Here is a 72,089-nt window from a genome sequence, read left to right on the forward strand (position 1 = left end):
ATGCAGTGAAGTCAAAATCTATAAAATAAGGCCTGGCCAGTGTTTCTTGGTGGTTAGAATGTCATCCATCACACCAAAGGGTGCAGGTTCAATTACTGGGTTGCAAGTTTGATCCCCCGCCCTGGTTGGGGTGTGTGCGGGAGGCAACCAATCATGTCTCTTTCACATCGATGTTTGTCTCTCTCTCTCTCCCTGCCCCATCCCTCCCTCCCACTTAATTTCTTTAATTAAATTTTATTAATTTTTTTAAAAAAGAAAAAGAGAAAAAATCTATAAAATAAACTCAGGTATCATGAACAATGAAGTCCAAAGCATTAGCTGAGATAAAATCCTTATATGAGGTAAAGGCAAGTAAGAGCTCCCAGGAGTTTAAGATGTTCATTATCACTAAAATGATAAACTATTGTCCTAAGGTGCAAATTTATCACTCAGTGATCTACATAATGTTTGGCCATTTATCTCCTTTTTAAATAAAATACCATGCAGGTTATTATGTACATATCAAAAATGCAAGCACATATATTTGAATGAGACAAATTAATTTACTAATGATGTAGGAATCCTAGAATGCTATCTGGTCAATTCAATTAGATGCTGATATATTTGGTCAAGAATATCCACATTCATATCAGCCTAAGGCAGGCGTGAACTACCGTATATTTAATCTACACTAATAAAAGACAAACATGCAAATTGACCGTACCCTCGCTATGCCTTAAGTCATGCCCACCAGCCAATCAGAGCGACTATATGCAAATTAACCCAACCAAGATGGCAGTCGGCAGCCAAGGAGCTGGAGCAAGCAGGAGGCTTGGTTGCCCCAATGATGGAGTAAGCCAAGCTTCCTGCCTCCCACTGCAGCTCTGAGCTCCACTCAAACCAACAAAGTTTTAATTATAGAAGGTAAATAAACCCCAGATACCTGCTTTCAGCCGGCCTTGGCCATAGAGCTGGAGTGAACAGGAGGCTTGGGTTGCCCCTGGTGAAGGAGGAAGCCAAGTTTCCCTCCCACCCGCTCTGGCCGGCTCTGAGCTCCTCTCAAGGCTACAGTTTCAATTATAGAAGGTAAATAAATCCCAGAATTTAAAAAACAAGGGGGAGGCTGGGAGCTTCCGTCGCCGGGGGTCTTGGCCAGCCTGAAAACGACCCTCAGCCCCTCACCCAGACTGGCCAGGTACCCCAGTGGGGTCACCCCACCCTAAAAGGGGTGTGACCAGCCTGCAAACACCCATCAGCCCCTCACCCAGGCTGGCCACACACCCCTTTGGGGACCCCCACCCTGAAGGGGGTGTGACCAGCCTGAAAACACCCATCAGCCCCTCACCCAGGCTGGCCAGGCACCCCAGCAGGACCCCCACCCTGATCCGGGACACCCTTCAGGGCAAACCAGCCAGCCCCCACCCATGCACCAGGCCTCTATCCCACATAATAAAAGGGTAATATGCAAACTGACCCTAACAGCAGAATGACTGGGAATGACTGGTCACTATGACATACACTGACCACCAGGGGGCAGACGCTCAATGCAGGAGCTTCCCCCTGGTGGTCAGTGCGCTCCCACAGTTGGAGCTCTGCTCAGCCACAAGCCAGGCTGACAGCTGCCAGTACAGCGGTGGTAGTGGGAGCCTCTCCCACCTCCTCAGCAGCACTAAAGATGTCCGACTACAGCTTAGGCCTGCTACCCGCTGGCAAGTGGACATCCCCTGAGGTCTCCCAGGCTGCCAGAGGGATGTCTGATTGCCAGCTTAGGCCCAGTCCTCCGGGGAGCGGGCCTAAGCCAGCAGGTGGTCATCCCCTGAGGGGTCCCAGACTGCGAGAGGGCACAGGCCGGGCTGAGGGACCCCTTCCCCCACAAGTGCACACATTTTTGTGCACCAGGCCTCTAGTTTGATTATAAGCAGAAATATAAACAGTGTTTGTTATTGTTTTATACTACCGGAATGCTCTCAATTAAAACTTACATGATAACAAATGTGTCTTTCTAACCTGGGTGATAACCGTAATAAAATATAAATCTACAAGTAACAGTCTATAACTCAGAGTAGTAGATAACGTGGTGACAGATTGTCATACATGTCTACCTCCAGAACATTTCATGGATCTCACCAGCGGAGGTAACGGACAAGAGTCTGTTGCTTGAATTCACTGTGCCATCCTGGTCCCTCTGATTCTGCCCAATAAGCAAGCCTCAACCTATGAGAATGCACAGTCATCTTTGCTTTTGTCCTTCTCACTCCTTCCCCTCGTCTCTTCTTTCCCCGAATGGGAGTCCCCTGACTCTCTTACTGGTGCCAAGTCATCGTTTTCTAGACTAGCGCTACCTAAAACCTTTCTGACTCCCTGGCTTGGACACTCAGACATCACACAGCCCCCTGTACCTTCTGTTTGTGAGGCAGTGCTAATGTTTTCGGAGGGACGTTCATGTCCGAGCCGAGCGCTGCTAGGCACCTCTTCATTCTCCAGGTGATGGCTGGGAGCAGCACCGGCTCCCTAGGCAGCAGCTTTCACAGCTCCTTCCTCTGATCCCTCAGCACGGGCTCTGCAGCCTGAAGCCTGCATGGTATCACGTTCAAACAGTTCTCCACCAGCTCTTCCTTTCCCCACCTCTGCGTTTGCATCACCATCTTCGTGGTTCAGTTTTCCAGCCAACTCCATCTGAGGGTCTTCTGGAAAGCCCCGGTTGTCACTGCTTCCGGCCACTGTGCTCTGTTTTGGATATCCAGTGACCTCAGTTTGTTTCCACGCCTGATTTTTCATCAGGAGATTTTACCTGCTTTTCTTCCTTAACTTCACTTAGATCTGGGATCTGAAATGTTAACACTTTCTTAGCATCCTTAGGGGTTTCTACAGGTGCGGGTGACGTTTTCTTCTTGTTTTTCTTTTTTCTTGTTTTTCGTCTTCTTTTGGGATGAATCCAATCCCTCTCCCTGAGGGCCTTTCTTTTCTTCACTGGGTTCTCTCTTGGCCTTTACTGTATGTCCACCTGCTGCCTCCTGAGCACTGGCTGCTGGAGAAGAGGGACTGGCCAGGGTTTCTGTCTGGATGGTTTCTCTTCCAGGAACCCTATTCCCTCGTCCTCTTCCTCATTGTACTCCCCACCACCCCGCCGCCCCCCCCCCGCCCCCCCGCCTCCCGTCCCCGCTCCTGTGCTCAGAACTGGGACCTTCCTGGGTTCAATCTCTTCCTGGTTGGTGAGCTTTCTCTAAACTTGGGCCCAACTCTGTGGGGACTTCTACCGCACATGTGTCATGACTTGCTGTGTCATCACTATACCTTGGAAGACATGAGGCCACTGTGCCTGCTTGCTCCTCCAATCCAGCTCGCCCTGCCTCCACCGCACCCTAGGAGCTGCTCACCTTTCCAACTTCAGGTATTTGCACAGGAGCACATTCCTGATGTGGTTTTGTGCTAACCTCTCCCAAACTGATTTGAAAATCTTGCTCTTCTTGTTCCTGTTCTTCTGCAGCTTCTTCACTTTGGTTTTTGATATCCAAGGCATTCCAGCTGCCCTGCCCAGTCGCAGGACCCGGGGTTTCACCATCTGGTTCACTCAAACTCTTAGACTGCTTAAGGGGAGCCCCAGTCCTAGCATCCGGGGTGCTTGTGAGCTCCCTGGACTCAACCTGCTCTGCATGTTCAAGGAAGGACGTGCTCTCTAGAACTGGGCATTGAACCTGTCCCTCATCTGTAGCTAATGTTCTTAGGGAGGGGGCACTCTCACCAGGAGGCAAGACCTCCGTGTCTATACAATCCTCTATGGGGTCCTCTTTGTGCCGTTCCTGCTCAGTATTTTGCAAGATTTCTCTTTTCCCCACATTCTCTACAATTTCACTTTCCACCTCCACTGCAGGGGCTTTTCCTAGGGCCCCGTCCCCTGTTGCCTTGAGAGCATTCAACTCTTCTTTAGTCATCTTGGTGGGACCTGGGTATCCAACACTATATGGGTTGTCTGAAGTCTCTCCATTGGTAGCTGGTTCTGAATTTAGTATTATTCCATGTTTCTCAAGCCTCTCCTCTCTCTGCTGCAGGGCGTTTCACCTGGGCGGGCTGGAACTGCAGCGGGCTGTGGGCATGCTTCTCCCACTCAAATTCTTTGCTTTTCTCCTCATACTGCCGCCTAGACTCCGCCAGCTGTTCTTCCAACTCCAGCAGCGTATCCGTCGGGTATGGACCTGGTACGGGTAGCTTATCTTCTCATTGTCCAGCTGGGCACTGGCAACCATCGCCTTCTTATACTTCTCTTCCGCTTCTGCTGACGAGTCCTTTATCTCCCTAATGGACACCTTGGTGTAGATGGAGATGGAGGTGCCCCCACTCCCTCTCCAGCGAGGCCAGTGTGGTGGCAGACAGGCCGGGCAGGTTACAAGACCCCTTCTCACTGAAATCTTTTTCTGGTCTCTCTTCAACCCCGCCAGATCTTCTGCTCAGGGGCTGTGATGCCTATAACTCTCCATCCTAACCATTTGTCTCCTTCTGCTGCCTCTCCAGTGCCTTCATCTTGATCTCTCATAAACATGGTATATCTCTCCACTTATTTTGGTCTTCTTTATATTTCTAAGAGCACTATGATAAAGGTTAATATATAAATTAGACACAGTAAGAGATTAACAACAATAACTAATAATAAAGTAGAACAATTTTAACAATATACTGTACTAAAACTTATGTCTCTTTCAAAATATCTCGTTGTACTGTACTCACCTTTCTTCTTATGATAATGTGAGATAATACAATGCCTTTACAATGAAGTTAGGTAAATGACATGGGTATTGTGACATACTAGTAGTGTTAGGCTACTATAACTATTACTTGAACACGAACACTGTGATACCAAGGACAGTCAATCTGATAACCAAGAAGCCTGCTAAGTGACCAGTGGGCAGGTAGGCTACACGGAGTGGTGTTAGACAAAGTGATGATTCACATCCTGGGCAGAATGGAGCAGGATGGCACAGGATTTCAACATGCTACTCAGAATGGCACCCATTTTAAATCTTATTAATTGTCTATTTCTGGAATTATCCATATAATATTTTCAGATCACAGTTGACCATGTTAACTAAAACCTTGAAAATTGAACTACAGCTAAGAGGGAAAGGGTGGTTATTGTATTAAATAACACATTTTCTCCTATTGCATATTCATTGTCTAACTATATCTGTAAAATAGATTTTTCTAAAGTTGTTTGCTTAATTCAGAGCATCCATTTGATGAAAATTGACAGAAATATTAAATTTAGCAAACAAGGACATTTAAAAATTTATTAGAACTAAATTCCATATATTCAAAAGTAAGGTAAAGATATAAATAGAAGAGTCCAGTCAAATTTCTACAGTTTAAAATTATAGTGTATAGAATAAAAATGAATTGAGTGGAGTTTATTACAACTAGAAATGATGAATGAAAGATTAGTAAATTATAAAACAACAATACAAACTAGGAAAAAATAAACACTGAGAGAGTTAAAAGTGAAATATGCTTTTGTGAGTTGTGCAACAGGAGTTGTGAAGGGGAAGCAAAAGTATTCAAAGAAATAAAGGATGAAAAATGTTCAAATTTGAGAAAAATATAAACCAAAATATCACAGGATATATGAAGAGAGATATATCAGAGTCAAATTGTTCAAAACCAGCAACAAAGAGAAAATCTGTAAAGCAGTAGGAGATGACACATTTACAAAGGAATAAAGATGTAGATGAGAACATATTTCTCATTGGAAACATTGTGAGTGAGAAGACAACAGCATTACAGAAAATATTAAAGTAACACAACCTAAAGAACAGGTAAAGCAATCTTTTTTATAAACTTCAAAATCGCAGGATATTTTCATAACATATTATTGTACTTTTCCCTCTTATTAAAACCTAGATTAATTTTAACATTAAAATGTCTAACATTCCCAATAAAACCATAAAAAAAGATTAAGAGTACCTAATACTCAAAACAAACAAAATAGGGCACAATAAGTATACATGCAAAAGTTTTCCAATTGTGAATTAAAAAACAACAGAGTAGTAGTTATAGAAACTATCAAAGACAGAGTGAAAATGAACAGAAATTATTCATGAATAAAACTCTCCCATGAATCATTAAGAAATGTTAATTTCTTAATAAACATGAGAAAAGGACATAAAGAAACATTACACAAAAAATGAAATAAAAAACTGGTTCAAAAAGAAAATTTCTCAATCTTAATTTTAAGCATATAATATAAAAATGGCATGTAGATATTAAAGATTTTTACATTATAATGGAAGAATATAAATTGTGTTTAAATGTGTGTTATATACAGATTATGGTAGTGAAAATTGAACAATTTGAGGGTAAAGCATTTGGCAATATGAATGAAGAAACTTAAAACCATTTATTTATTTTACCCAGTAAATCTAATTCTGAAAAGACTAGCCTAAGAAAATAAATATAGCCACCAAACCTGAGAAACAATTGTGAAGTTCACAGTTCAGAAGTACTGATCATAGGACTCCCACACCTCACCACCATAAAACTAAAGACCTATTTACAGTGGTTCTTTTTACTCAGTACACCATGTCCAGCTATGAAGAAAAAATTACAAGGAATATTAAAATGCAAAAAACAATCTGAAGACAAGCAAGAATCAGAACCAGACATGAGAAGGATGTTGGAATAGTCAGACAAAGAATTTGGCATAACTATCTAATCTAATAAAAGACAAACATGCAAATTGACCATACCTTCGCTACACCTTAAGCCACGCCTGCCAGCAAATCAGAGCGACTATACACAAATTAACCCAACCAAGATGGCGGCCAGCAGCCACGGAGCTGGAGTGAGCAGGAGGCTTGGTTGCCCCAGTGATGGAGGAAGCCAAGCTTGCCGTAGCTGGCTCTGAGCTCCACTGAAGGCAACAAAGTTTCAATTCTAGAAGGTAAATAAATCCCAGAATAAAAAAAGAAAAAGAAAAAAAGGAGAGGCTGGGAGCTTCCATCGCCGGGGGGCTTGGCCAGCCTGAAAACGGCCCTCAGCCCCTCACCCAGACTGGCCAGGCACCCCAGTGGGGACCACCCACCGTAAAGGGTGTGTGGCCAGCCTGAAAACAGCTATCAGCCCCTCACCCAGGCTGGCCAAACATCCATGGGGTGAGGGTCCCCCCTGGGGGGGCTTGACCAGCCTGCAAACAGCCATCAGCCCCTCACCCAGGCTGGCCAGGCACCCAAGCAGGGAACCTCACCCTGATCCGAGACACCCTTCAGGGCAAACCAGCCAGCCCCCACCCATGCACCAGGCCTCTATTCTATATAATAAAAGGGTAATATTCAAACTGACCCTAACAGCAGAATGACTGGGAATGACTGGTCACTATGACATACACTGACCACCAGGGGCAGACGCTCAATGCAGGAGCTTCCCCCTGGTGGTCAGTGTGCTCCCACAGTTGGAGCTCTGCTCAGCCACAAGCCAGGCTGATGGCTGCCAGTACAGCGGTGGTGGTGGGAGCCTCTCCTGCCTCCTCAGCAGTGCTAAGGATGTCCAACTGCAACTTAAGCCTTCTCCCTGCTGGCAAGTGGACATCTCCTGAGGGCTCCCAGGCTGCCTGAGGGATGTCTGATTGCCAGCTTAGGCCCAATCCCGTGGGGAGCGGGCCTAAGCCAGAAGCTGGTCATCCCCCAAAGGGTCCCAGACTGTGAGAGGGCACAAGCCAGGCTGAGGCACCGGCCCTGCAAGTGCACAAATTTTTGTGCACCGGGCCTCTAGTCCTATATAATAAAAGGCTAATATGCAAATAGACTGAATGGAAAACAACTGAATCAACCGAACAACCAAACAACCAGTTGCTATGACATGTGTTGACCACCAGGAGGTATACACAGAACATGGCGGGCATTGGCTGCAGTAGGATGGTGGAGCAGGTGAGCGGGGGTGCCAGACCAAGGCAGGGTACCTGTCACTATCATCAGGGCGAGCCTCTGGTAGTTACTGAAAATTCTTTGCTCTTGCACACCATGGTCCCACCCGGCACTTGCACCTGCAGCCAGTGCTGGAGCCACTGCTCGCACCTGCTGCCAGTGCCCGGTGCCAGTCCCAATCACTCGTTGCCATCAGCGGGTGTGAGCAGCAACTGCTGGCCCTGATCACTCCTGAGGGCTTCTCCACCTCCCCCTTCTCCTGAGGGGCAATCTGGGCAGCAGCTGCCGTTCTCACCCACTGACAGCACCAGTCCCACTTGCACCCGGTGCTGGCACCAGCACCAATAGCTTTGCGCATTCAGCGGGTGTGAGTGGTGGTGGCAGGAGCGGGACTGCCAGCAGACAAGTGACTGGCGGCTGAGGCGGGAGGGGCTGGATAGGGGCACAGAGGATGGGCCAACACCCACACCTGTGCCTATCGCAGCCTCACAGCCCACAGTTCCTTTCAAGGTGCATGAATTCGTGCACAGGGTCCCTAGTCCTATATAATAAAAGCCTAATAAGCTAAGTGTCTGGTCGTCCGGTAGTTTGTTCAACCAATGAAAACATATTATGCTAATGATATGCTAAGGCCGTTCAACCACTTGGTATGATATGCACTGACCACCAGGGGGAAGATGCTCCAACCAGTAGGTGAGCTTTCTGCTAGGGTCCAGCTGATTAGGACTGAGCTAGATGGGATGGATACGCCCTGGAGCCCTTCCACGGTCCCTCCCTAGCTGTCAACTTCCCGCATCCCTCCCCAGCCCTAATCATGCACTGGTGGGGTCCCTCAGCTTGGCCTGCACCCTCTCGCAATCTGGGACCCCTCGGGGGATGTCAGAGAGCCAGTTTCAGCCTGATCACACAAGCCAGGCCAAGAGACCCCACTGGTGCACAAATTCGTGCACTGGGCCTCTAGTAATTAATATGCTAAGGTTTCTATTGGATAAAGTATACAGCATGCAACAATGTATGTACAATGTAAGCAGAGGGAAAGAAATTTAAGAAAAAAATGTGGAAGATTAAAAAAATACTGCAATAGAAAAGAAGAATGCCTTTAATGGACCTTCTAGTAGACTGGACATAGCTGAGGATAGAATTTCTGAGCTTGAAATCTTCAAAACTTAAAAGCAAAGAGATAGTTCTCCCCCACCACCACCACCAAAAAAATATATATATATAGAACAGAATATTCAAGGACTGTGGAAAAGCTACAAAGATCTAACATAAGTATAAAGATAATACCAGAAGATGCAAAAGAGAAAGGAGCAGAAAACATATTTGAAACAATAATGACTGAGACTTTCTAAAGTTAATGTCAGACATTAAACCATAGATCTAGAAAGCTCAAATAATACCAAGTCAGATAAATGTGAAGAACATTATACCTAGTCATATCAGTTTTAAATTACATAAACTCAAAGACAGAAAAAAAATTTCTGAAAGAAGCCAGAGTGAAGTTATAGCTTACTGATAAAGGAGCAAAGATAAAAGTTACAGCTGACTTATTCTCAGAAACCACACAAGCAAAAGAGAGTAGAGTAATATATTTAAAATGTTGAGAAAAGCAACAACAACAAAAACACCGTCAGCCTAGAATTTTGTACCCTTGGAAATTATCCTTCAAAACTAAAGGAAAAATAAAGATTTTCTCAGACAAAGAAAAATTCAGGAAATTTGTGGCCAGTGAACCTGCCTTGCAAGAAATGTTAATTCTTTAGGAAGAAGGAAAACAATATGAGTCAAAAACTCAGGTCTACACAAAGAAAGGAAGAGCATAAAAAAGGAGTAAGAGAAAGTAAAAATTAAAACTTATTTTTTTTAAACAGATAAACAGTTTGTTCTGCTTATGATGTATGTATGTATATATATCTTCCTCTCCATTTTGACTTGACTCCTCCAACATCCTCAAGGCTTTTTAAGGCGCCTAAAAAATAGACCAATAGATTTACTTCTTAGTTGTAATTAAAAATTCTCATCCACCGCTGGGGCTGACCAGCAGACCCTGAGCCACAGTTGAATGATTACTCTGACACAGGATTTCTGTGAAAGAGAGGCCTGAGGGACTGCCTGGCTAGAGAAACCAAACAGCCTTGTTCACCTGCCTCTTCAGGCTTTTATTACAATAGCACTTTTAGATACAATCAGTAGGGTAAGCATTCTTGGGAGGACACATGCGTCTGCAGTGTCCTTTAAGCAAGGGTGTCTAAAGATTAAACATAAAGATTCCAGTAAATGCCCAATGGTCTTCACATACACAGACCAGTTTGGAAAGGTCAAGGAACAATTAGGGGCAGTTGCCTTCAGCCAACTCCCCTAGGGGATTCTGATAAACAGGGGTTTCTGCCTTCAGTCAACTCCCCTAGGTCGGAATTTCCTCCTTACAAAGTTTCCAACCAAGTCTCCTGTGCTCCCCCACAATCCACTTTCATGTATGTATGTTGTCCCAAATTGTAGAGGACTTCCCAGGTCCCTCAAGTCTTTAATTTCCTCCCAGCTTTCTGCTGCCCTCTCCTGGTCTACTATGGCATATAAACATTTATAAATCCTGAGTTTTACAGAGGGAAGTAAAACAATGATTTTAAAATTTTAATGTGCACCCAAATCTCCTGAGAAGCTTGTGAATAAAATATATGCTCCAAAAGCTCTCACTCAGAGAAAATTGTTCTGTATATGTGAGGCAGGAATCATGAATGTTCACTTCTAATAGACAATTAATGTTATTCTGATTCATGTGAACTATAAACACAATTCAAGAAATGCTGAAATTGCCAAGCCGACATGGTTCAGTGGATGTGTCAATCTATGAACCAGGAGGTCGTGGTTTGATTCCCAGTCAGGGTACACGCCTGGGTTGCTCAATCTCCAGTACGTAACATGCAGGAGGCAGCTGATCAATGATTCTTTCTCATCATTGATGTTTCTATCTCTTTCTCCCTCCCTCTTCCTCTCTGAAATCAGTAAAAAATATATATATATATATATATATATATATATATATATATATATATATATATATATATATTAAATTAAAAAAAGAAATGCTGAAATAAGCAAATCTGGCTCAAACTCTTGATTATAACCTTTTAATTAAAAGAAAAAGTCTTGAAGAGATTATGCTAATTTAGAAAAACTGGTATTTGCATCATTTTCAATTAAATTATTTATTTTATATTTAAATAACTATGCAAAAACATTAATTTTTAGAATTATGTACTTTATATTCAAAGTGAGAGAAAAATTTAAAGGAAAATAAATACCTAGATACAAGGAGGTGCAGTGGCCTCTAACTTTTATATATTGACTAATTCTGCTTATTCCTAAAGTATCTCCTCCTGCCCAATTTTTAATTTGGCTAGTCATTATGACATGTCAGCTTTTTCTCGCTATAATAAAATAATTCTAATAAATCTCACTGATCTTACCTGTAAACATTGGGTCATTATCCTTCAAGAACTGAGTCAATCTAATAAATAAAAGACAAAAGCTGTTCAAGTAAGCAAATAATAGGCATGGTATCAAATGTGCCTCTCACTGATGCCTATTACAACATTTCTTTACCTCATTACCTAAATCCATGATTCATAACCTGAACCCCATATTAGAATTATCTGGGAAATTTAAGAATATATCCCACTTTCCCTAGCTGGTTTGGCTCAGTGGATAGAGCGCCAGCCTGCCAACTGAAGGGTCGTAAGTTTGATTCTGGTCAAGGGCACGTGCCTTAATTGTGGTTGCAGGCTTGATCCCCAGCCCAGGTCAAGGAGCATATGGGAGGCAAACAATCCATATGTCTCTCTCACATTGATGTTTCTCTCTCTCTCTCTCCCCCTCCCTTCTACTCTCGCTAAAAATCAATGGAAAAATATCTTCAGGTGAATATATATATGTATTCACTCATATGTGGAATTTAATGAACAAAATAAACTAACAAACAAAATGGAAACAGATTTAGATAGAGAACAGACCCATAGTGTCAGAGAGGAGTGGAATTGCAGGGCTGGATGAAAAAGATGAAGGGATTAAGCAACAACAAGAAGAAAACAAAAAAAGAAACCTTATAGACACAGACAATAGCATGGTGGTTACCAGAGAGGAATGGAGCCGAGTGGGGGGTTAGAAGAGGATATGGGGGATAAATAGTAATGGTAATGGAAGGAGACTTGACTTGGGGTGATGAACACAATATAATATACAGATGATGTGCTATAGAATTGTACACCTAAAACCTATATGATTTTATTAATGAATGTTACCCCCCCTCCCACCGCCCCACACACACACAGATATATAGTCACACTTGGTTCTCATTCCCAGAAATTCTGATTTAATTGATCTAGGTGCAATATGGATATCAAGACTTTTTAAAGCTCCATAGGTTAGTTTAATATGCTCTAAAACTGTAATTTTATGTAAAATTCTGGTCAGAAGACTGGTTGCTGTAAATCTGTTTTCCCAGGCTCTTGGGCATCCCCTATGTCTCACCTCCATTTACTGTCATTCTTATACTAAAACTACTGATAGAATATATAACCTCTCAGTACACTGTAAAACTGACTGGAGGATTTCATGGTTTTGACATAGCTGGTTGGCTCAGTATTAAAGGGGGGGAAAAGCTCATTAAAAAAGTCTTCTATTCTTTTATCTTTACTCATTAGAAGCCTAATGTTTTGTTTTGTTTTTAAATATTGCCATTCAAAGGATCTTTGAGTCCCTTCTTTTTCCAAAAGCAGTTGAAAAATAAAACAGATAATATAATTTGCTTTTCTGTATTGATGGCTTCACTAATAACAATTTACTTTCTTAATTCTGATTCTGGCAATGAAATCTATTTCTATTTAGTCCTAACTTACATAACATAACCTATTTGTAACCATACTATACAAAGGATTAGAGATAAATACAGTATCTTCTGAAATAAATTGAAATCTAAACTAATATAATACAACTCAAGTCTTGAATGCATTATGAATGGGATTTAAAATTACTTTAGGTCACATGTGAAGAAATATGCTATTTGAGTTTGGACTCATCAGTATGAATTTGTCTAAAATATTGGGATTTACCTTTTAAAAATAAAATAGTACTCTAATAGCCATCCGTCTCTAAAGCTAGAATCAAGTTATAGTCTACAAACCAAACAACTGGGTACATTTTTGTTTCCCAGTGTCATTAGGTAATATTAAACTGCAATGCAAGCCATATGAAGGACAATACATACCGCAATCTACAACTTGGAACTGTTGAAGGAACTTGAAATTACTTCATTAATTCTTTAAATAATTTAAGTTGTAAAAGAAAGAAGAAAATTTAGGCAGGCTTGTGAGTTTGAACCTAAGTATTTAATGTGCATATTTAATTGAAAGAGACAAATTTAAGCATAAATCTGGACTGCAGTTTAAATAAGGTCAACATCTGGCTGCAAGAAAGGCACTTGTCATAAATTCTATGCCCAATCTTTTCTAGAGAAGAAGGCACACAAATGTAACAAGATAGAGAAGTTGTTATACTCTTAGTAGTTTGCACAACCTCCTCTCTTAGAAAGATGAAATGCACAGTTGTGGGAGATATTTCAAAAAATTCTAGTCTTGTCTCAAGTCAATTGAAAAAGTAGGCTTTTACCACCAGAGAGTCAGGGAGTCTATGAAGAGAAAAGGAGAGTAGATTGAATAAAAAGTGGTAGAAAAAGGTCATTATTTTTAGAAAAGTAATACAATCATAAAATTCTTGGTGCAAGACATCTTCTATGGAAAACAGTGAAGCAGCTTATTTCCCACAGGCTGGAAGAAAGCAGGGTAGTGACGGAAGACAACAGAGGACATGTTAACTCTAGGCAATTTTCCAGAAACTATGGCTAGGCCTCACAAAGTAACAAAACAAAACAAAAAACATTTAGATTTCATAAAATTCATTTACTATAGATTGAATGCAATCCCCATTAAAATACCAACGGCATACTTCAAAGACCTAGAGCAAACTTTCCAAAACGTCATCTGGAATACAAAGAGACCCCAAATAGCTGCAGCAATCTTGAGAAAGAAGAACAAAGTTGGAGGGATTACAATACAAGATATCAAGCTATACTACAATGATACTGTTCTCAAAACTGCTTGGTACTGACACAAGAACAGACATATAGACCAATGATACAGTACAGAGAACCCAGAAATCGACCCAAGCCATTATGATCAATTAATATTTGACAAAGGAGGCAAGAGCATACACTGGAGTCAAGACAGTCTCTTAAATAAGTGGTTTTGGGGAAATTGGACAGATACATGCAAAAGAAAAAAAAAAAAAGAAAAGAAACTAGGCCACCAATTTACACCATACACAAAAATAAACTCAAAATGAATAAAGGACTTAAACATAAGACAGGAAACCATAAAAATCCTAAAAGAAGCTATAGGGAGCAAAATAGCAGACATTTGCCCTAACAATATATTTACCGATACAGCTCCTAGGGCAGTGATGGCGAACCTTTTGAACTCGGCGTGTCAGCATTTTGAAAAATCCTAACTTAACTCTGGTGCCGGGTCACATATAGAAATTTTTTGATATTTTCAACCATAGTAAAACAAACACTTATATTTTTGATATTTATTTTATATATTTAAATGCCATTTAACAAAGAAAAATCAACTAAAAAATGAGTTCGGGTGTCACCTCTGACACACGTGTCATAGGTTCGCCATCACTGTCCTAGGGCAATGGAAACTAAGGAGAAAATAAACAAATGGGACTACATCAAAATAAAACGCTTCTGCACAGTGAACGAAACCATCAACAAAACAAGAAAGTTCACTGCATGGGAGAGCATATTTGCCAATATTATTTCCAATAAGGGTTTAATCTCCAAAATTTATGGGGAACTCATAAAAATTAACAAAAGGAAGATAAACAGAAAAATGGGCAAAGGACCTAAATGGACACTTTTTGAAAGAAAAAATACAGAAGGCCAAGAGACATATGAAAGCATGCTCAGTCAGTAATAATCTGATAGATGCAAATCAAAACAACAATGAGGTACCATCTCACACCTGTCAGAATGGCTATCATCAACAAATCAACAAACAAGTGCTGGCCAGGACGCGGAGAAAATGGAATCCTCTTGCACTGCTGGTGGGAATGCAGACTGGCACAGCCACTGTGGAAAACAGTATTGTGTTTCCTCAAAAAATTAAAAATAGAACTTCCATTTGATCCAGTAATCCCACTTCTGGGAATATATCCCAAAGAAACAGAAACACCAAACAGAAAGGACATATGCATCTTTATGTTCATAGCAGCACAATTCACCATAGCTAAGATTTGGAAACAGCCTAAGTGCCCATCAGCAGATGAGTGGATTAGAAAATGTGGCACATCCACACAATGGATTACTACCCTGCTGTAAAATAGAAGGAATTCTTACCATTTCCAACATCATGGATGGAACTGGAGAGCATTATGCTAAGCGAAATAAGCCAGTCAGAGAAAGATAAATATCACATGATCTCACTCATTTGTGGAATATAGAGAACAACATAAGCTGATGAACAAAAATAGAACCAGAGTCATAGAAGCATCGAACAGACTGTCCAACCTATGAGGGAAGGTGGGGGGTGAGGGTTAAGCGATCAACAAAAGGACTTGTATTCATGTATATGAGCATAACGAATGGACACAGATGAGGAGGGGGGTTGAGGGCATGTGCTGGGGGGTGGGGGTAGCTGGGGAGAGGTCAATGGGGGAAAAAGGAAACTTCTGTAATACTTTAAACAATAAAGAATTTAAATTAAAAAGTAATAATAATAAAATAAAATGTTTCACCTTTAATAACAAAATAATAATAATAATTAATATATAAATGAAAAATAATTCTTTATTGTTTAAAGTATTGCATATGTCGCCCTTTCCCCCCATTGACCCCCTTGAGCTCCCCCACCCCTAACCTCCTGACCTGGGCCTTCAGCACCCTATTGTCTGTGTCCACCCACCCTCCCCTACCTTCCCTCTGAGATTCAGCACTCTGTTCCATGTTTCCATGATGAAAGGGATCCTCTCCTTTCATCAGTTTATTTTGTTACTCAGATTGACCATATGAGTGCATCACGTGATACTTGTCTTTCTCTGACTTATTTCACTTAGCATGATTCTCTCCAGGTCCCTCCATGCTGTCTTCATAGTATTCTATGGTATAAGTGTACCACAGCTTCTTTTTTCTACTCATCTACCTATGGGCACTTGGGCTGTTTCCAAATCTTAACTATTGTACATTGTGCTGCTATGAACATAGGGATGCATACAGTTTTTCTGATTGATGATTCAGGTTTCTTGGGATATATTCCTAGAAGTGGGATCACTGGGCCAAATGGCAGCTCCATACTTAATTTTTTGAGGAAACTCCGTACTGTTTTCCATAATGGTTGCACCAGTCTGCATTCCCACCAGCAGTGTACTAGGGTTCCCTTTTCTCCTCATTTTCGCCATCACTGGCCCTTTGTTGATTTGTTGATGATAGCCATTCTGACAGGTGTGAGATGGTACCTCATTGTTGTTTTTATTTGCATCTGTCAGATGATTAGTGACTTTGAGCATTTATTCATATGTCTCTTGGCCATTTCTATGTCCACTTTGGAGAAGTGTCTATTTAGGTCATTTGCCCATTTTTAAATTGGATTGTTAGTCTTCCTTTTGTTAAGTTGTATGACTTCTTTATATATTTTGAATATTAACCCTTTATCAGATGTATCATTAGAAAATATGTTCTCCCATAGAGTGGACTCTCATCATTTTGTTGATGGTTTCTTTTGCTGTGCAGAAGCTTTTCATTTTGAGGTAGTGCCATTTGTTTACTTTCTCCTTAGTTTCCATTACCTTAGGAGATGCATCTGTAATCATATTGCTACAAGATTTTGCTGTGTATGATTTCTTCTAGGATTTTTATGGTTTCACAACTTACATTTAATTATTTTAGCCATTTGAGTTTATACTTGTGTATGGTGTAAGTTGGTGGTCTAGTTTCATTTTTTGGAATGTATCTGTCCAATTTTCCCAAGACCATTTATTAAAGAAACTGTCTTGGTTCCAATGTATGCTCTTGCCTCCTTTGTCAAATATTAGTTGAGTGTAATGGCTTGGGTCGATTTCTAGGTTCTTGGTTCTGTTTGATTGATCTATATACATGTTTTTGTGCCAGAACCAAGCTATTTTGATTATGGTGGCTTTGTAGTGTAACTTGTGATCTGGTATTGTGATTCCTCCTTCCTCTGGGATTTTCTGAAATAGTTTGAGTAGGATAGGTGTTATTTCTTTTTGTAAAAAAAAATATTTTATTGATTTTTTTACAGAGAAGAAGGGAGAGGGATAGAGAGTTAGAAACATCGATCAGCTGCCTCCTGCACACCCCCTACTGGGGATGTGCCCGCAACCAAGGTACATGCCCTTGACCAGAATCGAACCTGGGACCTTTCAGTCTGCAGGCCGACGCTCTATCCACTGAGTCAAACCAGTTAGGGCTTATTTCTTCTCTGAATGTTTGTTAGAACTCTCCTGTGAAACTGTCTGAACCTGGGCTTTTGTTTGCTGGGATTTTTTTTTTAAATTATTATTACTACTTCTATTTCATCAGTTGTTCTTGGCCTATTCAATTTCTCTGATTCTTCCTGATTGAGTTTTGGGAGATTGTATTTTTCTAGAATTTTGTTCATTTCTTCCACATTGTCCAGTTTACTGGCATATAGTTGTTTATACTATTTTCTTACAATACTTTGCATTTCTGTGGTGTCAGTGGTGACTTTTCCACTTTCATTTCTGATTTTATTTATTTTGGTCCTCTCTCTTTGTTTCTTGATGAGACTGGCTAATGGTTTATCAATTTTGTTTATCCTGTCAGAGAACCAACTCTTGGTTTAATTGAGCTTTTTGTATTTTTTCTTTTTTTTAGTATCTATGTTATTTATTTCTGCTCTAATCTTTATTATTTTTTTTCATTCTATTTACTCTGGGCTTTTCTTGTTGTTCTCTTTCTAGGTCTTAGGGTTAAAGAGTTTATTGCTGATTTTTCTTGTTGTTTGTTTTTTTTTTGCGTTATGCCTCTAGTGCTATGAATTTCCCTCTCAGGACTGCTTTTCGGTGTCTCAGAGATTTGGGGTCCTTGTGTGTTCATTTTCATTTGTTCCCAGGAAGTTTTTAATTTCTTTCTTGATCTCTTAGTAACCAATTCATTGTTTAATAACATGCTATTTAGCCTCCCTGTGTTTGAATGTTGTTGTTTTTTTTCGTGTGTGTGTGTGTGTGTGTGTGTGTTTTGGGGGGGGGGGCATTACTGTAATTGATTTCTAATTTCACTCCACTGTGATCTGAGAAGATGCTTGATATAATTTCAATCTTCTTGAACTTGTAGACTTCTTTAGTGTCCTAACATGTGGTCTATCTTTGTGAATGATCCATGTGCACTTGAGAAGAATGTATATTCTGCTGCTTTGGCATGAAATATTCTATAAATGTCAATGAAATTCATCTGATCCAGTGTGTCCTTTAGAGTCACTGTTTCCTTGTTAAGTTTTTGTGTGGAAGATCTATCCAGTGAAGTCAGAAGTAGTTAAAGTCACCTACAATGACTGTATTGTTGTCGATCTTTCCACTAAAGTCCTCTAGAAGTTTTTTTAATGTATTTAGGTGCTCCTATATTGGGTGCATATTAGTTTACCAGGATTATATCCACTTTTTTGATCAATTCCTTTAGTATTATGTAGTGACCTTTGTTTTCTCTTATAATGGCCTTCATTTTAAACTCTATTTTGTTGAATATGAGTATTGCTATTCCAGCTTTTTTTTCTTTTTCCTTTGCATAAAAAATTTTTTTCCATCCCTTCACTCTCATTCTGTGTGTGTGTGTTTTGTTCTGAGGTGGGTCTCATAGACAGCATATGGTTGCGTCATGTTTTTGTATCCATTCAGCTACCTTATGCCTTTTGATTAGAGCATCTAATCCATTTACATTTAGGGTTATTGTTGATAGGTACTTATTTATTGCCATTTTAATTCTGTATGCTTAGGTTTCTCTCTCTGTTTCTTCTCATTACAGCAGCCCCTTTAGCATTTCTTGTAATGTTGGCTTGATGTTGATGAACTCTGTTATCCTTTTTTTTTTTTTTTTTGGTCTGGGAAGCTCTTTATTGACCGTCTATTTTGAATGATAGCCTTGCTGGATATAGTAATCTTGGTCTCAGATCCTTGCTTTTCATTACCTTGAGTACTTCATGCCATTCTCTTCTGACCTGTAGAGTTTCTGATGAGAAATCACATGTCAGCCTTATTGAAGCTCCTTGGTAGATAACAGTTTCTTTTCTCTTGCTGCCTTTAATATTATCTTTGTCTTTAATTTTTGGGATTTTAATTATGATGTGTCTGGGCATGGGCCTGTTTAGTTTCTTCTTGTTGGAATTCTCTGTGCCTCCTGAACTTGTATTAATTTTTTCTTTACCAGGTTAAGGAGATTTCTGCCATTATTTCTTCAAAGGTGTTCTCTATCCCTTTCTCCTTTTATGCCTCTTCTGGCACACCTGCTATTCCAATATTGTTAAGTTTCAGTTCCCTTAAGCTATCCTCCTGCTTGTTAATTATTATTATTATTATTATTATTATTATTATTATTATTTGGTTCTCTGATTGACTGATTTTTTCAACCCCGTCTTCTATTTCAGTGATTCAATCCTCAGTTTCCCCTAATCTACTGTGTGTTCCTTCCAATGTGTCCTTTATTTGTGTTATGTCATTCTTTATTTCCGACTTTTCTTTTTTCATAGTTATTATATCTTTTTTTATGATGTTAAGCATCTTTACCATCATTACTCTCAACTCTGTTTCAGATAAATGTCTTATCTCTGTTTCATTTATTTCTTCTGGAGAATTCTTTTATTTGTCTCCTCATTTTGGCTGTCTGTTTGGGTTTGTGTGTATGTATTAGGTAGATCCTCTACATATATATATTCTATAGCATTGTCACTAGTAGAGTATATGATCACTGAAAGAAAGATTTCCCAACTCACGCATTCTCTAAAGAACTGTATTTCTAAAATGGCCTCCACTTCCTGATGATGAGTAAGGTTTGAAAAAGAGCTGTGTCCAACCTTGACATTGTAATCTGCAGGCAGCACAACCAACTGCAGAAGCCTCTGCCTTAAACTAGTCAGCACAAAATGAAGAAGTGAGCTTGAACTAGAGAGTACAAATATGTGACTGTTATACAATCTTGATATAAAATGAGATGTCTGAATGTCTATTTTGCATTCACTTTTAGAAAACTCTTAAAATAGTTACCTATTTGTAGTGCCTATTTCTCTCCTTTTCCACTCTTTCTTCAATGCATTGCAATTTTTTGCTCAACTATACCTTTAAAATAAATTTTAACAAGGTGATCAATGACTAACATGTGGTTGAATGCAATGGAATTTTTTTAAAAGTCATAATTTTGTTTTAGAATTCTATCTTCTGTCTGTTTTTTTTTGACACAATCCTCAATTGATTATTTCCCTCCCTCCCTCCATTTATTTTTTCTGATTTATCAATTTAATTTACTTGATATTTAGATTCAGGATCCTAGTATTGTGTCAGCAAATGATGGCTGTGAGTCAAATATCAGCTTGCTTCCAGATTTTATAAAGAAAGTCTTATCAGAGTATGGCATGTTTATTCACTTATATATTGCCTATGGCCAATTATACATAATGATGGCAAAGTGTGTAGTTGTGAGAGAGACCACATAACCTACAAATGTATACACACTAATTTCTATGACTTCTTTTAAATTTTGAAAAAAAACCTTTATGTTAATCAACACTGACTTTATCGTCATTCAAAGTGTATACATTTTTAGGGTTCACCCTGTGTATATATACCTTCACAGGAAAAAAAAAATTGTTGACCCCAATCCTAACTACCTATGGATCTTAAGTAATTTTTCTTATATTTTTCTAATTATTATTTTTTGTGAGAGATCACACTGTCTCCCCTGCTTTCCGTTTTTACCTCTGAACAGAATGACTTTCAAATGTATGTATTCAGGCTTTCAGAACTTTATATCGCTGCATATAGTTCTAATAGAATGTCTCCCACCCCATATAATAAAAGCACAATATGCAAATCAACCGAACGGCCAAACAGTGGAATGACCATCCAGATGACCGTCTGTGAACACGCTATAATACCCACTGGTGCCAAGCCAGCAAAGGGGCGATGTGATTGGTCAAGGGCCCAGCATTGCCCCATGATTGCACTGCAGAGGGAGGCCCAGGCCACCAACCGGCAGGCTGCAGCAGGTGGGCGGGGCCACCATCTGGGAGGGAAGCCGGGGTCCCGGATGCCAGAGGGAAGCCGGTGCTGGCAGCTGGGGGAAGGAAGGCCTACTCTTGCATGAATTTCATGCATCGGGCCTCTAGTATATCATAAACTGAGGTTCCAAACTGAATTTAAAATCTTACACTCACAAACCTGCAGTTCGTTCCCTTAGTGAACAGCACCACCATTGATTAAATACTTAAATCAGAAACCTGCATCCATAACACCTCCCTCTCTTTATACCAGCCTAAGGCAAACTGTATGAATTCTAATCAGTTCTAGTTTTTAGTATCTTTAAAAGCTATCTAGTTATATCCATATCTATCTATTCAGCCTTATTTAATCACCCCTCATCTTTCATGTCAACAATTGCAATAAGCTTCTAATTGATCTCCCTGAATCCACTACTTTCTTTCTATAGAACAAAGGGATTTTTTTCAGAATGTATACCTAAGCATTAACTGCACATTGTAAGATGTGGTTGTAATTAATATGTTTATGGTATGCAGGCCTTCATGCACTGCAATGTGATTTTTCATTTTGCTTCCACTCTGGCTTATAGGCTGAGATACTTAGGCAATCTCTTAAATAAATACACACTGATAATAAACCTTTAAACATCTACCTAAGTGGTATTGTGATATATAGCTACATACTGAGTCTAAGTTCTGTGCATAGTTTGCACTCCATTCACAGTACATGCTTTATTTATAAAGCCAAACACCACTTTAATAGACTTATTGCATTCACATGCAATAAAAAAGTAACTGTACTTTCATACCTGTGCTTTTGCAATAAGCTCTTTTATATTGAATGTGAATATAAAGGACTTAAAGACTCCCCTGCCCCAAATTCTGTCCACAGCTTCAGGCCAGAATTTTAAGTAAATTAAGTCTGGTATTTATCAATCCAACCACCCCCTCTGTCCCCATGAATTCAGGCATATAACTTTATCTGTGTCAACCTGTTCCTGAAATCCCACATCATTTTCAGAAAATAGCAGGTTCTAAATCCCACACCGAGATGTAGGAAAGCCTCTCCAGCAGTACCACAAACTAACATTCCTGTCTATGTCTACAATGCCAAGTAAGAAATCTGTGAGTTAGAAAATGAGTTTACACATGTATCTTTTGTTAACTATGCAGCAGCATCCAACACCATTTCCCTTTTGTCTTTGCCTCCAAATGTACACAAGTTCTCACCAGTCCCCTAGGGACACGAGCTATAACATTTAAAGGGCACAAGCCTATTTCTATACTTTGAGCATTCAGGTCACCTGCCCCTCCAATTGCCTGACTTCATACACAGGCCTGATGTTGGGTTATACTATCTATGTGCCAAACACTTTTCTAAATCTGAGGAATAGAGCAATGAAAAGGAAAATACAGAGAGTTAAAAAATTCCCAATTTTATGTTGGAAAGAAACATAAAATTAATACATAAATTGAACATACAGGATGAACACTTTAGTGATTGATTTGGAGAAACAATAACAAGAAAGGGGATAAGGAGTGCCTACTCTTAAATAGTGTATTAAGAATGAAGGGGACAAGAGATGTTATTAAGTGGGAGGGCAGATACTGGTCAGCAAAACACAGGCTATGACCATTTAAAAATGTTCAGGAATATCATTGTGACTAGCAAGTTTAGAGCAGATTGAGCAAGGGGGAAACTAATAAAAGGCATCAGCAGAGGCAAACAAGGGAAGAAAGATTATGCAGAGCAGTGTAGGGCATTATAGGGACACTGGCCTTTCTTTTGAGTAAGATTGGAAGTTATAGGGATTTTAAACAGAATACTTTAAATAGGATATATATATATATTAGTATCACTGTAGATTCTATATAGAGAAGAGCTTGCAGAAAGATAATACTGGAACCACCAAGACCAGCTAAGGTGCTCTTTAAGGTGTCCAGATGGCCATGTGATATAAGGCACCAGATTCAAGTGACCAAATAAAATTTGACTTTGGGTGATGGGCAAACATTGAAATACACAGATGATGTGTTATGGAATTGTGTACTTGAAACCTATATAATTTTATTAACAAACTAGAGGCCCAGTGCCAAATTAGTGCACTGGTGGGGTCCAGTTGGCCCACCTCATTGGGGGCTGATTGGGCCCAGAGCCGGCTGGGGCGAGGGGCCACAGTTGTTCTAATTGTTTTGATCATTCTGCCATTTGGTTTCTGGGCTTTTATTATATAGGATTAGTCAGCTCAGACAGCCATAACAAAATATCATAATTTGTGTGGCTTAAACAACAGAAATGTATTTTTCTCACAGTTCTGGAGGCTGGAATTTGGGGTCAGGATACCAGCATAGTATTGTCCCATACATCAGAAAGTGGTGGATCAATTGCCAATCAGGGCACATGCCCAGGTTGCAGATTCAATACCCTGTCCAGTAAGTGTGGGGAAACAATGGAACAGTGTTTCTCTCTCTCTCCCTTCTTCTCTCTGAGATCAATTAAAATGAATGATAGCTAAATAATGTTCTATAAGTATGGTTTTAACAGGAAAGACATTAGTGATCTATGAAGTGAAAATCTCATTATAATGCATATATACATGACCCCATTTTTTAAAAAAAATATGTATTGATTTCAGAGGAAGGGAGATAGATAGAAACTTCAATGATGAGAATGCCTCCTGCACCCCCCTGCTGAGGATTGAGCCTGAAACCTGACCAGTAATCATATCGTGACCTCCTCGTTCATAGATTGATGCTCCACCACTGAGCCCCACCAGCCGGGCCCCATTTTTATCAATACCAAGCACATGAGGTACATTGGCAAGCTCTTACTCCTAGACGAAAATCTGAAATTGTCCAGACTCCTTCGCAGCTAGCTTTCTGCATATGAATTCGTTTCTGCCGATTGGATGCGCTTGCACAATATTTTGAAGGCAGAAGTGTGGCAGAGGATCCTTCCCGCCATTTGGGCTGTTTGTTGCTGGTGACCATGTTTGCAGAGATGTGGAGGTTTTCTGCAGAGGAATCCAGGCTGTGCACAGGCAGTTGTGCAGAGGCAGTGCCCAGTGACCAGTTCTGTGGGAGCTGGAGGGCACTTGCGGGGGCAGCAGTTTCCTGATCCCCGGGTCACAGCTGTGCCAGAGTGCCCTAGAATTCAGTTGTGGCTGAGGGGGTAGCCCCTCCCGCTGGCCAGGGGGTCTTTCCTGGGAGCCCAGCCTAAGACCCACTCCTCCAGCTTTCCAATGATTTCCCAAGCACCAATTCCCTGTGCTAAATTCTTTCCTGCCTAAAATAGCAAAGATCTAAAAACATTTTGGATCCTCTACTTTCAACGAAAACAATGCTGCACAGACGCAGGTCTGAGAAGCGGGTGAGGTGTTGCAGAAGGCTCCCTTCTTTGAGTCTCAGCTTCCTCTTCTGTAGAAGGGAGACCAAAGATTACCTGTTCATAGTTACTGAAGACCATGGCAGTTGTGTTTCCCAAAGATGGCCACAACATTTCCCATCCCTCCTGTGGCCTTGCCACTTTCCGCCACGTCCTCTCTCTGGAAGCAGGGCTGACCTCTGATGCACTGGTAGCCAGTACACTGGTTGCCCGCAGAATTCCAAGGCCAAGGCCTAAAAAGTGTGGGGCTACAGCCCTGCCCACTCTGAAAAGGTTTCCAGCTCTGGCCCCTCCCACGCCGCTCTGGGCTCTGGCTAGAGTGGACCTTGCCCTCCTGGCTCACTTCCCCTCCAGGTGGCGGCCCAGCACCTTGCTGCACACCATAGCTCACCTGCTGGTGCTTCTGGGCCCAGCAGGCAGGGTAAGAGCCCAGGTTGGGCCTTGTGCTTCCTGGCTCCTGTGTGCCACCGCCCCCTGTGCCCTGTGGCACCTATTCCTGCCGCTGCTCTCACCAGGGCCAGATGCCTGGGTGCTATGTGCAGCCCTTGAGGACTGCTATGGCCATCAAGAAAGCCTCCCCACCTCATCCCCGACTCTGGCATCCTGATTCTGGGTCCACTTCTGCCAAAGGAGAGCTTTGTCCATGCAGCTGCCAAGACTAAGCACCTCTAAGGTCCCGGACCCAAAATTTCTGCCAGCCAAGAGGTTGGCCACGTATTCGGGGTGTTGGGGGTTACCCGGCCGGATCAGGCTGGTGTCATAGCCACTGGTTATTCTGGTTGTCCAGCTCTAATAGTCATTGGGTTTATATATATACTAGAGGCCCGGTGCACAAAAATTTGTGCACTCAGGGGGAAGGGGGGTCCCTCAGCCTGGCCTGTGCCCTCTCGCAGTCTGGGACCCCTCGGGAGATAAGGCCCTGCTGGCTTAGGCCTGCTCCCGGGTGGCAGAGGGCAGGCCCAATACCTAGGTGCAGCCCCTGGTCAGGCTCAGAGCAGGGCTGATTGGGGAGTTGGGGCGCCGCCCCCTGTCATGCACAGAGCAGGGCGGATCCGGAGGTTTCGATGCCACCCTCAGTCACGCTCAGGGTAGGGCCGATTGGGGGGTTGGAGCACCGCCCCCTGTCACACTCAAGGCAAGGTCGATGGGGTGGATGCGGTGCCACACCCTGTCATGCACAGAGCAGGGCCAATCCGGGGGTTGGGGCGCTGCACCCTGTCATGCACAGAGCAGGGCCCATCAGGCGGGTTGGGGTTCCTTACCCTGTCACACACAGAGCAGGGTCGATCAAGGGGTTGGGGAGCTCCCCCCTGTCACGCACAGAGCAGGGCCCATCAGGGGGTTGGGGAGCTGCCCCCTGTCACCCATAGAGCAGGGCCCATCAGGGAGTTAAGGAGCTCCCCCCTGTCACTCACAGAGTAGGGCCCATAGGGGAGTTGGGGCACCGCCCCATGTCACACACAGAGCAGGGCGGATCAGGGGGTTGGGGTGCCGCCCTCTATCACCCACAGAGCAGGGCCGATCAGGGGGTTGGGGCGCTGCCACTGTCACACTCAGGGCAGGGCCGATGGTGAGGTTATGGCTCTACCCCATCACACACAGAGCAAGGCCCATGGGGGGTGGGTTGGGGTGCCATACCCTGTCACACACAGAGCAGGGCCGATCAGGGGTTTGGGGCACCTCACCCTGTCACACACAGAACAGGGCGGATAGAGAGGTTGTGGCCCCACCCCCTGTCACACACAGAGCCGCAGGGCGATCAGGGGGTTTGGGCGCTGCCCCCTGTCATGCTGATCCCAGTGCTGGGAGGCCTTGTGGATCCGCTGATCCCGGTGCTGGGAGGCATATTACCCTTTTACTATATAGGATAGAGGCCTGGTGCATGGGTGGGGGCCGGCTGGTTTGCCCTTAAAGGTGTCCTGGATCAGGGTGGGGGTCCCTACTGGGGTGCCTGGCCACCCTGGGTGAGGGGATGATGGCTGCTTGCAGCTGGTCACACACCCTTCAGGGTGGCGGTCCCCACTGGGGTGCCTGACCAGTCTGGGTGAGGGGCTGAGTGCTGAAGCTCCCAACTGCTCCTTTTTTTCTTTTTTCTTTTTTCATTCTGGCTCCAGCTCTGAGGTCTCTGCTGCTGAAATCAGGTATCTGGTTTGTTTAGGGTCTATAATCGAAACAATGTATAACTCCAGCTCTGAGATCCTGGCTTGCTGAAAGCAGGTTTCTGGGGTTTTGTTTAGCTTCTATATTTATTACAATGTTTCAAACTGCAGGCTCAGAGGCGGGCAAGGCAGGCTGGTAACTTTGGTTTCCTCCGTCACTGAGGCAAGCAAGCCTCATGTTAGTTTCAAGCTGCCTGGCTGCCAGCCGCCATCTTGGCTGGCAGTTAATTTGCATATTGCCCTGATTAGCCAATGGGAAGGGTAGCAGTCGTATGCTAATTACCATGTTTCTCTTTTATTAGATAGGATGTAGATGTCACCTCAATAAATTTACTGAAAATGCAGTAGCTAATCATAGTAGCCCCCAATTTCTAGTCCCAGTCATATAGTCAGTGAAAATAAAAATATAATCACTGAAAAAAAATTGCTCCTACAAAGATTCTGTCGAGAGATAATAGTAGTTTATAACATGAGGCAGTAGTGGAAATGAGGTCAAGTATTTAGATCATGGATAAATTTCAAAATTTGGATCAATAGGACTTACAACTAGGATAGATGTTAAATACAGAAAAAAGAGCAATCAAACATGTGTTGTCATGAACAAACTAGAAGAATGGATTTCAAAATAACAGAAAAAAGTAGACTTAAGAGGAACAGATTTGAAGAGAAGGTAAAGAGTTTTATTTTAAATACTAGAGGCCCGGTGCACAAAAATTTGTGCACTGGTGGGGGAGGGGTGTCCCTCAGCCCCACTTGTGCCCTCTCATAGTCTGGGACTCCTCAGGAGATAACCACTTGCTGGCTTAGGCCCGCTCCCCAGGTGGCAGATGGTAGACCCGATCCCTCCGTGCCTGCCCCACCGCCCCGGGTCACGCACATGGCAGGGCCGATCTGGGGATTGGAGCCCTGCCCCGGGTCGGGTCATACATGGGATGCCCAGGAGGGCTGGCCGATTGCTGCTGCCCCGCCTGGCTGCCCTGGGTCATGTCTCACACGGATGCCCACTGCCCTGGGTTGCAGATAGCAGGCCCAGATGGTGGCAGGGCAGGCGGGATGGTGCTGTCCTACCCTGCCTGCAGTATGCAAATTAGCCACCATCTTTGTTGGCTGTTAATTTGCATATAGCACTGATTGGCCAATGGGAGGCATAGCGAAGGTATGGTCAATTACCATGTTTGTCTATTATTATATAGGATATTAATTTTGAGACAACTATTACATCTTCATTAGAGATGCTGTGTGTGCGTTTGGATATGAAAGTCTAAAGCAGTGGTTCTCAACCTGTGTGTCTCGACCCCTTTGGGGGTCGAACGACCCTTTCACAGGGGTCGCCTAAGACCATCGGAAAACACATATATAATTACATATTGTTTTTGTGATTAATCACTATGCTTTAATTACGTTCAATTTGTAACAATGAAATTGGGGATCACCACAACATGAGGAACTGTATTAAAGGGTCACGGCATTAGAAAGGTTGAGAACCACTGGTCTAAATAAAGGTGAGAGCATTCATATGGAGATATAAGTTGAATAGTCACTAGAGTACAGACAATATTAAAAGCCAAAAGATGAAATAAATTTGCTGAGGAAATAGGTATAGATAGAGGTGATAACAGGACAGAGAACTAAGCTTGAGGCCATGCAAATATTAAAAGTGGTGAATGAGGAGAAACCTGCAAAGGAGACTGAGAAGGGACAGCCAGTGAGGTAAGAGGAAAACCAGGAAAACATGGAATCTCAGAATACAAGAGAAGAATGTATTTCAAATAGGAAAATGTGATCACCTCTTTTAAGTCTGCCTAATAGGTCAAGTAAGATAAAGATTAGAATCACCATTGAATTTAACAACATGGAAATCATTCATGATTCTGAAAAAAAAAAAAAATTTCCCAAGGAGTGGTGGTTAAAAAGGCCTGATTTAAATAATTTATGAGAAAGAAAGTATAGGTAACAATTTGGAGTCATTTTTGCTGTAAAGTGGTAGATAAAATAGGTCAATAGCTGAAGGAAATGTGGGGTGTTAAGAGGGTTTTTTTTTTTCCTTTAAAAACTGAACCATATTTAATCGCTAATAAAACTGCTTTCACAGGGAGGGAAATTAATGATGTGCAGACCAGAGGAAATAATTGCCTTTCAGTACGTGAGAAGGAGCTGTGGGCTAGTGAACTAGTGGAAGTATTTCTATTAGGTGGAAACATGGAAACATCCACATAAACAAGAGGAAAGGCAGAGCAAAAGAGCATGACCATAGGTATGAGTGTGATATGCGTTAACACAGGGTGGGCAAAAGTAGGTTTACAGTTATTTGTGTGGAAAAGAATACAATAATTAATAAATAATAAGACAATAATCAATTCTGTTTCACCTACTTAGAATTCTAAGCCTCCTTTGGCTCCACCCTGTATATTGAGGGAACTTTGCAAGTTCCTTTCTTGTTGAAACAGGCAGACAAATTATCACCTGTGAATAACAATGGGGGAGAATTGTGAAATATTTGCAAAGAGAGGAGAAGATATGAAAGTTTTCCAAAAGGATGAGAAAATATGGTATTAATATTATCTGGTGGCACTAAAGGTCCATGGGTAATTAATATTTGGCTTCCTTAAAGGTTGCAAGATTGCTGCAAACATACCAAATTAAAAAAGGATGAGTAGTTTCAACGATTGTTCAAGGAAGTGGTTATAATGATGACCCATGGAATCTAAATTGTACATAATGATGGGGACAATTCTATTTTTGTTCAGCTTTTGTAGCAATTATTAAGTTTAACAATTTTATTTATTTGGGCACTGCCATGTGCTTATAAACTAGTAAGTTTTCAATAGGAGAAGCAGACATTAATAAAAAATAATCAAACAAAAGATGTAGGATTACTCTGTGATACCTATGACAAAGGAAAGGTGCATGTTCCTATGAAATCATATAATAAGTGGATTTGAATATTTTGGGAGGCCAGGGACCTATTAATTTGGGAATTTGGCAATTGGGTTGTGATCTAAAGAATAAGTAGAAAATAAAAAGGCAAAAAAGAGGGGGGTGAGAGAAATGGATTCCCAGACATAGGAGACAGCAGATGCAAATATCCTGCAGTAGGAAATCATGTGGCAGTACAGAGGAACAAAAAGGAAAGCTAGGGCTATGACAGGAGAAAGGGCAAATTAAAGGATGAGGCTTAAGACATAGATAAAAGCCCTATAATAAAAAGCCTTATAGTTAGGCTCAGTATATAATTTATCATTCCAACTATGCACCTGTGAGTGAAAAGGGATGCTATGGACAATTATGCTAAAAAGATAATAGAAACTGATACTACCTTGTACAACCTACTATGTATAACCACCTTACTCATATATTATGTATAGGACTTAACATTAATAGCAAATCATTGAGCATTTTTATGCAGGGAGATGAGATAAACATATTTGAATTTGAAAAGATCACATTGGCCATAGTGTAGAGATAAAAATTGATAAAATACAAATTGGCTCTCTAAAAATTAATTTAGGCAGACCAGGGACTAATAGAAAGGGGTTAATGGAAATGTAGAGAAAGGATCAATTCAAGATATATTTATGAGACAAAATTGACCCAACTTTGCAAATATGTGGTGTTGGAAGGTTCTCAAGACAGACTACTATCCTCATGGCTTGAATAATTGGATGGGTGGTAGAAATATTACCTTAAATGGGGAATACTGGAAGAGAATAAAATTAGAAGAAAGGTCATAAGTTCAATTTAAAAAGTGTTGAGTTAGGGCTATTCTTGAGACATTCCTAAATACATATATCTACTAGGCATTTGGATATACATGTGTAGCAAATGAGCACAAATTTTATTTGCTTCTTACATCAAATTGATTTCCAATTATAAAGAGTTGGAATTTCCAGAATGCTAAGAAATTTAATATCTACTATCTCTGATATTTCCCTTTGTTACTGCCCTCTGCCTCACATACTTAACCTTTTTCTCCCATTCTTCTCCAACACACACACACACACACACACACACCAAACCCCAGGCAACATCAGGTCTCTTATGTCTCTATAGTTATGTCTCTTACAGGATGTCACAGAAGCGGAATTATTGATTATTTAGCTCTTTCAGATGGGCTTCCTACCTAACATATGCATTTCATTTTATCCATGATTTTTCATGCCATAATATGGCTCACTCTTTTTTTTAATATGTTTAATTGATTATTTTAGAGAGGGGGGAAGAGAGGGAGAGAGAGAGAAACATCACTGTGAAAGCAGCACATCAATTGTCTGCCTCCTGCACGCTCCCTACCAGGGATCAAGCCCACAACCTGGTCATGTGCCCTGACTTAGAATCAAACCAGCAACCTTTTTGGTGCATGGGATGATGCCCAAGCAATTGTGCCACATGAGCCAGGGCTAGCTCACTCTTTTATTAATCATTAAATAATATTACATTATTATGTAACACACATTTGTATATTTGTACTGTAAATACATACTACAGATTTGTATTATATATAATTGTAATTTGTATTACAGTACAGATGTATAAAATTGTGTTTATCCATCCATTGAAGAATATATTTGTTTGTTTCTAATTTTTCATAATTATTAATAAAGTCTCTACAAATATTTTTTTAATCTTTATTGTTGAAAGTATTACATAGGTCCCCCTTTTCCCCCCATAAACCTCTTCCAGCCCGCTCCCGTTCTCCCCACCATGCGACGCCACCAGGCCCTCGCTATCATATTGTCTGTATCCACGAGTTACGTATATATGCATACAAGTTCATTAATTGATCTCTTCCCACCCCCCATTCCTGCCTTCCTATGTAGGTTTCTGGATGAACATGCATTCTCTGATTCATTAGATAAAACTGCTAGAAACATGATGGCTGGATTGCGTGATACGACTATTTAGCTTTGTAAGAAACCGCACTGTCTTCCAGAGTGGCTGTACCAGTTTGCATTCATTCCTACCAGCAATGAATAAGAGTTTCTATTACTTTGTATCCTTAGGAAGCATGATTTTGTCAATTTGGGGGATGTTACTCTTTCTCATAGATGCTTAATGAGATCTCATTGTTTTAATTTGCATTTCCCTAAATTCAGATTATGTTAAGCATCCTTTCCTATGCTTCTTTGCTATATGTATATGTCTTTGGTGAGATAGACACCTTCTTTGCCTGTTTTTAATTGGATTAATTGATTTCCTATTGTTGAGTTTTAAGAGCTCTTTATATATTTTGGACATAAGTCCTTTATCAGATATGTGTTTTGCAGGTGTTTTCTCAAAATCTGTGTTTTGTTTTATCATTCTCTTCACAGTGTCTTTCAGGGCACACATTTGTAATTTTAATAAAGTCCAACCTGCCATTTTTATTTTTTTATTTCATGAACCATGTATTTGGTATTGTATCCAAAATACCATCATCAAACTCAAGGTCACCTTCTGTTAGTTTTATGGTTCTAGGTTCAATTTTTGCAAATGGATGTTCAGTTGTGTAGCACCATCTGTTGAAAAGACTTTCCTTTCCCCAATTTTTAAGGAAATCTTTTTTATTTCTTTTATCAGTATTTTTTAGTTTTTCATGTTCTTTTGTACATTTTTTATATTTACACCTTAGTATTTCATTTTTTAGTGTTATTATAAATACTGTAATTTATGCTGTTATACAGGAAGACAATTGACTTTTGTTTATTATCTTTATACCCTTCAACTTGCTATACTTATTAATTCCAGGATTTTTGTACATACTGTGATATTTCTAGACAGACAATGCATAAAGGCAGTTTAATCTCTCCCTTTCTAATCTGCACACCTTTTAATTATTTTTCTTATCTGTCTGCACTAGCTAAGACTTCTAATAATGTGTTTAATAGGAGTGATCAAATAGGATGTGTTGGCCTTGTGCTTGATCTTTGAGGAAAGGCACCCAGCCTCTCAGCATTAAATATGGCATTAGCTATGGTGTGTTCAAGCTCTGTTTTTCTTTTGTCATTGTCTCAGCTTTTCAGCATATATTTTTTGAAGTGAAACTGGTTAAAGATTTAAATCTTGACAGCAGTTTAACAAAGGATGGCATCTAAGGTATATGTGTAACAATAGGCTTTATTGGTTTTATATTTGTACCATAATTGCTTTAAAGTAAAAACAAAACAAAAAAACCTTACCAATTGACCTTTCATTAAATAAATATTGATCATTTAATAAGTACCAGCTAATATATATTGGGGACATAACATTTTTCAAAACCAATATAACCTCTTTCTTCAAATGTTGCAGTAAGTACATAAAAAGGAAATGAGCTCCATTAGTCTGTGTGTCTGTGTGGTTACCAGAGGAATGGAGAGGGTGAGGAGGTAATAAAAAGTAAAGGGGTCAAATATATGGTGAAGGAAAAAGATTTTACTTTGGGAGTCAGGCAACAATGCAATATACAAATGATATATCACAAATGGTACACTTGAAACCTATATAATTTTATTAACCATGTCACCCCAATACATTTAATTTTTTTTAAATTCCTCCATGTAAATAAGTATAGATTGAGAGTATTATAATGTCTGGATATATTATAATTGTAAAAAGTCAACTCAAGGAAATAAGCAACTGAAATATAGTCTAAGTGCTTTTGAAGAAGAGATAAGTGCTCAACTACATATGACTTTTCATATTGTAAAACATTGCTAATGATAATAACTACATGTAAAAATCATAAAAAGGCAAAAGGAAAAATTTTTCATTACAATAATAAAGATATATGTAATGTTATATTATGCTGAAATACAAAATATGTATTAGCAAACCAATGTAGATTAAAATTATATGTTATCATCCCACTAGACTTTATTTAATTACATAGGATGTTTTAAAGAAGCAAGGTAAAGTAATTATATAGATGCATAATCTAGATGTATAAAAACAGCTTCAGTTCTGAATTTTATTAGCCAATGTAAAATGAAAGCCAAAACAAATTATATTTCACATTATTAGAAAGGCAAAAAATGACCAACTATACCAAAATATATATTATTATTTAAGGGTAAAGAGATGTTTCATATATTTTTAAAGGACCAAATGTTTTTCATTGCACATACTGTACTAAATTGAATGTTACTGTTTGAACTATATTTAATGCATACTGGTAAATAGTTGGAATAAGCTTTTAAAAGAGAATAATATTTGAGATATTTTGTGTGTTCATAGATTTTAGAAGATATAAATATAGATATAGGTATACGTAGAGATAGAATTGAGAGAGATGATAGAGATAGATATAGAGATGATAGATAGAGATAGGATAGATAGAGATAGACAGAGAGATAGAGATGAGAGAGAGAGAGAGAGAGAGAGAGAGAGAGAGAGAGAGAGAGAGAATAGAGAGAAGAGAGAGAGAGAGAGATTGATGAGCTGATGACTGAAGACCTAATTAGGCCATCACTTAAAATGCTAGGGATATGTAGTTGTTTGGGGCTTCTACACAGAAGTAAATATTAAACAAAATTTGGAAAATGAGAACAAAACTATCATTGAGACAAATGGAGTAATATATTAAAGAGCTTAATACATTCCTGGGAATCAACAAAATATTTAACACAGGGAGTTTAGAATTTGTTCTGAATAATAGAGAGTTGAATGAGATTAAGCTGATTCATATGTCATAATCTTATTCATATACTCAGACAAATGAATGGAGAATAATAGTAGTGGGAGATGGGGAGGAGAAGAGTGAATACAAGTAAACAAAATATTCCTGGTGAGAGATAATGGTTTCTTGCAGTTGGGTGGTTTCAATGAGGACTGAAAAAATTGTTAGAATTTTTAAATGTATGTAAAGAATCACCCTTGTTTCTGTATTTCATAACTACAAGCAGATGATTCCATTAATTGAGTTATGGATTATTGGGGAAATTTTAGGTTTGGAGGTGAGGGAAAAGAGACTCAGGAGTTTCAATCTGATACATTGAGTTTAAAATGTTTCTGAGAGTTTCAGCAGGCAATTGTACAATTTGAGGGAGTCATCAAGGCTAAAAACATTGTTGAAATAATTTAGCGTATAATTGCCACTTAAAGACATTGGAGTGGATGATACCACCTAGAAAAAGAGAGCCTACAAATGAGGCTTAAGCTGATTCATATGTCATAATCTTTGCTGTTGGTAATCTAGAAAGAATATTGGAGTGAAGAGTGTTCCAGAAACTAGAAGAAAGTACTTCAATCATGGAGGACTGAAGAAATATGTAAAATGTTCCTTAATCACTGAGTAAGTCAGTATAAAAAGTAGCCATTGCATTTAGTCACATAGGAGTTTTTTGAGTTTGTATTCTTCAATGAAGGAGAAAGAAGCTTTAATAGAGAATAGAATGGGTTAAAATGATCATAGAGATAGAGGTCCTTTAAAAGGTGTTTATGCATAACTCCCTAAATTTTTTTTTTTTTTGCTCTAAAGGAAGGGGAATTGATATTAAATGAATGAAGATAAAGAATCAAGAAAGTTTTTAACGTGTTTTTAAAAAGACATTCTAATTCCCATAATAAAGATTCTATCTAGGCTAGTATACAAATGTCATCTTCAAATATTACTTGCAGTGTTAAGCTGAGTATAAAGAGATTATAATTAAAATTCTTATGTGACAAAATTTGTGAAATATTGAACTACATTATTTGAAAGTTAAGAATTTCCATTCTGATATAGTCCCATTTGTTAATTTTCTCCTAAGTTTCTATTGTCCTAGGAGATGTGTAGGTAAACATATTGTTCTGAGATATGTCTGATATTTTATTGCCTATGGAGTCTTCTAAGATTTTTATGGTTTCTTGTCTTACATTTAGTTATTTTATCCATTTTGAGTTTATTTTTGTGTATGGTGTAAGTTGGTGGTCTGCTAGGGTCCAGCCCCAGCGGTCCAGGGGTTCCCAAAGGTGTGGACGGAGTCGACGAAGAATGTTTTGCACAGAAACAGCGTTCAGAACTCTCTAGCTCTCTTTAGTCTCCGTGGATCTTCCTGTGCCTGGCTGAGGCCACAGAGAAAGATCCTGAGGCAAACTGAGCCTTTATTTTATAGTCAGAGGTAAACAAGTTAGTGGTTACCAAAGTTACACTGTTCTCGTGAGTTTCAATTGTTTACACTGTTCTTGTGAGTTTCATTTGTTTTTGTTCTTGTTGCACTTCCCTCAGCCCATTAGCTTCCCAGGTAAGATCTGGGGAGCATCATAAGGTCAAGCCTAATTATGCTAAGAGGACTGTGCCCTCTAAGCTGGGACTTGTTTGTGACTTTGCCAACAGGTCAGTCCAAGGTTTAACCCTATAGCAGCTCCCCACAGTGGTCTAGTTTCATTTTTTGGCATGTATCTGTCCAATTTTCCCAACACCATTTATTGAAGAGACTGTCTTGACTCCATTGATTGCTCTCACCTCCTTTGTCAAATATTAATTGAGCATAGTGGTTTGGGTAGATTTATGGGATCACTGTTCTATTCCATTGGTCTAAATGTCTGTTCTTGTGCTAGTACCAGGCTATTTTGTGAACAGTGGCTTTGTAATATAGCTTGATATCTGGTATTGTGATCCCTTCAACTTTGCTCTTCTTTCTCAAGATTGCTGTGGCTATTTGTTTTTCTATGTTTTTTTTTTTTTATTCCATATAAATTTTGGAGAGTGTGTTCTTGGTCTGTGAAATATGCCATTGGTATTTTAATGGGTATTGCATTGAATCTATTGATTGATTTGGGCAGTATGGACATTTTAATTATGTTAATTATACCAATCCATGAACATGGTATATCTTCACAGTAAAACAAATCATCAACAGATAAGAAAAACCACTGCATGGGAGAACATATTTGCCAATGTGATCTCTGACAAAGGTTTAATCCTTATAATTTATAGGGAACTCAAACCACACGACTTAGCAAAAGTAAGATAAACAATCCAATAAAAAAAAATGGGCAAAGGCCCTAAGTAGACACTTCTCAAAAGTGGACATACAGAAGGCCAAGCGACATATGAAAACATGCTCAAAGTCACTAATCATCCGAAACATGCAAATCCAAAATAACAATGAGATACCATCTCACACCTGTCAGAATGGTTATCATCAATAAATCAATAAACGACAAGTGCTGGAAAGGATGTGGAGAAAAAGGAACCCTTGTGCACTGCTGGTGGGAATACAGACTGGTGCAGCATTGTGGAAAACAGTATGGAGTATCCTCAGAAAATTAAAAATGCAACTCCCATATGACCCAGTAATTCCACTTCTAGGAATATACCCCAAGATAACAGAAACACCAATCAAAAGAATGTATAGAATATAAGAGGGGAGATCAAGATGTTGGCTGGCAGGACAGCATTGAGGGTGAGGGTATGAGTGAGTTAGTGAGTGAGTGAGTGAGTGAGTGAGTGAGTGAGTGAAAAGGGTATGTGTGGACATGTGAGGTGTGTGAGTGAGAGATAGTTAGATCTTGCTAGAGTAATGGGGTCTAGCAGACCAGGCTCTTCTGGATGGGAAGCCCAGGCCATCACTGTGGGCTCTTCCTGGGCTTCAAGGCTCAAGCATAAAACCCACGCTATCTTGAAGGGGAGAGCAGCTTCTACTAGGAGCCCAGCCTCACTACCACTCAGACTGGCCTTGTATACTTCCCAGGACCCTGCAAACCACCCATCAGAAAAAATATATGCAGCCCTATGTTCATAGCAGCACAATTTACATTAGCTACGATTTGGAAACAGCCTAAGTGCCCATCAGCAGATGAGTGGATTAAAAAAATGTGATACATCTACACAATGTAATGCTACGCTGCTGTAAAAAAGAAAGTACTCTTACCATTCGCCACAGCATGGATGGACCTGGAGAGCATTATGCTAAGCAAAATAAGCCTATCAGAGAAGGATAAATATCACATGATCTCACTCATTTGTGGGATATAATGTACAATGTAAACTGATGAACAAAAATAGATTTAGACGTAGAAACATCGAACAGAATATCAAATCTCAGAGGGAAAACAGGGGAGGGTGGGAGGAGGATGTTAAGAGATCAACCAAAGGACTTGTATGCTTACATGTAAGCATAACTGTTGGGGAGCACACGAGACTTGGTTAGAAAGTTTGTAAGGAGGACATTCCAAGAAAGGCTGCCCATCCTGTTTATTGGAACTCTGACTTAGGGGACTGCCAAAGGCAGCACCCTTAATTATTCCTTGACCTTTCCAAACAAGTCTATGCATGTGCAGACCCCCAGGTGTTTACTGGAATCCTTATACTTAATCTGTAGGTGTCCTTGCTTAAAGGACATTGTAGACACATGTGTCCTCCCACTATTACTTACCCTACTTATTGTATCTAAAAAATAAACTTTATTTCAAACTGTTATTATAATAAAAGCCTAATGAGGCAGTCAATCAGGCTGTCTGGTTCCTTTAGCCAGGCAGTCCCTTTGCTGTCTCTTTCACAGCAAATGTTGTGTCAGAGTAATCCATTCATCCATCACTCAGGGTCTGCTGGTCAGCCCTGGCACATAACCAATGGATACAGACAGTAGCGGGGGTGAGGGCATGTGTTGCGGGGTGGGAGAGGCTGGGGAATGACAATGGGGGAAAAAGGAGACATATGTAATACTTTCAACAATAAAGAATTTAAATTAAAAAAAAAAAAAGAATTTCCATTCCTAAATATTGGCTAAAAAAAATACTATAAAATGAGGTTTCAAGAGTATCTAAGACTTCTGTTTATAATAAGACTAGGGGCCCAGTGCACGAAATTCGTGCATTGGGTGTGTGTGTGTGGGGGGAGTGTCCCTCAGCCCAGCCTGCCCTCTCTCACATACTGGGAGCCCTCAGGCGTTGACCCCCATCACCCTCCAATCGCAGGATCGGCCCCTTGCCCAGGCCTGACGCCTCCACCATAGGTGTCAGGCCTGGGCAGGGGACCCCCATCTCCCCCCAATCACTGGCTCTGACCCCCGCCCAGGCCTGAGGCCTCTGGCCCAGGTATCATGCCTGGGCAGGGGACCCCCATCTCCCTCTGATCGCTTGCTCCACCACCTGCCCAAGCCTGATGCCTCTGACCCAGGCTTCAGGCCTGGGCAAGGGGACCATCATATTCCCCCAATCTCCGGCTCCGCCCCCCCAGCTCCCCGTGGTTGCAGGCTCCGCCCCTGCCCAGGCCTAACACCTCTGGCCTGGGTGTCCGGCCCGGGCAGTGGTGACCCACAGCTGCAGCGGACCCACAATAGTGGGCTCCACTTTAGGCCCAGGCAAGGGACCCCTAGCTCCTGGGACTGCCAGCTTCGACCGTGCCCAGCTCCCATCGCTGGCTCCACCCCAACTTCCTGCTATCACTGGCCAGGGCGGCAAAGGCGCCTGATTCTCCGATTATGGCTGGGGGGCAGGGCAAAGGCGGCCCCAGGGCCACCTTTGCCCTGCCCCCCAGCTCTTAGCTCCCCCCTTGGTTTCCGATCACTGTCAGTGGCAGGGGGCTTCTTCCTGCTTTCCCTTTCGCCTCCCTGCATTGTGCCTACATATGCAAATTAGCCGCCATCTTGTTGGCAGTTAACTGCCAATCTTAGTTGGCAGTTAATTTGCATATAGCCCTGATTAGCCAATGAAAACGGTATCGCCGTACACCAATTACCATTTTTCTCTTTTATTAGTGTAGATTAATTCTCACTCAAAATTTTTTTGAGCAGCTAGTGTATGTGAGCACTGTTCTGGGTACAGGCAACTATAACACCAAATCACCAAATATACAGGATAGATATGCTTACTACCTACACAGAGTTATACATTTTAATGTGTGTATAGGCCTAAAGGAAAGGAGAAATATGGTTATACTCAATCAATCTAACTTCCTAAATCACTCAGACTCATAAATCCTCCAGTATTCTAAAAAAGTCATAAATCTGTAATAATAATGAGTCTATAATTTCTGTACAAAAATTAATCAATCAAAAGAAATAATATTTTGGCAATAAACAATAAAAATGATCAATACAACCATATTAGAGGCCTGGTGCATGGGATTCGTGCACTGGTGGGGGGCTTGGCCTGTGGGGATCTGCCCGCTGTGAGAGTGCCCCTCATACCAGTCAGCTAAGCAGCTGTGGACCCGCCCTCTGTGTGGCTGCTCCCTGGTCCGGCATCTTCAGAGGAGCCGGAGCGCTCATCTCTCCAGGGGACCAGGTCAGGGCCAGGCCCAGGGACAATAGCACTGAGAGACTGAAGAGTAGGCCTCAGTCTCATGGTAGCCATGAACCCACCTCCCAGCCTCCAGGGTCAGCTCTGTGAGTGGGGCGGCAGTGCTGCAAGGCCTGCGGGCATCCTGAGGAGGCGGCAGGGAGTGAGGAGGAGGAGGCTGGGGAGAAGAGGTTCCTGCCTTGGTTCCTGCCCATCAGCTTGGGGTTTGCAACAGGAGCAGCCACTCATCCCAGTCAGCTGAGTGGTGGTCCCACTGTGGTAGCACACTAACCACCAGAGGGCAGCTCCTGTGTTGAGCATCTGCTCCCTGGCGGTCAGTGCATGTCATAGCAACTGGTCGACTGGTCCACCATTTAGTCACTGGGCTTTTATTATATAGGATATGTAGATAACAAACAAACTTTAAATAAAATACAAATCTGCCAAATGCTAATGAAATAAAAAATATGAAAAATGAAGACAGAGAATAATGCATGTATGAGGATTTCTAAGGAGGAAACTATTAAATTAATGTGTGTGGAAATTTAATTTTTAAATGTTCTTTCTATTTACCTACTTAGGATATGCAATTTTATTCCCTATTGATCAAATGGAAACCTTACAAGAGTTGAAGAAGAGCTAAAGGAGTTCATCACCACCAAACAAGTATTATATGAAATGCTGAAGGGTATTCTTTAAGAAGAGGAAGAAGAAGAAAAAGGTAAAGATAAAAAAAATATGAACAAAAAAGTGACAACAAATACATATCTATCAACAAGTGAATCTAAAAATCAAATGAATAAAAAATATAATGAACAGAATAAACTGGTGAATGGAATAGAATTAGGGGCATGGAAATGGAACAGACTGACAAGTCTCAAAGGGAAGGGAGTATGTGTGGGAGTGTGCAGGAAGATATTAGACAAAGATCCTATATGCATGTATGTAGTATGTATGGACACAGACAATAGGGTGGTGAGGACCTGGGGTGGGGTGGGAATCAGGTGGAGGGGAGCTATGGGAGGAAAAAAGAGGGATATCTGTAATAATCTCAACACTAAAGATTAATTTTAAAAATAAAATAAAAATAAATTAAGCCACAAGAAAAAAATTGAGGTTAAACTGGGTTGAAAAGTCAATAAATATGAAGGAGTAAGTTGTAAGCTTAGGAAGAATAAAATAAATTGGAAAGGTAAAATATGATAACTTTGACAACAAAAACAATATACACTAGAATAAAATATATATTAAATGCTTTGTTACACTGAGTAAATGTGATAAGAATGTTAAATAAAAAAGAATATTAAATAATATCTATGTAAATTGATATAAAACACTTAAAGACAAATGATAAAATAAAAATAAGCTTTTTATTTATTTACTTATTTTAGAGAGAGAGGAAAGAAGAGGGACAGAGAGATAGAAACATCAATGAGAGTGAACATGCCTCCTGCATGCCACCCACTGGGAATTGGTGGGATTGATCCTGCAAACGGGCATGTACCCTGAAGGAGATAGAACCAGAGACCTCTTGTTTCATGGGTTGATGCTCAACCACTGAACAACACTGGCCAGGCAAAGAAACTTTTTGAATGATAAATGGAACTAACCATATAATATGTGAATTAAAATAAAAATGAAACAATATTGACTATTGCATAGCAAACAAAAATGATAGAGCCACATTACAGTAAAGTTAATACATTAATAGATACTGCAATATGACCAAAATATACTTTTTGAAAACAAATACAATATTTACAGACAACAAAAATACGCATAATATTTAAATTAGCAATTTTTAAATTTTCAAATAGAACAATAGATGTTAACTATTAAAACTTTAATTCTAATATTACATGTCCTATGTTACTTAAGATTGGTATTTATTGATGTTAACTTTGTTATCTAATATAATACATGACCATTTTTTTATAAATATTTTATGTGACTTTTAAAGAATGTGAATTCTCTGTTTTGGGGCATAGAATTTCATATCTACTGATAGATCAATTTTATTAATGTTACTCCTTTTCTCCACAAATTACTTTTTTATCATTTGTTCTCTCAATTTCTGAGGGAGATATATTAAATTCTTCTACTTGGTTTTTAAATTAATTTTCCTTCTAATTTAAACATTTTTCCTCTTATGTCTCCCATCACTTTGTTGTTAGGTACATAAAAGTTTGGTGTTTTTTTTTGTTTTTTTGGTGTGTTTTTTTTTTTTTTTTTATCTCTTATCACTCCATTTAGTATTTTGCCATGAATTCTCTTTCAAATAATGCTGTTATGGATATAGGGATGCATATATATTTTTTGATTTGTATTTTGGAATTCTTAGGATATCTTCTTCTATATCATAAAAGGCCTGGATCATGACCAAACAAGCAGTGGCTCTTGGGGCAGGCAGGGCGGGGCGTGAGCTACAAGCAGCGATGGGTGGGGCAGCCAGCTGAGGCAAGTGGAAGGGAGCTATTTGCCCATGATTTTGTGCATACTGCGCTTCTAATATTTCCAGAAGTGGGATCACTGGGTCAAAGGGCAGCTTCATTTTTAATTTTTTGAGGAGGCTCCATACTATTTTCCACAGTGGCTGCACCAGTGGCTGCATTTCCACCAACAGTACATAAGGGTTCCATCATCACTTGTTTGTTGATTTACTGATTATAACCAATCTGGCAGGTGTTTTAATTTGCATCTGTCTGATGTCTGATGATTAGTGACATTGAACATTTTTTTAATATGTCTATTCCGTCAGTATGTTCTCTTTGAAAAAATAATCTATTCAGGTCCTTTGCTTAATTGCATTGTTTGTCTCCCTGGTGTTGAGTTGTATAAGTTTTTTAAATATTTTGGAAATTAACCCCTTATTAGATTTATCATTGGCAAATATGTTCTCCCATACAGTGGGCTCTCTTTTTATTTTGTTGATGGTTTCTTTTGTTGTGCAGAAGCTTTTTAGTTTGATGTAGTCTCATTTGTTTTTGTTTTTTAGTTTGTTTTCCTTATCCTAGGATGATAAATCAGCAAAAATATTGCTCTATGACAGCCGTGGATGAACTACAGCCCGCGGGCCAGATCCGGCCCATTTGAAATGAATAAAACTATTGAAAAAAAAGACCGTACCCTTTTATGTAATGATGTTTACTTTGAATTTATATTAGTTCACACAAACACTCCATCCATGCTTTTGTTCCGGCCCTCCAGTCCAGTTTAAGAACCCATTGTGGCCCTCGAGTCAAAAAGTTTGCCCACCCCTGCTCTATGAGATTTCTGAGATCTTACTGCCTATGTTTTATTCTGGGGTTTTTATGGTTTGGGGACTTACATTTCTATATTTTATCTAATTTGAGTTTATTGTTGTGTATGGTGTAAATTGGTGGTCTAGTTTCATTTTTTTTACATGTACCTATCCAATTTTAACTAATTTTTATAGGGCCCTTACATTTCATTTTTTTTTTTTGTTGTCTGTTGGCATTTTATTAAACTGCTGGGGGTTTTTTATATTTAGTAGATGAGTTAAAGCTATTCATGTGTATCAAGATATATTTGGATACACATTGCCATTTTACTATTTTCTATTCAAAATGCTTTTTCTTTTCTTTTCATATGCTTGTGCCTTCTTGTATTTGTCATGAATAACATATTCTATTTCTTTCCTTTCTTAAATTTTTGATATTTTATAGTTAATCTCTGTTCTCCTATTGGTTGTCCTTAACATTTTTAACATTACTGGAGTTCATGAGTACCTGAATTTTTATTCATAACTAGACAAAAGTTTAACATTCATTCAATTATCCTTGCTCTATTTTCTTTCTCTACTTTTAAAGCTGATATTATCTAGGCTCCATATTAAAAATAGTATTACATTTTTATAATCAATACATTGTATTTCATTGAATTTAATAACTTTATTATTAGTTACTTGATTCCACTTATTACTCTTGTATTCATTTTGATATTTAATATTTAATGAATATTTACTAGCATTTATCTTCTCCTCTAGTAATACTTTCAGAATAAGTCTCTAACATATAAATATTATGATAATTTTAATCTCTAAAATTTTCTTTATTTTGACTTCACACTTGAAAGGTATGGTGGGTATATACTTTAAGTTAGTTTTATTCATCACTTTGACAATATATTTCATTACATCATGAGACAAACCTGATGAAGCCACTGGACACAGTCATGCCATCCCCATAATCTAATTTAGGAGAAGGACAAAATTCCCCATAATCCAACTCAGGAAAAGGAAAAAGAAAAATCTCCCAGGAAGGCAGCAGAAAACAAGCCCAGGAAGATAACTGTAATATTGACCTAAAACAAAGTAATTCAGATAAAATAAAATTGAGATTTCCAAAGGGAATGTTTTCAACGGCGGGGGGGGGGGGGGGGGGGAGAGATCCATTGTTACGGGTTGAATTGTGACACCTCCCTCTCGAAACAAAAATTATGTTAAAGTCCTCTCCCCCAGTACCTCAGAATGTGACATAATTTGGAAAGACTGGTTGCAGATGCAGTCAGTTAAAATGTGGTCACACCAAAGTAGGATGGGTGGTTAATCCAATATGACACGTGTCATTCTAAGAAGATAAGACAGAAAGGAGATGGGGAGTTGAGTAGGAGACTGCCATGTGAGGACAGAGGCAGAGATTGAAGTGCTTCCGCTGCAAGACGAGAATCCAGCATCGCTGCCAACTGCCAGAAGCTGGGAAGAGGCAAGAAGATTCTCCCTCTAGGTTTCAGAGGAACCAGGGCCTGCTGACACCTTGATTTCTAGACACCAGACTTCTGGACTCCAGGCAGCACATTTCTGCCATTTTAAACCATGCAATTTGCGATAATTTGTTATGGATGGCAATCCTAGGAAACTAATGCCTCCATCAGCTACATGATTGGAATAGACCATGTAGGAAAATTATACTAAGAAGTTGTTGGAAGTTATGTAAAATGTTAACTAGGTACACAAAAAAAGAATAAATAAAAAACCACAATTATTAGTTAAACCAATAAGAAAGTTATAAAAAATCATTATCACATCACACTAAAATGTTTAACGATGAATAATATTTGCAAAGGCATAATAACATAAGCATTCAATATTAACTTAGCAAAAACTTAATGTAATCACTGTTGGATAGTAGGGAATAAAAGAAAAAGAAAAGCACTGCCAATTATCTAAACACTCATCTGTAATTACAGCAAATGAATAATTTTTAAAAATTAATGAATCAGAAGACAGGAGTACATGCGTATCATTTATATATGGAAACAGGGAAATAACCAAAATTCTGAGTCAATATTCCAGATAATGTGGGGGTTAAGGAATGTATAAAGAGGTCATCAAGGGATCCTTGGGGTTTTTTTTAAATTTTTTGTTTATGTTTATTTAGAAAACTATATTTATGTTACTTGATAAAAGTAAAATAAAATATATAAAAATTTGTAGCAAGTATAATAAAAAATAAACATATGGAGAATAAAATAGGATTCTTAAAAATAAAAACATGATACTATTATAGAATAGAAAATGAGACAAAACTTCCCCAAATCTTCCAAAAGATAGAATAGAATGACTTAAAAATTTTAAGTTAAATAATAAGAAAAAACTATGATTATTTCTAGAACTTCATCATAAAAAAATCCAGAAGAAATATAAAACAAATAAAAGGTAGAAGAATAAAAATCTAAAGCTATCACAGATCGCAAAACATATAAGACCCATTTTGAACTGTTGTTTTTCAAATCCATCTACAGAAAGGCTCCATTCTCCCACACACAACCCCATAATCTAACCTTGTTGTTTGTTTTGTTTTGTTTTAATTTTTGAAACTCTCCAAGCTCTATTTCTCCTCCTGGACCTTTTTTTTCTGTGTTTTGGTTTGTTTGTTTTGTGATGCCTGAAAACTTAACTCTGACTCAGCTTAGGTCTTAGTTTTCATGCTTTTTTTCTCTGGAAACTTTCACTGCTACCTTCTCACTCCTCTTTTGTGTAAGGGGGTTCCTCTCGGCAATCCCAGAACCCTGTCTGACACCCCTATTTTAGCACTTATAAGCTGTCATGTTCATTCTATTTCTATATATCCTAACCTCTGACTGTAATCCTCACAAAGGCAAATATGTGACCATATTCTATGTCATGATGGGTTTTATATATTTGGTTTTCATTAAAAAAAGAAATATTCTAGAAAATTATATAAGACACTGACATAATAGACATAAAACAAAATAAAAAAATACTTATATAATGCTGTTATAATGTACTCATGTTTTGCTTCTAATATCAGATGTGAGAACAGAATGGATGATCTATCTAATCTAATAAAAGACAAACATGCAAATTGACCATACATTCACTACACCTTAAGCCACGCCCACCAGCCAATCAGAGAAACTATATGCAAATTAACCCAACCAAGATGGTAGGAGCCTCTCCTGCCTCCTCAGCAGAACTAAGGATGTCAGGCTGCAGCTTAGGCCCACTCCCCGCTGGCAAGTGGACAACCAAGGAGGGCGCCTGGGCTGCCAGAGTGATGTCTCACTACCAGATTAGGCCCAATTCCCCAGGGAACTGGCCTAAACCAGCAGGTGGTCATCCCCCAAGGGGTCTGAGACTGCAAGAGAGCGCAGGCCAGGCTGAGTGACCACCGAGTGCACAAATTTTTGTGCACCGGGCCTCTAATCTTATCTAATAAAAGAGAAAGATGCTAATTGACCATACCCCCAAACGCTTCCCATTGGCTAATCAGGGCAATATGCAAATTAACTGTCAACCAAGATGGCGACTGGCAGCCAGGCAGCTGAAGTGAACAGGAGGCTTGCTTGCTCCAGTGATGGAGGAAGCCAATGTTCCCCGCCTGCCGCTGCCAGCCTCTGAGCTACAGTCTAAGCAACTATGCTGCAATTACAGAATCTAAACAAAAACCAGATGCCTGCTTTCAGCTGTCAGAGCTGAAGCAGAGCAGGACCAAAACAATGTTTCAATTATAGAACCCAAACAAACCCCAGATACCTGCTTTCAGCAGCCGAGGTCTCAGACCTGGAGGAGAGCCTCAGAGCTAAATCCGGCTCTCAGCTCCAGTGACAGCTATAGAAGGTAAATAAATCCCAGAATAAAAAAAAGAAGAAGAGAAGAGGTTGGGAGTTTCAGTCACCCGCCAGCCTGAAAATGGCCCTCAGCCCCTCACCCAGACTGGCCAGGCACCCCAGTGGGGACCCCCACCCTCAAGGGGGTGTGACCAGCTGCAAAAAGCCATCTACCCTCATCCAGGATGGCCAGGCCCCCAAGCGGGACCCCCACCCTGATCCGGGACACCCTTGAGGGCAAACCAGCCGGCTCCCATCCATGCACCAGGTCTCTATCCTATATAGTAAAAGGGTAATATGCAAACTGACCCTAACAGAAGAAGGACTGGGAATGACTGGTCACTATGACACACACTGACCACCAGGTGGTAGATGCTCAATTCAGGAGCTGCCCTCTGGTGGTCAGGGGGCTCTCACATGGGAGGAGCTCTGCTCAGCCACAAGCCAGGCTGATGGCTGCCAGTACAGCTGTGGTGGTGGGAGCCTCTCCCGCCTCCTCAGGAGTGCTAAGGATGTCCGACTGCAGTTTAGGCCTGCTTCCTGCTGGCAAGTAGACATCCCCCAAGGGCTGCCGGGCTGCCACAGGGATGTCTGATTGCCATCTTAGGCCCAATTCCCTGGGAAGCTGGCCTAAGCCAACAGGTGGTCATCCCCTGAGGGGTCCCAGACTGTGAGAGGGCACAGGGCGGGCTGAGGGATTCCCCCGACCCCCCAAGTGCACAAATTTTTGTGCACCAGGCCTCTAGTCCTAACTAATAAAAGAGAAACATGGTAATTGGCGTACGACCGCTACCCTTCCCATTGGCTAATCAGTGAGATATGCAAATTAACTGCCAGCCAAGATGGCGGGTGGCAGCCAGGCAGCTTGAAACTAACATGAGGCTTGCTTGCCTCAGTGACGGAGGAAACCAACGTTCCCGCCTGCCTTGCCAGCCTCTGAGCCTGCAGTTTAAGAAACATTGTAACGAATATAGAACCTAAACAAAACCCCAGAGACCTGCTTTCAGCGAGCCGGGATCTCAGAGCTTGAGTTATACATTGTTTCGATTATAGAACCGAAACAAACCAGATACCTGCTTTCAGGAGTGGAGGCCTAAGAGCTGGAGCCTCAGAGTTAAAGCTGGCCCAGAATAAAAAAAAATAAAAAAAAAGGAGCAGTTGGGAGCTTCTGTCACCCGCCAGCCTGAAAACAGCCCTCAGCCACTCACCCAAACTGGCCAGGCACCCCAGTGGGGGCCCCCACCCTGAAGGATGTGTGACCAGCTGCAAACAGTCATCATTCCCTCACCTAGGCTGGCCAGGTATCCCAGTGGGGACCCCCACCCTGATCCAGGACACACTTCAGGGAAAACCAGCCAGCCCTCACCCATGCACCAGGCCTCCATCCTATATAGTAAAAGGGTAATATGCCTCCCAGCACCGGGATCAGCGGAGCCACGAGTCCTCCCGGCACCGGGATCAGCGTGACAGGGGGGAGCGCCCCAACCCCCTGCTCGCCCTGAGGTTCTGTGTGTGACAGTGGGCGGGGCCACAACCTCCCTATCCACCCTGTTCTGTTCCTGACAGGGGAAGGCGCCCCAACCTCCTGATCAGCCCTGCTCTGTGCCTGATATGGGGGAGCTCCCCAACTCCCTGATTACCCTGCGGCTCTGTGTGTGACAGGGTGCGGCGCCCCAACCCCCCTACCCCCCACCGGCCCTGCTCTGTGTGTGACAGTGTAGAGCCATAACCTTCCCATCGGCCCTGCCCTGAGTGTGAGAGTGGGGGCGCCCCAACCCCCTGATCGGCCCTGCTCTGTGGGTGATAGAGGGCGGCGCCCCAACACCCCCCCCCCCTTGGACCCTGCTCTGTGTGTAATGGTGTAGAGCCATAACCTCCCCATCGGCCCTGCCCTGAGTGTGACAGTGGCGGCGCCCCAACCCCCCTGATCGGCCTTGCTCTGTGGGTGATAGAGGGCGGCGCCCCAGCCCCCTGATCCGCCCTGATCTGTGTGTGACAGGAGGTGGTGCCCCAACTCCCCTATTGGCCCTACTCTGTGAGTGACAGTGGGGAGCTCCCCAACCCCCTGATGGGCTCTGCTCTGTGCGTGACAGGGGGGAGCTCCCCAACCCCTAATGGGCCCTGCTCTGTTCGTGACAAGGGGTGGCACCACATCCTCCCCATCAACCCTGCCTTCAGTGTGACACGGGTCGGTGCCCCAACCCCCCAATCGTCCCTACCTTGAGCGTGACTGAGGGTGGCATTGCAACCTCTGTATCCGCCCTGCTCTGTGCATGACAGGGGGCTGTTCCCCAACTCCCCAATCGGCCCTGCTCTGAGCCTGATCAGGGGCTGCACCTAGGGATTGGACCTGCCCTCTGCCATCCGGGAGCAGGCCAAAGCCAGCAGGGCGTTATCTCCCGAGGGGTCCCAGACTGCGAGAGGGCACAGGCCGGGCTGAGGGACCCCTTCTTCCCCCCCAAGTGCACAAATTTTTGTGCACCGGGCTTCTAGTATATATATAAAAGCCTAAGCTCCTGAGTCATGACCGAACAACTCGTCGATCTGGTTGCTATGATGTCCACTGACCATCAGGGGTCAGATGCTCAATGCAGGAGCTGCCCCCCGGTGGTCAGTGCACTCTCACAGCAGGAGCACCGCTCAGCTGACCCATGGGTGCCAGAGGCAGGCCTCATGGCTGGTGAGCACCACACTGCAGCGCGAGCCCCTCCCAATCAGGACTGATTGGGTGCAAGCCAGTGGCAAGCGCAGTGGTGCTGGGATGAGCAGGAGCAGCAGGCAGGAGTGGCAGTCAGACATCCCCTGAGGGGTTCCAGATTGTGAGAGGCCAGGCTTAGGGACTCACTGGTGCATCAATCCATGCACCAGGCCTCTAGTTTGTATATATTCATAGCTCTGTCTGAGGGTCCAATGTTTTGCTTGAAATTTAATATCCAGTAATGTTTAATTTTTATAAGATTTCTAATAGTACCCAAGTATTTTTAACTTCTTACATAGATAACATCATAATCATTTGGTAACTACTAAAGGGTATATTTTCTATATCATTCCTCATTTTTAAATGAGTAGTTCATTTATATACATTTAAAAGTAACATATATTTTTTTTCTGATTTATAATTTATAAAGCTATAATATGCATGCTCTATTACTGAGAAAAAAATATCAGATGTGATATTATCACATATAGCTGAATCACTTTTAGAGTCTTATTTTTCAACCCAAAGAGTAAATTATTTTAAATTTCTGTTGTAATTTACACACCTAATTTATTTTTGTTAATTATCTCACCATTGTACCAAATACCTTTAAAAAACACATATAGGAAGCATCATTATTATGAAGCATCATTATTATTTTTATTTGAGCTGATGATAATTAACATTTTTATATATATTTATTTGAACAAAATGATATGTAACAAATATAATATGTATTTTTGAATTTCTGCCAGGCTTTTTCAGTCTAGTAAACCAGATTTTAATTCAGATGGAGTTCGTAGAATGTCTGCTTGCCACCAGGGAATGGTACCCATGGGGATTCTACAGATATTCTGAAAGACTGATAGAATGATAAAGTACTCTGAGAATCTCAGAAAACACTTATTGATGGAAATAATAAAAAGATAAACAAATAATACCCATTTTGAAAAAAGGAAAGCATTATTGAGAATGCATTTACATATAAGCAAGTAAAATCTATCCCAATTATCTTGCATTCTTTAGAATCACTATTTGGAAAGTTAAAAAATTATTCAAAAGTGAAGAGTATAAAAATTCAGAACTCCTTCTTCATTGACATGTTTTTATAATTACCATCTTCATTTACCTTAACATTCTGAAAATGTGTTGCTCATAGTTTAAACTGGTCCCTAACATGAACATAGACTTTTTTTTCTTAATCTATAAAAAAGTTTTTTAAATTATAGTTGACATACAATACTATATTAATTTCAGGTGTACACCCAAGTAATTAGACATTTTAAAACTTACTAAGAGAACATCTTGATAAATCTCATACCCATCTGACACCATACATAGTTAATAAAATATTATTGTCTTTACTCCCTATGCTATACTTTACATCTCCATGACTATTCTGTAACAATCAATTTGTACTTCTTAATCCCATCACCTTTTCAATCAGTCTCCTCTAGCCCCCTCTCATCTGGCAACCATCAATATATTCTCTGTAAGTATAAGTCTGTTTCTATTCTGCTTGTTCATTTATTTTGATTTTTAGATTCAATTGTTGATAGATATCTATTCATTGCGATTTTATTGTTCATATTTTTATCTTTGTTCTTCAGCTGCTTGAAGAAGACTCTAGAATTTCATGTAATATTGGTTTGGTGGTGATGAGCTCTTTTAGACTTTTCTTGTATGGAAAGCTCTTTATATGTTTTTCTATTCTAAATGATAGCTTTGCTGGGTAGAGTAATCTGGGTTGTTGGTCATTGCTTTTTATCACCTTGAATATTTCTTACAACAATCTTCTGGTTGCAAAGTTTCTGTTGAAAAACCAGCTGACAGTCTTATGGGAGTTCTCTTATAGGTAACTAACTGCTTTTCTTGTGTTGCCTTTAAGATATTCTCTTTGTTTTTAGCCTTTTACACTTTAATTATAATGTGTCTTGGTCTGAGTCTCTTTGGGTTTATCTTGTATATGCACATTATGGAGCTGCTAGAAGACCAGAGAGAGCAAAAATTTGAAAACCTATATGGAAAAAATAATGACAGCAAACTTCCCTAACCTGGTGAAGGAAATAGAAATACAAGTCCAGGGAATGCAGAGCATTCTAAATAAGATGGACATAGAATTTTAAGGAAAAGTATTTTAGAAATTCAATATATTTTAAATTATTTTATTTTAAGATCACTTCTATCAGAATAAACAAGAGTTTATTTAGTGTAGTCATGAAATTAGTTTCCTATAGACTTATAGGTAATATTGATATACTGGATTTACATATCTAGAAGTATTACCTTCTAAATATTTTAGTTTATTTCAAATACTGGTAATACAATTGTTTCCAGACACACATATTCAATATTCCTTAAGATATAGGTTTATCAATTATAAATAATTTTATTAACAATAAATCTATATTATCTCTTTATCTATACTTAACAAATACTGTGGGATACATTAATACTATGAAATTTTCCCAATTTTAAATGTAAATATATCAAGTAATTTTGTAAGCTATCTCTCCATAGAAAATTCTGACTAAAACAAGTCATTTTAAATGTTATGCATATTTAGATTACCAGGGTTTATTGTAGCTCTCTGCTACTGTCATTATTTTATCTTATGGTATTAGAAGAAAAAGGCAAAAAATTCAGATTCTTCAATGTGCTTCTAAGTGTACAAGTTGACTCCTTCATATATATAGTGGTCCCTTTTCTTTTGAATGCATCTGATCTCCATCTTCCTTTGCAAATTCAAACCTTTACTCAATCCTCTTTTATGTTTTACGAGAGGCCCATTGCATGACATTTTTGCACTGGCGAGGGGGCGGTTCTCAGTCCGGCCTGTGCCCTCTTGCAGTCTGGGACCCCTTGGGGGATGTCCACCTGTCTGCTTAGGCCCAATCCCCCCAGGGAGTCAGGCATCTCCTGAGGGGTCCTAAGTACTGCTGCAGAGGTGGGAGAGGCTCCCACCACCGTCACTGTGCTCTCCAGCTGTGAGCCCAGCTTCTGGCTGAGCAGCGCTCCCCCTGTGGGAGTGCACTGACCACCATGGGCAGCTCCTGAATTGAGTATCTGCCCTCTGGTGGTCAGTGCACATCATAGCAATTGGTCGTTCTGCCATTCAGTTGATTTGCATATTAGGGTTTTATTATATTGTCACTGATTATCTCTGCTTATGTTGTAAATTTGTTGGTGATTTTACTCATGGTTTTGTGACCTTTTGTTTTTGAATATTTCCTATAATGGAGGTCTTCTGGAGATGATTTCACTCATATGTGGGATATAAAACTGAAACTCAAATGCAGACAATAGTATGGTAGTTGCCATAGGGAAGGGGGTGGGAGTAGCAAAGGGTGAAGGGGGAAAATATATAATAACGAAGATGATTTGACTTTGGGTGATGGGTACACAAAGCAATATACAAGCCATGTATCATAGAAATGTACACTTGAAACCTATATCATCCTATTAACCAATGTCACCCCAATAAATTCAATTTTAAAAAATATATAAAATTTAACATTATAAAAAAAAAATGGACTCCTTCAAATGAACCACTCAGAAAGAAACAGGGGCTAACTCCCAATAACAAAAGGTCAAATTCTGTCAAGAAAATGTATTTGTTACTCTATTCTTTTAAAACTTTCAATTTAGAAGAGCCTGTGACACGCCAAATGCAAAATCTGAGAGCTTCTGTCAGAAGCATAGTGGTGAACTGTGACTTCAACTCAACCTACGCATAAAGAGAAACTGACACTACAGCCTTATCCTCTTCCCCGACAGGATGCAACATGTTGAAAATGCTTGAAACACCCAGTGCAACACTGATATATATCAGTGAGAAATGTTGAATTATTGGAAAACTCCATTTTTTTTTTTTTACTGTGGGATTTTAGTTAAATGCCCATTAATTTCAAGATTTTGCTTATTAGACTACTTCTGAATTATAAAAAACACTTTAACTTAAAATCCATATCCATTTAAATGACCTGGCTAATCTATCTGCATTTAGGATAGTGCTTCTCATTTTTCAAATCTATTATTTTGTTGTTGTTTCCACACAGTTTGCTTTCCTCAGGATCTATAATGTCCCAAAGAGTCCCTTTGCATTAATTTATAGGAGAACTTCAGCCAGTTTTGCCACTTTCTACTCTTTTTGGACATTTTTGTATGCAACATGTCAATGGGATATATTTAGAATGTTCATTATTAGATAGATTTTCAATATTATTTTGTTCTTTAGTCAGTGGTTTTTGTTAATATTGATATTAACCAGGTTCACATCAAAATATAAACGCTTTAACAAAAGGCAATTGGAAAATAATAAGCTGTAATTGTTTGTGTGTATGCTTTCAAGGATAATCCCCTATTTAATCAAGGTTATCTATTGATCACACACATCAAGAATTTAAATGTGCTGATTAATCCTACTTCCTTCCCTGCTATGACATGCAAATCATGAGTAACCAAATGTTCAGGCCTCTCTAACTTGTGAATAAATACAAAGTCATGTTTACATACTTACAAACTTTTTGTTTCCTACTTATTATTGCTGCATCTCAAATTTCTCAGTAAAACAGAAAGCTGTCTTGTTATTACTGGGAGTCTACAAAAGAACATGTCCCTTGTTTTTATAATGCAGTATACCCCCTGTAATTGCTACTCTGAGTCTTATTTTGCTGCTACCCCAGGTCGCCCTGCCCATTGTCCATTGCCCCATAAATCATCCTTAGGGGCGGGCTCTTTCTATCTGTCAATTTAGTTTCTGAAGAGAACATTAATATTCTTGCCAGACATATTATTCTCATTACTCCAAAATGCCCCCTCTCTGTGATACAGTAACAGTACAGGGTTCTGAATAGAGGCTGGAAAAAAATGATTATCTTCTCAACTCTGAGCTGAAGGTACTTATATATGTGCCTCACATCATAGTATTTGAGTCCAAAAATTCTAGAATTTCCTCATGAAAGTTGTTCTGACTCTTTCTCTCAGCTGTTCATCTCTTGCAAGTAACTCTCAAAAGTAAAAATCAACAACCAAAACCACCCATGAATAAAAATCAACAGCAAAAGCCTCTCGTGACCTCACTGCAGAAATAAACTATCTTCATTCAAGCACACACAATAATTTATTTCTCCCACTTTCTTTCTCCACCTCATATACAAATTAAGGAACCATCCTCAAACATGTATCTCCAGCACATCTACCCCTACCAATAGAGTACATTACCTCTGGCATACATATTAACTTCTGGCTAACTGTTTCTCTACCTAACTAAATCCGAAATCCATTAGGGTGATTTGCCTGAAATGAGGCAGCACCCTGCCCCAAATATAAATTGTAGTATCCACCTCTAAAGACAAAAGAAAAAAAAACAACTTTTAAATGGTTACTGTGACTACCTAGTGTGTAAACAGTAGGCTATAGTATACAGAGTGTCCCACTGCATGTAAAAGTCAAATGGCCTGGTGAAATTTGCAACAGTTTCATTGCCTATGACTATATCTGGTTCAAGTCAAAAAGTCTATCAAACACGTGTACACTTGAATTAGTAAAGCACTAGTTCAAATTATGTGTTGGAAATTGTTGTTTTGGAAGACAATATACCTAACAACTTGATTTTTTTCAGGATTATACTAAAGAAATAAAATGATATTTATCAAATATTTCAGCATGCATCAAACACTATGCTAATGGCTTCACAATGCTATGAAAAATTCTGATCAGAATGAATATAAGGATTTGCAGGATGTGAAATTCAGGGCTATGAGAAATTGGAAGTTGTTAGCACACATGAAGTAGGAGCAACACATATAGAGTAACCATAGAAACGAACAGAAAAAAAACATGAATGTGAACTTGTGATTGTTGCCTCTAACTCAACTGTACTATCAGTGAACTTACTAAGCCTAATAATGACTAAAGACCTTTTGTGATTGTTTTTGACTTAGTAAATCCCAAACCAGCTCCCCTCCTTGAAGCATCATCTCACAAGGGCCTTACTTTGAACTACTGACTTCAGTTTGCCCCACAGATCACTGATGTGCCATTTTTAAAGTCCTTTCTCTCTGTGTTTCATTTCAGATAGGTTCTTTTTCTATTTCACTAGCCTTTTCTTCTACACTATCTAATTAGCCATTAATTATATCTGGTGTGTGTTTTATCTCACACATTGTAGTTATTCCTCTTTAAAGGTTCAATTTGAATGGTGTTTAAAGCTTCTGTTTCTCTACTTAACATATTCAATCATTCCTCAACATTTATTTATTTATTATTTATTGTTAACTCTCACCCAAGGATATTTTTTCATTTATTTTAGAAAGAGTGGAAAGGAGAGAGGGAAGAGAGAGAGAGAGAGAGAGAGAGAGAGAGAGAGAGAGAGAGAGAGAGAGAGAGAGAGAGAGGTGAGAGAGAGAGGTGAGAGAGAGAGGTGAGAGAGACACATCAATTGGTTGCCTCCCTCATTCACCCCAACCAGGGCCAGGAATGGAACCTGCAACCCAGGTGTGTGTCCTTGACTGAGATCAAACCCAAGACTCTTTGGTGTGTGGGGTGATTCTCTAACCACTGGGCTGGGCTCCTCAATCTTCTTGAACATATAAAATGCAGTCATACTGTTTCAAGGCCTTTTCTACTAATGCCTTTACTGTCATCAGTTTTAATTGACAAATGTTTCTCCATGTGAGGATTATAAACTTTTGCTTTGTTTTTTGAGTGCCTACAATTTTTCATTGGATGTTAGAAATTATGAATTTTGCTTTGTTAGGTGCTGTTTGTATACCTATAAATATTCTCAACTTTATATGAGATACAACTAAGTTACTTGGAAACAGTATGTTTGACTATACTCTCCAGGGCCTTGCTTTACTGTTCCCCACTGCTGAGTGTTCTACAGTATGCCCCACAAATAATTTTCCCACTCTGACTTCCGGATAAAGGCACTAATTCTGGCCATGTGGGAGCTCTGGGGATTGTTTCCTCTAATCCTTTTTGGCAATTCTCTCCCACTTTAGGTAGTTTCCTCAGAAGTATATCCTGATCAGTTCTCAACTGAGTACAAACATGGTATTTGCATCTCTGTGGTTGTCTCTCTGCAACTCTCTCTTTCCTGGTGCTCTGCCCGTCAAACTCTAGACATCTTGGCCTTCCCAGACTCCTACCTAAATCTCTCATATTCAGGGAGACTAGCAGGCCCCATCTTGTTCACTTTCTCTGGGCCAACATTTAATATCTCTCTTCAGGCAGTAACCTGAGAAATTGCAATACTCATCTGATTTGTATTCCATCTCTGAGAGGTCATGGTTCTTTGTTGCCTATTTTTAATGTCTTAAAAACCATTGTTTCATGTATTTTTATTTTGTAATTGTTTTATGCAGTGTTATAGACTGAATTAATTTATTGAAATCTAATACTCAATGTGGCTATATCTGGATATGATTTCTAAGGCAATATTTAAGGTTAAATGAGGTCCTAACAGTGGGGCCCTGATCTGATCAGATTGGTGTCTTTAGAAGAAGAAACGCCAGAGTGCTCACTCTCTTTTCTCTCCTCACAGGTGCACAAAGGAAAGAACACAGGAAGAAGATAGCCATCTACAAGCCAGAAAGGCATCCCTTGTCAAAAACTAAATCTGCTGACATCTTGATCTTGGACTTCTGGCCTCCAGAACTGTGAAAAAGTCATCTTTTGTTCTTTAAACCACTTGATTTGTGGTATTTTGATATAGCAACACAAGAAAATTAATATAAGCAGGTAGATAAATCCTGTCCCTGCGGCTCTATCTTGGCTGAAAGCAGACATCCTGGTTAAGTATTTCTAATCATGCACTCAGCACACTAAATTCAAAGGCGTTAGTGATACAGAGAACATGGAAGTGAAAGCATGGAGCTATATCAACAAGGTACAGTAATGGTAATGATAGTGCCATTCATTGAGCATTTAATTATGTATTAAGTACAGTGCTAAGTGCTGTAATTTCACTATACCATTTGTTTCTCTTAAAAAATCTATAACGAAGTCTAGAATTTCTTCTATTCAGAATAACACCAACTCTCCCTAGACCTCTAAACCACAAAAGGCAGTAGTGAGAAGGGATCTTGAGAGTTTTGTATGCCGTAGTCATCTGGCAAAATCCTGATTCTTATTCTTCTTATCTCTCATTCTTGACATCAGAAATCTTTGAAACAGATGGACTAGTCTCATTAGGTATCCAATTCACCAAAGAATTGCAATTTATAAAAAGTCAAGTAAATATGTACATAGAAGATGTGAAAGAGAGTGGATCAGAAGAAAATAGAAGGGAAAATGTTTGAAAATGTTCCAAAAGTCATGAAAGACATCAAGCCAATGATTCAAATGCTCTGAAAGTCCCAAAGAGGATAAATACAACAACAAAACAAAACAACAACAGTCTAAGAAGAATTATAGTGAAACTGCTAAAAACAAAAAAGAAAATGTGGAAGCACCAAGAGAAATTAATATATACCTTCATAGGGTAAACAATAAGACAGCAAGTTTTTCTATATAAATTATGACAGCCAAGAGATAATGGAATGGAACTTTATACTAAAGAAAGAAAATAAACACCAATCTAAAAAGTCCATGATCAATAATATAATCTTCAAAACTATAGGTAAAAAAATAAATATTCGATGTTTCTCTTTCATCGATGTTTCTAACTCTCTATCCCTCTCCCTTCCTCTCTGTGGAGAATCAATAAAATATATTTAAAAAATAAAAATAAAAATAAATAAATATTTTCAGACAAATAAAGGTTAAATATTTTTTCCAAGTAACTTGACTTTAAAACGAACAAAAAATAACTGAAGTGAATTCTTCAGGCAAAAACAAAATTATCCAGAAGAAAATGAGAAAACAAAGGAAGGAAGGAATAGCATAAATAATGATAAATGAGTAAATATAGAAAAATATCAATAGGTCATATTGATCATATTTATATATTGGACCTCTATTCTGGAATGAATACCCATGAAACAAATTTTTATCTCAGCATGTCCAGTTTTAAGCCTAATATACCTCCAACGTAATATGTGCAAAATTGAAAGCGTGGTCTTCCAACATGATTTCTTCTTTCATAGTTGTCATTAAATTGGTAAATAGCAACTTTACCTAGCCAATTATTCAGGTTAAATATCTTCTAGTGAACTTTATACTCCTTTAAATTTTTTTTCACATCTATATCCAAACTTTCAAAAAATTATTCTTCTCACTATTGCAAGAATCAAATGACACCACCTCCACTTGTTACCACTCTGGTCCATCTTTTGCTTAGATTATGGCACTAGCATCCTAAGTGGTATACCTGCTTCTCCTTTCCATCCATACATAGTCTTTTCTGAAAACAGTAACTATAGTTATCCTTTCCAAAACATAAATCAGATATTGCACTGCTTAAAACTTTTAAGTAATTTTTTTTACCTTCATAATAGAAGTTAAGTTCTTTCAATGGTACACAGAGTTTTCCTAAATATGATTACTATCCAGTTACCTATCTGGCCCTATCTTATGGGATATCTCTATTTTTCTCACTCAGCTCCAACCAAAGTGTTCTCCAGCCACAATATTCTCTCTACTTTTTTTTTTTTATCAAAACTCCAAGACTGTGCCTGACTCAATCTTTGCAATTGCTATTTACTGTGCCTAGAATGCTCTTCCCTCAGATACATGCACAGGGGCCTGCTTCACCTTTTTCATTTCCTTCAAATCTATTCTCAGATATCTTCCTATTGGTCAAGCTTCCTGACCACATCATTCTTAACAGCAACCACACGCAATACTCCCTATCTGTTTTCCCTGTCTTATTTATACCTATGCATATTACTTGTTTTTTTATTCACTTTTCCCAAATGGAACCTAAGTTCTATGTAGGCAGATATTTAAAACATACTAGTATATCTTATTGCAAATGTTGTGTCCACATTATGAAAAGATAGTCAGGGTCATTTTGGCACCCAATTATACTTGTTCAGTGAAAAGAGACCCTTAGCAATACTTTAAAGTAAATATTATTTCTATAATACACATTTTACAGATGTGGAAAATAAACTAAATAGTTTTGTCAGGTTCACCAGTAAATAAGTATTGAAATCAGAAGTAATACTCAAAATAGTACAACTCATAGTCCTTTCTCTTTACCATGGACTATATTATATTTCCAAATTTCACCCAAACTTCTGACCGGGAGGATTTAATCAGACCTTGTTTTTCAGTTGAGGACAAACTGAGCTAATGTACACAGACAGTTTTTAAGACAGCCATGTAGTAACCCCTGTAATTTTTAATATGTTTTATTTCAAAGAGCTATTCTCTTAGATTATTTCTGCTGAACTCAATGCCTCCTCATTGGTGTCTTTTAAGGAGAGAAGCAATAAAATGTTTTTGAGGGATTTCCTAGCCTGAAGCTGAAATAATTGAATATCTTCACTGGGATTTTTGAACTTGAGACAAAATTAGTGGAGTCTAAAATATTAAGTAATATGTCTTTGGAGATATAGGAGCTATGTTTCCCGCAAAAGAAGCAAAGAGAAATGACCTTCAGCTAATTTTGAAGCAGAATCAGGGGAACTGGGGGGAAACCACTGACTATGTTTCTAGTACATATTTTTGTCTTACTGACTTTTAGCAGAAATTCATAGACTTTCTCCCATAATATAACCTAAATGTTTTCAGGGTTCTCTATTTTTTTAAATTTATGATTATTTGAAATCTATTTATTTCCATGGCATAAATAAAAATGTAATATATAATATATTTACATATATATATATATATATATACACACAAAATGACTAAATAAAATATTCAATATATATCTGTATATAAAAGCCTAATATGCAAATTTCCCCTTGGGAGTTCGACCAGGAAACCAGGAGTTTGATTGCTCACTATGACATGCACTGAGCACCAGGGAGTGGCACGGAATGAAGGAAGGCCCTGGCAGCAGCCAGGGAAGGGAGGCCCCAGTGGCAGCTGGGAAAGGAAGGCCCTGGCCAGCAGCTGGGAGGCCCCAATTGGCACTGATCACCAACCAGGCCTAGGGACCCTACCCATGCACGAATTTTGTGCACTGGGCCTCTATATATATATATAAAATCACTGTCAAAATACCATTCTTTAAATTATTTATATTTTCACAGTGATTTGAGAAGACATCTTAAAACAATCTATATAATAAAATAAGTTTTACACATTTTTGTGTGAAATGCTTTCTAGATGAGAGGTGAGGTACCTATTAGGAAGAAGCACACTAAACTTTTCCTTATCCTTGGGCATACCTATGACTGTTGCCCTGAGAACTTCAAAGCACATGTGTATCAGGGTAAAATATATTTTGAAATCATTGGAAAATAAGTTATAAATTATAAGGTAGAATCCATTCTTGTTTTTGACATGTTAGTGAGTACATCACATGATTTAATTTATCAATAAGAATGGACAGTGAAATAAATATTTTAAATAAGCTGCATAGTAACACTTATCATATATCCCAAAAATAAATAGACAAAAATTAATACTTATTAAAATGTAAATTGTTCAACAGAGTAGTGACAGGCTTGTTTCCATGTGTGGGATTTCTGATAAAATCCATGTTTCTTTCATTAAAAAATATTATCTGATTTCTCATTAACTCAGATATTAAATTTCAAAAGTGATAATCATGGAAGGAAATAGTACATGTTTATATAATTCCACATTTTTTAGTATACATCTTACATGATTTTTAAGACAGTTGCTAGAATATAGTTGTATTTTATAGAAGTACTTCCTTATTTGGCAATTATTCTCTATTTGTAATAATATTTCTCATCATTTAAAAAGAATATGGCATTATTGCTTTTCAGGTGCCAGGACTTGATGAGCTCTCTGGAGACCAAGGCCTCGACCCAGGCCAGCACTCACCGAGAAGGCCATGCTCAGTCCCAGCATTGGGATCATGCAGCCCAGTGGAGAGAAGCCAGCTGATTTTGAGACAGGCAACTCCTAGGATCTCCAGAGCCTCAAGGCCCAGCTACTAGGGCTGAATACTCAAGCCATAAAATAAAGTTGGTGTAGGTCTGAACGCTATTATCTTTGTTCCTGTTTCTCAACTGAAATAATTTCAAAAAGTCCAAGTCTAGCTAGTAAGAGAATTGAAGAAAAAGTTCAGTGGGAAGCACATTGTCTTGATCGCTCAGAGGAGAATTCTGCTTAAGCCAATTTGAAAAAAGCCTACAAACAAACAAACAAACAAATGCATCAACAAATAAGCAAACGCAGCCCAGGAGCCTCACTCTGACAGCCTTGCTAGATGCGATCCCAGAGGACTTGGTTTTCCTAAGTAAAAGTGTAGGCGAGGGAATTCAAGTGACCCTGGATGGCAGCCGGCTCATAAAGGTTCATTTGGATAAAGCACATCATGGGACACAAGCTTGAAACTTCTCTGATGTCTATAAGGAGCTCACTGGCAAGGATGTTCATTTTGAATTCCCAGAGTTTCAGCTGTAAACAAAAACTAAATAAAATATCATTCACAATAAAAAAGAATATCACATTACTAAGAAGGAACTGTCTTTCTAGAAATAATATTGCTTCCCATGATTCAGGAAAATGTTATCTGAGTATATACCCATTAGTTAGATGACAACCAATCTGTGGTGCCAAAAGGAATATGACACATCGCATCTGTAGTTTAACTCCATTTCCCCTTACTTTACACCGCTGCCTATCTATATTTCATTTCAAACATTGTAAAAGTGGATTGCAATGGTCTTAATATGAAGAGCAATTGATATCCCCTTCTTATTTAATGCACGTTTGCACCCATTTATTCCTTTTTGCAATTCTCAATGATTATTTTCCCTTGTTTTTAAACTCTGAAATAAATTACTTATCACCTGAAGATTTAATTTCCATTTAGATCACTTTTCAAATCATTAATAAAGCTAATGTTAAGATTGATCCCTGTATCAGCTCCCTTCAACTTGACAGTCTGTTATTTTTTCATTTTCCTTTGTTTACTATCCTTCAGCATACTGTCAATCTTCCTGACAACCAACATACAGCCAATACTATGAGTTAATTTTTCGAGCAAGATAATTTAAAAAAATATGAAACAACTTTAAGTGTTTTATGGTAATGTATTCTCCTATAGCAAAATTCTATCACCGAGTGCAAACTTATTTATAGAATGATTTATCATTAATGGGAGATGAGATAATAATCATAATTACCAATCTAATGTATTGTAGTATTTTATGTTCTAATAAATATATAGACAAATAAATTAGAATACAATTTCAATTTGCATCATGCCATTTCAATCATGAATGTAAAATTAGCTCTTTTTTCTGAGTTCCAATTATGAACTAGATCCAAATAGTTCAATGTGATTATTCAAGTGATACAAAATATTTGTCAATTTGCTATGTATAAATAAATTTTACAACTCATTACATAGATTCAAAAATAGAGAACTCTAAACATAGGCCATAATTCATTTAGTTTAGAGGAGGGGATATATCTAAAAATTAATGTTTTGTCAGTTGCCTCTGGAAATTTCCTGTAGCCTTCAATCAATCAGTCAAATAATTTTGTTTGATTTATACAATTTCTTCAATATCCCCTTACCATCTGTCTTTTCAGATATGTTTGGTTCATTATTAGAACAGGCCTTTCTTTTTCCTCTTCTAGTGATATAAGAATTGCATGAATTTCTATTTATTTTTTCCAGGTGTCTTCCTTAAGTTACCAAAGAGAAAAAAACAGTTATATTTAATTTAACTGCATTTTAAACACAATGCATATAATCCTATATAATAAGGAGGTAATATGCAAATTAACCCTCACACCTCACAAGATGGCTGCCTATGACCAGGTCAGCAGGGGGGTTAGTGAGGGGCAACCAAATGACTGAATAAGCAGGCTGCGTGGGGTGACCAAGCAGGCAGAGGGGGCAGTTAGGAGTAACCAGGCATGCAGACAGGTGAGCAATTAGGAGCCAGGAGTCCAGGATTGTGAGAGGGATGTCTGGGATTGGGCCTAAACCAGCAGTTGGACATCCCCTGAGGGGTCCCAGATTGGAGAGGGTGCAGTTTGGGCTCAGGGGACCTCCCCATGCACGAATTTTGTACACCGGGCCTTTAGTCTTATCATAATAATGATTCAAAATTATACAACAATTTCTTTTTTTAAATATATTTTTATTGATTTTAGAGAGGAAGGGAGAGGGATAGAAAGATAGAAACATCAATGATGAGAGAGACTCATTGATCGGCTGCCTCCTGCATGCCCCCCCACTGGGGATGGAGCCTGCAACCCAGGCATGTGCCCTTGGGTGGAATCGAACCTGGGACCCTTCAGTCCACAGGCCGATGTTCCATCCACTGAGCCAAACCGGCTAGGGCAACAATTTCTGAAACCTAAATTAATGATATTAGCCCAAGCATTGCCAAATATTTTAGGACATAAAACCATTTTTTTTTCAAATGAGTCATAGTATTACCTCAAAGTATATAACATATAAAAATAGAATATTTCTGGGTGAAACAAATTCAAGGGAGTAGGGGAATGGGAGTCTCCCTTTATCTGCATTTCCAGACCTCCATGTATCTCTACCTCATATACCCTTGGGCACCTCCAGAGAATTCTAATATGATGAGAAAATCAACTTTGTTTCTTGGTAAAGTGGACAGGGAGATATATGGATTAAGTGATACACGTTTAGATCAGATGAATTGTTGATATCAACTGTTAGTAGAATAGCAGTTAAACACACACACACACACACACACACACACACACACACACACACACTTGTTCTGAAAAATCTACAAGTATTTTATAGATGTAGATCTCCTCCCAAGAAAGATTCTATTCTGTTAGCTGTGATGTGCCAAATGAACTTTTCTAGTGGATCTGAAAATCTTTCATAAAGTCTATTTGCAAGTAATCCCATATTGTGGTTTACATACAAATCACTTTGTGCTGCATTTATTTTCCAATAGAATTTAATGTGCTTGACATGATAATAGGTGTCATATATCATTGGGAAAAACTATTACTCTAAAATGCTTTGTAAACAAAATTTATTTCCCTCATTCATTTTCAAGTAGCTGTACTAGAAAATCTTAAACTAATACTTGAGCTAGTCCAAATAAAGAAATAACATACACAAGAACAACATTTTTTAGAGGATTTCTCCAGTATTTTTGAAACTCAAAATATGGAAAGTAATTTAATTTTTTATCAAAGTAAAATTAAATTAGAAACTACACTTATGCGATGGGATTATATAAAAATATAGTTCCTTCTTATGTAAAAAGTAAAATTATGTAGTTATTAAATAGTGTGTATTTGGTACCATTGTAATTATTTGGTTAGTAATAACAGGAAAGGAACAAAAGGTAAACCAGACATTATTAGCATGCCATTTGGCAGCTTCACAAAGAAGCTGCAATTTCACACTCCCCAGGGAAACACTAGCCCATTCCTTGCAGGTGGCTGGGAGAAGGGACTGGACAAAAGGGATGATGAATGCATGGGCAGTGAAGTTGGGATGATGTAGGGAAGGTGATTACTGTCAGTCAAACATGAGAACAGAAATCAATGGCTAGAGTAGGCAATGCCAATGCAAGCCACCATAATCTGGGAATACATATCCTGCAGACAGGGGGGTTTGCATTCTCTTCTCTCTCTCTCTCTCTCTCTCTCTCTCTCTCTCTCTCTCTCTCTCTCTCTCCTCTTGCATTCACCCATATGGCCCACAGCTATGTAGACTGCACACGCAATGGACAAATGGACTAGAGCTGGGAACACAAACTAAGCTAGCCTAATGCTGGATTAGATTCTGTCCCAACAGGGAATGGAAACTCTGGACATTAACTGTGATTTTAGTTCTGCTGAAGCTACAAATACAGTTATTCCTTGGAGAGACATAGGGAAATGGGACCTTAGAAACTCCAAGGTATAATTCCACAGGAAAAAAAAAAACACACAACTTTCTATAATATCTCATCCTCCCATGTGAGTCTCAGAAAATTCACTTTCTCAGGATTCCACAAGAAGCCCACTCCCACTCGCAACTGATGCCAATAATAGTTTGGCCTCCAACACAGGGCAGACGCCAGGAAAATTGCCTTGTGTAAAGTGTGTAAAGCATCCCTTCTCTGCTCCTTCCCTATAAAAGTGCATGTACAGCCTCCGGACCTACAGCACTCGGAGGGCAAAAGAACAGAAGAACCACCTGGCCTGGACTGTGGTGAGAACCTTTCTCCTTAGCCTGGGAGTTTTACAATTCATTGCTCACACTCTCTCCTGTATTGGTGCTTGTCTAGATTTTTCTCATACAGAAAGCCAAAGGCATATGAAAAAGTGCTCAAGGTCACTGATCACCCCAGAGATGCAAGTCAAAATGACAATGAGGTACTACCTCACATCAGTCAGAATGGGTGTCATCAACAAATCAAGGACAAGTGCTGGCGAGGATGTGGAGAAAAAGGAACCCTCGTGCACTGCTGGTGGGAATGCAGACTGGTGCAGCCACTGTGGAGAACAGTATGGCGTTTCCTCAAAAAATAAGTATGTAACTGCCAGTTGACTCAGTGATCCCACTTCTAGGAATATATCCCAAGAAATCAGAAACACCAATCAGAAAGTATATATGCACCCCTATGTTCTTCTTTTTTTTTCTTCCCTACTTCACTTCTGCTTCTTCTGACCCAGATCCAGGAGAAAGTGGCCCCCTGCTCCCAGCGCCAAAGCCACATCAGACTCCGGAAAAGCTGGGAAAGTGTGTTGCCACGGTCTTTGTTCCTAGTGCTCCTACTATTTTCCTCATGTACAAAACTCTTCTCTCCCCACTTTTCTGCTACTGCCTGCGTTTCGCCCGTGTTTTTATGGTTTATCTTCTCCCTGTTCCCACCTCTCATGGCTCAGACAATGGTTTGGGAACAGCCAACCCTGCTCACAAACAGCCTCAGCATGTGAGTCCCTGCAAGGTAACGGGCAGGTGGGTGCCAGGGGAACACAGAACAGAACATGGGAAGTGAGCACATACTCACTTGCTTGGAATTTACTCCTGGCACATGAAACCCCGTGCTCCCAGCTCGCATAAGCCCCATGAGGGGCTAGCATTCCCAGCCCTAGCCAGGGGCTTAGGGCATGGCTTACAGCGCAGGAGTTTGTAGCATGCCCAGCTGCTTCACCCCAATCTTCTGTAGTGTGCAGTGGGGCAAACTGTCATCAGCCACGGTGCCCGCCCCAGCTGTAAACACAGCTCCATTCCTCTTCTGCCTCTCCCTGCCCTCTCCCTTTCACTCAGGCAGCACCTTCATGCTCAGTGCATGCAAGCTTGCCATCTCCAGGAGCTCAGACCTCACTTGGATCTGCAACCCAGAACTCTGCTTGGGAATTTCCCCTTCTCTGGTAGTTGAGTGTACATGCTCCCTCCTCTCCCCGCCCCCTCACTCCCCCCAGCCCTGTGTGCTTAGGGATTGGCAGCTGTGACCAGGTTGGTCTGGGGGCTGAACCCCAGGGGGGAAGGGGTGCTGTTTATCTGTCTGGTCCAAGATGAGTCCCCCTGGAACTGCTGGCTTCTTGGACTCATGCTCTGCCCTGCTAGTTGCTAAGGGGTGGGGACCACAGCCGTCACTGTGCCATGTTGCTTGTGGGAGGGCATTGTAAATTGTATCTACCCTCGACAGCCCCCATGTTGTTGAAGGGTGGAAGCTGCATTCAGGCACCACTGGTAAGTTTTAGCTTCTATTACAAATGCAACTGATACTGTATTTTGATTCATGCAAACACTACTGCTGTGTATTTTGGTATGCAAGTCTTGCTACTTATCATTAATGCTTCTTCAACAGGTATAAGTAATAGAGAAGGGCCTCAAATGTAGAGGTGGTCGAAGATATGAAAGGTTTTTTGTTATCCAATCTTTGAGACTGGCTATTCTAAAAAGGGGACAGAGGCTAACAGAATTTAACCCAGGAAACAGGTATTGAATCTCTGTCTTGCAAGGTTAACAGAGAATGTTCTTCCTCCCCTCCTATAGTCCAGTTAAGAAGCCAGAATATTTATACCCAAGACAGTAAAGGCTGGAGACCTCCAATAATGTCAGAGGCCATCAGAATCTCTCATGTGGAATTAAAAGCCCCACACCTGAACAATTGTGTTGCAATATTTTTGTCACTGATGGAAGAATTTCTGTCCCAGGCATGGGAAGAGACTTAGGGATATGGATGAATTCCATAGCTGGCATAGATAGGATGGCTATGGGATGACACAGCAATTAAGGTATCATAGGCCACTCAGATTCTGGTCTGTGACAGAGGGCTATGGAGCATAGGAGATGTTCATGCCTCCATCAGCTCTCAAATCTCCCTTTCAAGAGGACGAAAGGTTTTCAGGTTTATCTCCCCAAAATCTGTCATACAATTTCCATTCACAGTGTTTTGAGAATGCCTACTCTGGCAAGGGATTTTACTGGCAAGGTTTGTCAAAGAAATAATGATCTGCCTCTGAAATTTTGATACCTGGAATCCAGATTTCTCAAAGGAGTTACCTGAGCCAATCAATTTAACTTAGTTTACCTGTGATTTACTAAATCAGTGACTTTTGCTCTAAAATACCTGTCTCCGTGGAAGTATGTCTCTTAAAGTGTATGTTTGCCAGTAAAAGAGCCTATGTATATGAAATTTATAGAATGTGTTTATTAATCTTTGCTAATTGCTTAGTTTTAGTTTTTTTCTCCCTACCTTTTCCCTCCAGAACTTGGAAATTCTTAAGGAGTCAGTAGTGGCAATAGAATTATTTGTATAAGACCAGTCTTCACTTGTGTTTTTGTTAACTGAGACTTTGACTGGAAAGCCATGTATAAGAGAGACATGCCTGGACTTTGAATGTCACCAGAAAGCCTTAATTAAGTAAGATTGACTTTCAAAGCTGATCAAGCCCACTTCAGGAATAATCTGATACTTGCTTGGTCACATGGTTCATAGCACTCTCCCTAGGTGCCAGGGCTGACCAGCAGGCCCTGAGCAACAAATGAATGGATTACTCAGACGCACATTTCTGGGAAAGAGAGGGCTAAGAGACTGCTTGGCTATAGGCACCAAACAGCCCTGATCACCTACCTCCTTAGGCTTTTATTGTAACAAGAGCTTGAACTAAAACTACGGTAACTATTAGATACTATCAGCAGGGTAAGCATCCTTGAGAAAGCACATGCTTTCTAAAGACTACACATAGAGATTCCAGTAAAACACCCAGGGGTGTGGACTTGTTTAGAAAAGTCAAAGCAACGGCTGCCACCTTCGGCAAGGTCCTCCTAGAGGCCCCTGACTTTTCGGAGAATCCTCCTTACAGACTTTCTAACCAAGTCTTGTGCTTCCCCAAACTCAGGTAAGGAATGAAGGAAGAAACCTCAAGACATTTTGGAAACTTCAAGGACTTGAGGAATTGACCTAAACCTACAAAGTCTGTTGGCAACTGTGACTTGGCTTCTCTGCCCTGAGGGTCTGCCTGCTCACTGAAGCTCAATCTAAAGATTCCTTGTAAAGGACTCCAGCAAAGCAAATTTAAAAAGTCTGTGTGACCTATTTGACCAGTTACTATTCTTGTTGTGCTTATGCAAATAATCAGGCCAAGTTAAAACTGGACTTAATGCAGTCTCTTTTAAAATGAGGGTGATCTTAGAGAGAAAATATATGTTTCAATGAAAAGCACAATGTCCCATTATGGATATTGAACTAAAATGCAGTTAACTGTCTTCAAAGTTTTGTTTTTAAATCTGAGTCTTTGTATGCCACACAGACCTCAGCATCTGATGACATCACCAGCGATGTCCTAACTTCAGGCAATCTATCAGATTGTCGTTGCTTGATTTCATTCCAGCAGAAGCCTTGCATCTGGAAGTCTCCTCAACTAGTTTATTATTTGCTGTGTTCATTGACCTTTGTATTATTTTGTTCTTCCTTCTATTTTCGTAGAAAATGTGCCTATGTCTTTATTTACCTGACTGCTTGTGCACATAGTATAAGTCTCACTTTAGAAGTCATCTGCATCACTGACTCCTAAAATGAGACTCAACATTTGGACTTATGGTTGAGTCTATGAAATATAGATGGTCTATCACCTTCACTTGAATATGCTTTCCCTTTTCTGCCCAAATTTTCTCACAGGGGAAATCTTAGAATGTTTCCCTTAGTTTAATATAAGTGTGGTATACATAGGGCTTTGAACAGGTGGGACACCCTAGCCTTCAGGGAAGCCACTCCTTCAAGCTAATCTGGGACACTGTAAAGTTAGTCTTTCCATTTATCACATGGGTGTTACCTCTCCCTAGACCTTTACTTATTCTTTGTAAGATTACAAAGAAGCTTGTTTCTCTCTAAATGGGGGACTGAAACTATTGTAAATAGCTAGCTATTAATAATAGGAAAGGAGCAAAAGAGTGGCCAGACATTATAAGTAATTTGGACTGCTTCACCAGAAAGCTGAAATTTTACGCTTCCCAGGGGAACCACCAGTCCATTCCATGCTGATTGCTGGGGAAAAAGGACTGGAAAAAGGGAAGAATGGACCCATGCACAGTGAAGTTGGGTGCTTACTGTCAGTCAAACCTGAGAAAATAAGTCGTTGGCTAGAGTAGGCAGTGCCATTGAAAGCCTGTGATAATTTGGGGATACATAATACCTCAGCCAAAGCAGTTTGTACTCTCTCGGTCCTCTCTCAGCTCTCTTGCATTCACCCATATGGCCCATGGCCATGTGGACCTCACATGTAATGGACAAATGGACTACAGTTTGGAATACAAATTAAGATAGCCTGATAGTGTAGACTATGTCACAACATGGCACGGAAACCCTGGACACTGACTTTGATTTTAGCTCTGCTGAAGCCAACATCTACATTTCTTCCCTGGTGGGGAAAAAAAGGAAATGTGACAATTGAAACTCAGGGGTGTAAATCCCCAGAAAAACAGGTTTTCTGTAATATCTCTTCCTCCTCTGCAAGTCTCAAAAAATTCCTTTTCTCAGGATATTGCAAGAAGCCCACTCCCACTAGCTATTGGTGCAGACGATGAGCTCTCCACACCAATAACCTAGTCAATGCCTGTTTAGAAATATGCCAATGATTTCTGGACAATGCAAATTTAGGTTGTTGAAAGTATATTTTAATGTATATTGAAAGTTAAATATTTCTGTATTTAATACTTGACAAACTTAAAAATATTCTATTACAATTCATGTCATTTTGTATGTTTCTTTCCTGGATACTTGATTATTATATTTGACAAAGATTTGAAATTAAGTGTATTGTCTGTGTAAATGCATATATTTAGCTAATTTTAATCATTCAGAATGAAAGATGAAAAGGTTTTCTTTTTCCCTCAAGTGTGGTTGTAATTTGGAAGTGGAACAAATATAATTACACAATAGAAGTTGACTTGACAATATTGCTGAGTCTAAGATTTTCAGGTTTATTACATTTGTGCCTCTTTGGACCCAGCAAAAATAGACACCCAGCTGCCCTGAAGTTGGTGCTTTAGGGGGACCAGATCAGACATTCTTTCACCCATGACCATTACCATGTCCCTCTCTACAGTGTAAAGAATGGTAAGTGTCAAGAAGATGACACTCCCACCTGAGGAGGTGGTCTCCTTTTCAATCCACTTTTTGATGTTCAGAAACCTAGAATTTGTAGTCCCAAAGGACTGTTGGCAGAGCACTCTGACTTCTGCAAAGATTTGCACAATTTTAAACCTGAGGGTTGTTAGGAGGCAGCTGTTGCAAAGGTGGGATGGGTGGCAAAGTCCCACTGGTAAAAAGTGGTGCAGCATGGTTAAAGGTCAGAAGAATTTCTAAGCAGTCACTCCAAGGAGTATAAGTTCATATCTGACCTCCAGGGTTTTATGAAGAAATTTATCACTGGAGAAGGGTGAAACCTATTTTACATTGTAACTTGTTGCTTTCATCTCTAACTTTCAAATATTTATAAACATATGAACCTCTCTCTATCTGTACTCTGGCCCCAGGCATCCTGGTATTGAACATGAATCTGATTATGATAATAGTCTAAACAGCAAGTAAAGAAAGAAAAAGATTGAGAATAAACCATCTTAATTAACAACCAATTTGAAAAATATAGTTTCCAAATATTTGTTTAACCTTGTTTCCTCTCTCTAGGTGAGCTAAACAGGCAGTTCATATGGTCTAATAAAATGACAAAACTTCACTTTATGTTATACCTTATATACAAAAATAGAAGACTCATACAATGAGATATTACTTATATGTGCCCAGCAGATATTGAGTTACTCTTCAGAAAATAAATAAAAAATTAAATATTTTCTTAAAAATTACTCATAACTTAAAATGT

At 39.8% G+C, this 72,089-nt stretch overlaps 1 protein-coding gene across 1 annotated transcript; it reads right to left on the bottom strand.

Moving 5' to 3' along the window:
• Positions 1-2,490: 2,490 nt before the first annotated feature.
• Positions 2,491-24,214, bottom strand: LOC308527597 (leucine-rich repeat flightless-interacting protein 1-like; the record flags this gene model as incomplete). The annotated part of the gene is given in 6 exon segments (XM_081102959.1): positions 2,491-2,745; positions 3,357-4,032; positions 4,034-4,163; positions 4,166-4,323; positions 4,325-4,440; positions 24,056-24,214. Coding segments are annotated over 6 exon segments (1,494 nt in total).
• Positions 24,215-72,089: the final 47,875 nt, after the last annotated feature.

Source organism: Myotis nattereri (genome assembly GCF_964212035.1).
Source record: "Myotis nattereri genome assembly, chromosome: 1".
NCBI lineage: Eukaryota > Metazoa > Chordata > Mammalia > Chiroptera > Vespertilionidae > Myotis > Myotis nattereri.